General features: G+C 37.8%; 1 long non-coding RNA gene across 1 annotated transcript; it reads right to left on the reverse strand.

Annotated features, from left to right (window-relative positions):
* Positions 1 to 8,920: 8,920 nt before the first annotated feature.
* Positions 8,921 to 51,273, reverse strand: LOC120297548. Its single transcript, XR_005553835.1, has 6 exons — positions 51,155 to 51,273; positions 46,685 to 46,830; positions 40,983 to 41,037; positions 15,529 to 15,690; positions 10,237 to 10,341; positions 8,921 to 9,145 (listed from the first exon to the last, which is right to left on the reverse strand). It is a non-coding gene; the product is annotated as an uncharacterized LOC120297548 (long non-coding RNA).
* Positions 51,274 to 54,083: the final 2,810 nt, after the last annotated feature.

Consider the following 54,083-nt stretch of genomic DNA (forward strand, 5'->3'; position numbering starts at 1 on the left):
TCCCCATAATAACAACCTTGTAAGGTTGCTGGGCTGAGAGAGAGTGACTGGGCCAAGATTACCAGCTGGCTTTCCTGCTTAAGTCAGAACTAGAAACTCACAATCTTCCATTTTCTAATCACACATTGCAATAAACAAGGATCTATATTCAATTTTGCAGCTACTAAGATTATTGGATGAGCAAGCACAAAAACAGCCAGGGAAGTCATTGAAGCCTGGGAAAGGGATCCCTCATCCGTCCACAGGAGTGCTGATTTACCATCCAGCTTATCAAGTACTTAGTGATGGCTTGGCAGCACAACAGCCAATGACTTAACACCTCGATCAACATGTAAAAAGCCACACACAAAGGCACCATATAAATCCCATAGACAGAATAGCTGCTAGAAAGAAGTTCCTTGAGGATGGGCTCCAGCATAAGTCTGAAAACTCAGAAGACTAAATCTCTGGTCATGGTGACTGACCCAGATTGGATCCTGCAACATTATCCTGGGACACATATATTCGCCTTCATTTCAGATTCTAGCCTGGTGCCTTAACCACTAGACCAAATTGACATAATGAACATTCACAAGATTTAAGTCATCTAACTTTTTCCAATCATCAAGTTGTCCTTATCTACCTCTTTTGGACTCATCTCCCAATATATCCTCCACATAACATAGGTTTTCTCCTCATACCATAGATCATTACTTGGCTCCCTTACACCATATATTAATGAAAAAGATTCTACTCAACCTTCTTAGTAGACTTAGGAGATTAGAAAGACAGGCATATAAACTAAGACAACATGGTTCACTTGAAATTGGCCAGTCAATTTAAAAAGAACAAATATTCTCCAACTGTTTTTTTCTACCAGTTTTTAAACATAGGAGAGTGTTTGTTCAACAAAATATAAACAACAGAACTATCCTTGAAATCTGTGCTGTTAGTACTTCATAAGGCTTTAGCATTTATGCACCACCTTGATGTGCTTGTTCCAATCTCACTTGCATTTTGATAAACAATGTCATGTTGTCAAATACATCCACGCTTATCACTGGAATTATCAATATGGCAGACAAATAGGCCAGCTGCAAGAAGTTTGCATATATTTTGGTTTATCCAACTGACAAAAATTGATGAACTGGTCAATGTCACAGTGGAAGATTGGCAGCACAGACTTAAGGATAGGAATGGGAGAGAGGCCGGGAGTGTCTGGAAAATTCATAGTGAATGGCCAATGGGAGAGCAGGAGAGAGAGGGGCAACATAACCAACCATGCCTTACTTGGTCTTCCTAGGATTGGGGTAAACTTTCAATTTAAAAGACATTCAACATTTAACAAAACCTCTCCCACTAAACTATTAAATCAAGGTTTTACTGAATTTATTTTTTTGAATGCAAACCACAAACCAGTCAAATCTCTATCTGACCCATCTAGGGAAGTTAATGCACATTCCTTCAGAGTGTTTCTTTAACCCTTAATCTGATGGATGCTATCCCTGAGCTACAGAAGTAATTTATTTTCCTTTCAAATTTTATATATTTTTTTCCACATTTTGAAGTGCTTTTCTTTTCTGTTTTTTCTTTTTTGATAAATTTCTCCTGTTCTGAGGGACACAGTTACTGGAGGCTTATTTTTTCCCACCAAAAAAACAGAGGTAGAAGGTGGAGGAAGATTTGTTTTGTTCACACAAGTCCTACAGTCTCAGTGCTTGCCAAGAATAGGTATGACAAATGAAACACAGATGATTTGTCACAGTGGGCCAATGTAGCCTTGAGGCAAATTACGCATGCCTTGTCCAAGGTCTTTCTAACTTTTCCATTTTCACTAAGGGAAATTAATATTGTGAGCCAAAACAATCCACACACATTAACCCAAATAAGAATTGTATAAAGGATTGGCTTCCCTGCTCGAGTCTTTGAAGATGAAACATTTTGGTTTCAAACTCAGCTGGTTTTTTTTTAAAAAAGCCTTTTTTTTCTCTGCCTTTGATAGCTGCTTCAGCTGCAGACATTAGTAGGTGGCAAGTCTGACATCCATGCTGTGAAAAGTTTTGCCTGCTGATTTCAGGATATGAAGCGGCTATTAAAGGCATACAAGTAGGCCAGGCTGGTTGTTTATTACTACTTGGCAGCCCTTCTGGTAACCTATGGAGAATTTTAAATTCTAGCTCTTAGGCCATAAAAACTCTCTTCCCCAAAGGGCCTTTCTCAAAGGCACCACAGAGCTATTGCTGGGAAAGGAGAGGAGGAGAAAAAGAACCCAGCCAAAGGCACAGCATTGCTTGGAAAAGAGAGAAGTGCTAAGATGTGGGAGCTAAAGAGGAGAGAGATTACAGGAACATGTCACACTCTAGAACAGGGGTCCCCCAACACCCAGGCTGCAGCCCATTACTGGGCCGTGAACTGTTCAGAACTGAGCTAGGGAAGCAGCAGGCTAGTGTGTGCACTCGCATCCCTACTTGTACAGTATGAGCAATGTGTGCACGCAGTCTTTATTTGTGTGAGCGACAGGCGCGTCTGCCCGTCGCACACACGGAAACATCCCCTCTCCTCCCTCCGGTCAACAAAGCTGGAAAGGTTGGGGAATTCTGGTCTAGAAGACACCTTACATAGAAGATCCTGTCAACAAGGATAGCACCATAGGTACTTTCTCAGTCCTAAAGACTGAGATGAAAATGATTTTATTTTCTTTTATTATTTTCTTTTATCTTATTCCACCTTTATTATTTTTAGAAATGACCCGAGGCAGAGAACATATCCAATACTACTACTTCTTCCTATTTTGCCTACATCGACAACCCTGTGAGATGGGTTTGGCTGAGAGAGAGTGATTGGCCCAAAATCATTCAGCTGGCTTTCATGGCTAAGGTGGGACTAGAAATAATAATAATAATAATAACAACAACAACAACAATAATAAATCATAATAAAGTTGGAAGGAGCCTTGGAGGTCTTGTAGTCCAAACCCCTGCTCAGGCAGGAAACCCTATACCATTTCAGACAAATGGTTGTCCAATCGCTTCTTAAAAACTTCCAGTGTTGGAGCATTCACCACTTCTGGAGGCAGGTTGTTCCACTAGTTAATTGTTCTGTCAGGAAATTTCTCCTTAGCTTGAGGTTGCTTCTCTCTTTGAATAATTTCTATCCATTGCTTGTCCTGCCTTCAGGTGCTTTGGAGAATAGCTTGACTCCTTCTTCTTTGTGGCAACCCCTGAGATATTGGAACATTGCTATCATGTCACCCCTCATCCTTCTCTTCATTAAACTAGACATACCCAATTCCATGTGATCTTGATTCTATCCCTCTGTTAATGCAGCCTAGCACTGTATTGGCTTTTTTGACGGCTGCAGTACACTGCTGGCTCATATTTAAGTGATTGTCCACTAGGATTCCAAGATCCCTGTCACAGTTACCATTATTGAGCAAGGTACCACCTATACTATACCTGTACATTTGGTTTTTCTTGCATAAATGTAGAACCTTACTTTTTTCACCATTGAATTTCATTTTGTTAGATAGCGCCCAATGTTCAAGTCTGTCAAGATCCTTCTGTATCTTAAGACTATCTTCTGGAATGTTGGCTATTCCTGCCAGCTTGGTGTCGTCTGCAAATTTGATGAGTTCCCTATCTATTCCCTCATCCAAATCGTTGATAGAGATGTTGAAGAGCACTGGGCCCAGAACAGAGCCTGGGGCAACCCACTACACACTTCCCTCCATGTAGATGCAGTTCCATTGAGGACTACACGCTGAGTATGGCCGGTCAGCCAGCTACGAATCCATCTGGTGGTGATGCTGTCTCTAACCCACATTTTTCTATCTTATCTAGGTTGTGGTCTACTTTATCAAATGCCTTACTGAAATCTAAGTAAATTATATCCACAGCATTCCTCTGATCCACTAATTTTGTCACCTCATCAAAGAATGCAATAAGATTTGTCTGGCATGATCTGTTTTTGACAAACTCACATTGACTTTTGGTTATGACTTTGTTTGCCTCTAGGGCTTCACTGATTCATTGCTTGATTACCTTTTCCATAATCTTCCCAGGTATTGAGGTAGGGCTGATATGTCTGTAATTTCCTGGATCCATTTTTTTTTCATTTTTTGAAGATGGAAACTACATCAGCTCTTTTCCAGTCCTCTGGTAGTTCCCCAGTGCTCCAGGATCTTTGAAAAATATAGTTCAGTAGTTCTGGGATCACGTCTGCAAGTTCCTTCAGACCCTTGGGGTGTAATCCATCTGGTCCTGGTGATTTGAACTCGTCTAGGGTGGACAGCTGCTCACTTATCATTTTCTTGCCTATCTTAACGTGTTTTTAATCTGGTTTTTACAGTACTGGTTTTGATAGGTTGATAGGTTGGACTGTTTTTTCACAGTCTCCTGATTTCTACCCTGGTGCCTTAACCATTAGACCAAACTTTGCTAGGCTTTCCATTTTATCTTCCCATGACAACAAAGGAACTGTAATAAAGAATTCTGGCAGAGCTTAGACAGATGTCTCACTGTCATTTATTTCACTTTTACAGATGTAGCCACATGATACAACATTGCACAGTAACTACAGTGGGCCCTACAGCCAGGCATCTTTCCAGCAAGGGTCAAGGTCATCTTGATCTCTGAAAAGAGAGGGGTCCAGAGGGCAGGGGCTATAGCAGAAAAGGCAAGTCTCCTAGTTCCCATCAATTGACTTTCCTTGGCTGATGGGACCTGTAACATGTCCAATTTGCTGGACTGATTTGGGCAAGTAGAAACTTTGAAGCTGCCATGCAACCACTTTCAACTTTCCCAAAATGGATACAATCTCTAATCCATAAAGGCTTCCTCCCCTAGGAATGGGCAGAATCACAATCCACAAACCAAAACTTTCCCACAAGATAACCAGTCCCAGTTCTTTAATCCAATCCTCTCATTCAAAATCCTCTTGCATTGTGATGGCTACCTCTTGAAACAGCCCACACAGAAATAGTTGTCACAAATGCCTTCCAGCTTCCAGCCAGAGAGGAGGCAAAATGGCTGTCTGACTGTGTGTGCGGGGGAAAGAGTTACAGCCACATGGCCCAGTAGCATAACCCATCTCATCCAACCCTGCCTCCACCACAGCAAAATCCCTCATCACAATGGGAAAAAAGGGAGCTCTCATCCATGATCCAGTAGCCCTGTCTGCCTTGCTATATAGAGCTGTCCCTGCCACAGGCCAATGGAGCTTCTTCCATCAACAGCAGCAAAGGTTCTGGCATGCTTCCCACCATTGCATTGCCAGTCACCATAAAACACACCCAGCACCTTCAGTATGAAGAAGCCAATCCCTGCAACTGGTGGTCCAGCCAGCTTGCTGCCCTGCAACCAGTTCCAATCCACCAGGTTAATTCTCCAAGCCACAACAGGTAAGGGAATGGACCTTCCTTTCCAAGCTGCCAAACAGTCAGGCACTAGATATAAACCCTATGGAAAAAACAGAGGGCCAGTCCTACTCAGTCCAGTAGGGAAATGACCCCAAAAGGCTCTACCACCACCCAGTTCAAAATAATAAACCTCCACCCTTCCACAAGATACTAAAATCTTCTAACCAACAGCATCTGTTCCAAACATACATATTGACTCAGCTCCGTAATGAAGAAAAAAAAAATAATTGAAAATGAATAGGCAGCCCTCTCTTTGGGATGGGGAGTCAGTTTCAATCTCTTCTTTCTGGAGACAACAAATACTTTCAGTATCAAGTCCAATACCCTGGTTGGTTTCCTCTGACAGCATACAGGCAGGTGCCTATTCCACAATTTCAAGGAACTTGACGCATGCAATTACTGATGTATTCTTCCTGAACCACACTTTCTTAAACTAACACTGATTAATCCCCTTATACTGCCAGTAAACAAAAGATAGGCAGGTTTTCTGCCAGATTGCAATGCTAGCAGCAAACTCTTCTGAGATGACTAAAATATCCCAAAAGCATCCCTGGTACCTTTTCCTTTCTTTCTAAATGTTAGCCAGAAATGAGATTTCAGGGAAAACGCCAACGGTCAAAGGTCTAAGTCTACTGCAGCAGCTGCCTTATCAATGCAAGCTTATTGTAGCTTAGAAAAAGACAAAAATGAACAAAACTGAAAGCAGAAATATATTTGCTTTGCACTGCATTAAATGTAGTCTCATTATGCATGTATTCAGCAGTAATGTAATCATGGACCATGCAGATACATTATTTGATTACAAGAACATGTCAGACAAAGGCCTGGAAATAGTCATTTTCACACCTTTTAATAGCACAGTTTATCTTCTTCATCCAAGTCTCAGCGACCCCAATATTTTTTTTATGTTATACACATGTTTTTGTTTGTTTGTTTGTTTTTTAAAAAACATATACATGGTTAGATTTTACTCTAGTTCTTAGACAATTCCATAAAAATAAGGGAACATTTTAAAAAGCAGAGTAAATTCTGAAGGAACTTATATTGAGTTTGATTTTGTAACAAAACATCATGTGATTCACATTTATTTGTTCACAATTGCATCAGCCTTTCAGCCTTTTAATTTGTTGTTATTATTACACATTCAAAGGTATAAATGAGCAAAACAAGTTATCATCAGCAGATTTATAATAGTTAGGAACACGATGTTCTGTATTTTCATTGTTTGCGTAAATGCCAGTGTCTTCATATATTTATGAATTTCAAGATAAATTATTAGTGTGCATGCCTATGTATTACATGAACATATTATTTTATGGAGAAAGGAGAAGGCAAAAAATAGGGAAGAATTATCTTGCTGATAGCAGGTCTACGTTTGTGAGATGTTGAATATAACCTATTGATATAAACTGATATCCACAATTATTTCTCAAGAAGTATGATATCAAGATATTTTTAATATCCTGGAAAATTCCAGAGCTACATTTATCCAGCTGAAGAGCCAGTTTGGTGTAATGATTAAGGCACTAGGCCAGAAACTGGGAGAGCCTGAGTTCTAGTCCTGCCTTAGGCACAAAACCTGCTTTAGGCACTAAGTGGCCTTGAGCCAGTCACTCTATCTTAGCCCTAGGAAAGCAGCAAGGGCAAACTATTTCAAAATCTTGTCAAGAAACTTTCAGGAACTTGTCCAGGCAGTCACCAGGAGTCAAGACTGACCCAAATGCACAGTAATAATGCAGATAATCCTTGTCTTATGTCAATTCCTTAAGCAACCATTTGAAACTATGATGGTGCTAAAAACAATAGACTAATGATCCGTATTTGAAATTATAGCCATTGCAGCTCTCCAGCAGTGATCAATACAGGTAGTCCTCAACTTACAAAAGTTTGTTTAGTGACTGTATGAAGTTACAAGGGCACTGGAAAAAGGACCCTTTTTTCACGCTTACGACCATTGCAGTCACATGATCAAAATTCAGATACTTGGCAACTGACATGTATTTATGACAGTTGCAGTGTCCTGGGCACATGCCATTCTCTTTGGTGACCTTCTGACAAGCAAAGTCAATGGGGAAGCCAGATTCACTTAACAGCCATGTTACTAACTTAACAAATACAGTTATTTCACTTAACAACTATGACAACAAGGGCTGTAAAATGGGGCAAAACACACTTAACAACTGTCTCACTTAGCAATGGAAATTTTGAGCTCAACTGTGGTCGTAAGTCTATCTGTATTCAGGTGCTTGGCAGTCCACCCACACGTTATGACCGCAGAAGCAGGGCAGCTCCCCCACCCGTCATCCCCTCCATCTACACCCTTTTGGCCCTAGCCTTGCAGGGCAGGCAGCTTCAGCAAATGTTACCATTCATTCCCTCCCAAGCTGCCTTTTCTCCCACAGTTCCCACACTAACCTTTCTTCTTTGTACCCAGTTATGAGACCAAAACAAAAGCAACTGGCTCTCTTTTCTGTCTTCCTTTTCTGACCCAGCTTCTCAGGTAAACATATGATTCCCTGAATCTTTTGCAAAGCCAAGTTGCCTTCATAAATCTTCACTATCTAAAGGACTCTTTTGAAAAGACGCCTCAGCTTCAGTGGTGGGATTCAGCCAGTTCGCACCACTTCGGCAGAACCGGTAGCTAATTTTTTGTTGGCCAGGCCCAGGATGGACTTCCAGAAGCAGCATCCATGCAGAGAACCGGTTGTTTACATATTTGAATCCCATCACTGCTCAGCTTGCTTGGGAAACTTGCTTTGGAAATGAATATGAAGACAAGCGTTTTGTGATCTGTTCCACAGTCAGCCTCTGGACACCTATGTGTGCTATTCTAAGTGAGCTCTTCCCCTTCTTAGTATCCATCATATACATATACAACCTGAACCCTTCTTTCTTTCAACAGATTTGGCTAATAAGAAGCTGTGAGAATCTGTGTGTATGTGTGTGTGCTTGTTTGTGTGTGTGTGTGTATGTGTGCAGCTGAGTAGGGCCTAATATCCACTTGGCTTTTCCATAGAGATGTACTGGGGGAATTTTTCTAAAAAAATAGTTCGCCACGATCCCAAGCCTGATCCAAATTATTTTTTCACTGAGTCATTGTTTTGCTGGCTTGTTCACATACACCAGATTCAGATTTTGGAGAGTTATCCTGCGAATGGATGGACAGACAGATGGACAGAGTTCTGGGTCCTTTTCCTAATTATTTTTTAAAATTCCATTGAATTTGAAAGAATAAAAAGATACTAATACAGTGTATTTGTGTAAAAAAAAATAAAATGGATAATTTGTAACATATTAAGAGGGAAAATAATACACTAAGAAATAATTACCTCACAAGAGATAACAGAGGTAGAGGAAACCCTACATGGATTTGAGGGAAAAATCAACATCAAAAATAGCCAGATCTCAAAGGAAGAACAGTAACTATGCCCAGTCTAGTCTCTAAGCAATTTGGGAACATAAATTCCACTATAAGATTTTTCTGTGTTCTCTGCTAATCTTAACAAAATTTCCTAGTATTTTTTTTTTCCTTTTCAAGTGGTTTAATTTTTCAATTTGAAGAGCTATTGGTATAAAACATGCCTCATTAGCTTGTAGGAGGTAGCTGGTCTTCATTAATTCAGTTCTTCTCACTTCATTTGCTTTGCACACAGCCATAATTAGCTTCAAAATAACTTGGTAACTTCAATAGATTTACTGCTACAATTTCATTCTGTGGTCCTCTTTTGCTTTCTGTTGCTCCAGTGTTTACTACAAAAATGAAAATTAAAATATTTATTTTTTAAAAAAATATTGTTTGGGAGACCCAGGTAGGCATTTATTTTGAGAAGTGCAATGTTCTGCTGTTATTATTTACGCATTTAATACACATTTAAGTAACTTCTGCATGATCTAACCTCTGACTACATTCCAAATTATGTAAATCAAACTTTCCCTTATCCTCCAAACAGGTATAGATAAGTTCAAACTGGCCTTATGTATCAATGGCAACCGAATTTAATTAAAAACAGGGAGAGAAGTTACAAAGCTTTTTCAGTTACTTCCCCCCCTACACAAACAAATAAACAAACACACATACATACACACACTGCTCTGTCTATCCTCTGCACTGAATAATGATCACCATATTGGGACACATTCATTTCAGTTGTTCAGAAAAGATGTATAATTGTGATTTTGAATAATAGTAAATCACTCTTCCCCTAAAGGCTATGTGAAAATAAGAGTATGTGTCATGCTTATGCTCTTTTCAGTACCGTATTCTATCATATACGGTAGCTTTGTTTGTTCGATCTAAAAAGCAACTAAGCTTGGAAATAGGCTATTTACTGTACATACTTAATTCATATGTCAAACATCTGTTTCCAATATGAACTGGAAAAATTATTTCTGCCACAGTTTTGGGAAAATTTGCATTTATAAGACTTCGTAATAAAAGATTTATGCCTAACTTTATATTTTTTTATTTTAAAAAAATGCTTAAAATGGTAAAGATTTGGTCTTTTGATAAAATAAGCTATATTTTCTGGTTTTGACTTTGTATATTCTTGGAAATATTTCCTCACAGAATATTGTTTATATCTACTGCATCTGTTTCACATTATTGCTTTAGAAACCTAAGTGTGAAAGATGCAATAAATAGAATAAAAGTAACCAAGAATATTCATGTGGATCAGGATATGTCAATCGGTCTCAATATGATCCTGATCATTATGACTTGTGTACAATATTTTCTATTTTCCACTCATTTTGTTCTTGTCATTGTTTATTTTAATTCAACAGATTAAAATTATTTTAATAAATTTTGCAATTAAAGAAAGTAAAACTCTTGTCAGGCATACCTTTTGCTCATATATGTGCAGAAAGAGTCAGAGGTCTGATAGAGGGGTCAATATTTGTCTCTTCATTGAATTTGTAGATAATACATTACAGGTCCTGGTGAATACCTTAACCAATAAAATTTCAATAGGATTAAACATTGGGTCAAAGCCAAAAAATAGCATCCAGTAATGAAATGTATAAGGTTTTTTCTTTACATGAAAAATCAAATTTTAAGTACAGAACTGAAGAAACTTGGCTTGGGGGTGGTATGTATCAAATGAATCCAAGGATCCAAATGTACTAACGGATATATAAGAATAAAAGTTTGATGCAACAACAAAAAGGACAATGCAATCTTGGGCTTTATTAATGGACGTTTTATATCCAGAGCACAGAAGGAAATAATTCCATTAAGCTCTACATGAATGTGCTGGGAACATTGGATCCAACTGATACTTGCAACTATGCTGGGAGCATTGAATCCATTTGGATACCACACTTAAGAGACCCAGAGATGCTGGAGCAATTTCAGTGGAGGGATACATAATGAGAGGCTTGGAAACCAAACCCTAGGAACAGTCCTTAAAAGGGCTGGACATGTTTAGCTTACAAAACAGAGAGATATAATAGGGGTGACCAATATCTAAAAGGCCATCGCACGCAAAAGGAGAATGACCGCTAAAAGCGAAAGCAGCATAAAAACTACTGGATGATATTAAAAAGAGATTCAGGCTGAATATTAAGAGGAATTTCCTGAGAATAAGAGCTATTAAACACTGCCAGGAACAGTGTTGTGTCTTTCACAACAGCATTTTTCAAATGGGAGCTTGTTAATGATAATGATAATGATGACAATGACAACAACAACAACAATAACAACAACGATAATAATAATAATAATAATAATAATAATAATAATAATAATAATAAAGTTGGAAGAGACTTTGGAGGTCATCTAGTCCAACCCCCTGCTCAGGCAGGAAACTCTATACCAGTGGTTCTCAACCTGTGGGTCGGGACCCCATTTGGGGTCGAACGACCATTTCACGGGGGTCGCCAAACAAGGCTGTCCATCATTTTTCCCCCTTTTCTTTGGCCACAGCCCTGGCACCCAGTGATGTATAAGTGGTTGGGGGTCACCACAACATGGGGAACTGTATTATGGGGTTGCGGCATTAGAAAGGTTGAGAACCACTGCTCTGTACCATTTCAGACAAATGGCTGTCCAGTCTCTTCTTAAAAACCTCCAGTGTTGGAGCATTCACCACTTCTGGAGGCAGGTTGTTCCACTGGGTAATTGTTCTAACTGTCAGGAAGTTTCTCCTTAGTTCTAGGTTGCTTCTCTCCTTGATTAGTTTCCACCCGTTGCTTCTTGTCCTGCCTTCAGGTGCTTTGGAAAATAGCTTGACTCCCTCTTCTTTGTGGCAGCCCCTGAGATATTGGAACGCTGCTATCATGTCCCCCCTCGTCCTTCTCTTCATTAAACTAGACATACCCAATTCCAGCAACCGTTCTTTATATGTTTTAGCCTCCAGTCCCTAATCATCTTTGTTGCTCTTCTCTGTACTCTTTCTAGAGTCTCAACATTTTTTTTTACATTGTGGTGACCAAACCTGGATGCAGAATTTCAAGTGTGGCCTTGCCAAGGCATTGTAAAATGGTATTAATACTTCACGTGATCTTGATTCTATCCCTCTGCTAATGCAGCCTAGCACTGTGTTAGGTTTTTTTTTGGCAGCTGCAGCACACTGCTGGCTCATATTTAAGTGATTGTCCACTAAGACTGAGATCCCTCTCACAGTTACTACTATTGAGCAAGGTGCCACCTATACCAGGGGTAGGCAACCTTGGCTCTTTTATGACTCGTGGACTTCAATTCCCAGAATTCGTGAGCCAGCATGACCTATACCAGTGGTTCTCAACCTTTTTAATGCCGCGACCCCCAACCGGTTGTAAGTCGAGGACTACCCAACCGGTCAGAATGGGACTTTTGGCGGGCTCAGCAGGGCAGACAGCCTGGACAATTCCTATTGGCATTTGAAAGCCAGTGGAATTAGACTTTATTCAAGAGAGTCTATTCTATTGGCTTTCAAAAGCCAATAGAATAAAAAGGAGTAGCACAGCTAAGGAAAAGGGGGGGAAAATGGCGAACTGCATTGTTTGGCGACCCCCGTGAAATGGTCATTCGACCCCAAATGGGGTCCCGACCCACAGGTTGAGAACCACTGACCTATACTATACCTGTACATTTGGTTTTTCTTGCCTAAATGTAGAACCTTATTTTTTTTTTCACCATTGAATTTCATTTTGTTAGATAGCGCCCATTGGGGAGCAGATGTTATTGTAACTGGCACAAAGGGATTTGTTTCCATCAAGACACGGTCAATCTGCTACCACTTCTTGGAGAACCTTGTTTTGTGGGGAAAGAAGGTGGATTCTAGCTGACCAATTTCAAGCTGAAGCACAAGGGCAGATGTCTTCTCTGTGAAGTTGGCCAGTAATATAAATTGCTATGGCTCAACCAGTGAAGTTTTCTTCATATCCAAGTCCTGGCTATAAACTGGCCTTTAAAAATCCAAACAATGAGAGGACAATGAAAGAAAAAGGATAAGGAAGTATGATTTTTTTTTCATAACATAAGTAAGAAAAAAAAGGGAACAATTTGTTGGATCTCAGGAGGCAAGTTTTTTTGCCATGGCACTTCCTTACAGAACATTCTTCCTTCAGACATTAGGTCAGCTCCATCCTTTTTGATGTTTTGAAAGTCCCTCAAGATCTGGTTGTGCCATTAGGCCTGGGGGATCCCAGGGAACTTGAGTCTTATTTAGATGGTTCTACTATTGAGAATATATATACTTATTCTCTCTCTGGCCTTTGCATATATGTTTAGTTTTAATTAAGCCTTAATGTTGATTTTTATATTTTTAAATGCCCATTTTTATATATGCATCATTTTTATTGATTAATTGCATCCCACCCAGAATCACTTTTCTTGAGATGGATGGCTGTATAAATTTGATTAATAAATTATTAATACATTTTAAAATAACAATGCAGAACAATGTTTGATATGTATTCTCCAAGCCCATACAGATTTCTGGTGATTTTTTGCAGTTTTTTGTTCTCCAGCAAAAATGTCAGGAGCCCTGGTGGCACAGTGCTTAGAATGCAGTGTATTGCAGGCAAATTCTTCCCATAACCTGGAGTTCAGCCCTGATGGGGGTTCTAGGTTGACACAACCTTCCATCCTTCCAAGGTTGGTAAAATGAGGACCCGGACTGTTGGGGAAAATATGCAAATAATACTGACATTGTAAACTGCTCAGAGAGTGCTGTAAAGCACTATGGGGCAGTATATAAGTCTAAATACTATTGCTACTGCTATTTGTATTCTACCCTTCCTTATAATGTTTTTTTAAACATTCTGAAATAAACAGTCTTTTGTTCTAACGTGTGGTATAAGCTACTTAAATTGTTTAAACAATTCCATTTTCTAGCAAGAATTAACCTTAGGAATATCAACAAAATTTACAATGCATTTCTCCTTTACATCTAATCTAAGTAAGAAGCATATTTTTTTCTGACAAAGACAACAAATTCTTTCCCAATTTTTCTTCTTGTTTTTTCCTCCTATACATATTTTTCTGTTTCCTTTCTTTACCTCTTCTTTGCCATCTCTTTCACAGACTCATATACACAAAATAGACTCACAGATTATGTTTTGCATTTTTTAGTAGTGTTAGCAGAGCTGGGCTAAAAATTCCTGAACTATATTACAGAACTGGGGACCCGAGTTAGTTGTTGGTGCAGACAGGGCCACTAGTTTGAAGAGAGCAACAAAATTAATATTGTACATTCTTCAAAAAGTTAGGCCCAAGTTCCAAAGCTATTTTAATAAAAAAAATCCCTGTTTAAAAATCTCATGAATTAGACCAGTGTTTCTCAATTCTGACAAGTTTAAGACGCATGAACTTCAACTCCCAGAATTCCCCAACCAGCATGCATCTTAAAGTTGCAGGGATTGAGAAACACTGAACTAGAGATCAATTAATTATAACATCATTTGGAGAAGAAAGCTGTCCATCACCAAGACTGAATCATCAACCTGCCACCTTCCTATTCTTTATGGAAGCCAGGAAAAGCAGTTACCGGTATCTACAAAGTAATGTCATTAAACAGCAACTGAAGCAAATTTATCTGGCAGTTTGTCCATAACAGCTTTCCCAATTTGTCCAAATTGCACCGATTTGCAAAAAATATTTATATTCAGCTAATGTTAGGATTTCTAAACACCCCTCCCCCAGAATATTACTCAATAGTCTGAGAATTCGGCACAATCTGTCCCTGTGAAGCTACAAAGCTGTATTCAAGTCAAACTCTGTGACTTTAGAAATACTTTTGTCTATTTGTTTTTATTTAAAACGTTGATATAAGCAGTCGTCAATTTACAACGAACCCCAAAATTTCCATTGCTAAGCAAGACAGTTGTTAAGTGAGTTTTGCCCCATTTTACAACTTTTCTTGCCACAACGGTTAAGTGAAACACCACAGTTGTTAAGTTAGTAACTCAGTTGTTAAGTGAATGTCACTTCCTTATTGACTTTGCTGTGCGGAAAGTTGCAAAACGTGATTAAATGACTCCAGGACACAACAACCATCATAAATATGAGCCAGTTGCCAAGGATCTGAATTTTGATCACATGACCGTGGGGATGCTGCAACAGTCAGAAGTGGAGAAAATGACCATAAGTCACTTATTTCAGTGAGAGTGAAGGTTCGTTCTCCGAGCTTGTGGGCTGGTTTCCTGAACATTTTGTTACCAGGCTAGGTAACATCTACCATGCCAAGTAAACAGCATTTAGGGGATGTCAATGTCAGTGCTCTTCAGTTTATAAGGGCTTCAGGTGTGGGTGTGTCAAGTGAGGGTCTTGTGATGGGTCAGGTGTGAGTTATCAGAGAGAGGCTTGTGATGGGTCTTGTGATGGGGAGGTTACTTCAGGTCAGAGTCAGTGGAGGGTGTGAAGTAACACTGACACAGACAGCCCCTAAACTCCGCTGAAGATGTTACCTAGCCTGGTAACGAAGCATTAGGAAACTGACCCACAAGCTCGGAGAATGAACCTTCACCCTCATCCTACACCCGAGCTACAGATATTCACCAGTATTGCAAACTTATTTCAGTGCTGTTGTAATTTTGAACGGTCACTAAATGAATGGTTATAAGTCAAGGACTATGTGTATAGTAAAATAACTCTGGGAAGCTTACAATCGATCAAAGTAATACATACAATAATGAACAAAAGAACAACAAACCTCAAATAGGAACATCTGACATGGCAGCTGCACTTCTCTGAGGCACTCACATTCTCATCTCCCTCTGACACCCTATCCTAGCTCCTGGTCCTCAGTGCTCTCCAGAAGGATAATTGGGGGGGGGGTCAAATTTCAAGGCAGTGTTCCATCATAAGGCAGGAGCTGGAATGAAAAAGGCACATCTCCAGAGACCCACAAAATGGCAATATTTAAAGGCAAGGATCCGCAGCTTTATTATCATAAGGTTGCTCCCGTAGTGAAATTGTCTTTTGCCTGCTCTGCCTGCTTATGAAAGCATTTTATTGGTATTCCCTAGCAATGGCAAGACCATATCTTGCAGCAGTCTTTTTTTTTTTTTTTTTTTTGAGTTTCATCTTGCAACCTAACTGCAAAGTAATTAACTTCACAGCAAGTTGCCACTCGGCAAAGCAACATTATATAGAATGAAGTATTCATTAATAATTGATTATGAAAACTTTAGTTAAACTATATTCATTAAATTCAAACGTGAATGTCTGTAACCATAAAGAGGGTGAATCTTTGTATAAAGTGAGAAAGAGAAAGATTCAGAAAGATTGAGCCACCTATTCATAAGCAAAATGCCTTCAGCCACAGCCTCAGAGAAGCAGGATGTGACCGATAGGATAGGATAGGATAGGATAGGATAGGATAGGATAGGATAGGATAGGGTAGGGTAGGGTAGGGTAGGGTAGGGTAGGGTAGGGTAGGGTAGGGTAGGGTAGGGAAAGGTAGGATAGGGTAGGGTAGGGTAGGGTAGGGTAGGGTAGAATAGAATAGAATAGAATAGAATAGAATAGAATAGAATAGAATAGAATAGAATAGAATAGAATAGAATAGAATAGAATAGAATAGAATAGAATCTATACCATCTCAGACAGGTGAATGTCTAGTCTCTTTTTAAAAATCTCCAGTGATGGAGGGCCCACAATTTCTGGCGGTAAGCTGTTCCACTGGTTGATTGTCCTCACTATCAGGAAGTTTCTCCTTAATTCCAGATTGCTTCTTTCTTTGATCAGTTTCCAACCATTGTTTCTCGTCCTTCCCTCTGGTACTTTGGTGAGCAACCTGCCCCCCTCTGCCTTGTGGCAGCCCCTCAGATACTGGAACACTGCTATCATGTCTCCCCTATTTCTTCTTTTCTTTAGACTAGCCAAACCCAAGTCCCGTAGCTATTCTTCATATGTTTTAGTCTCCAGGACTTTGATTGTCTTAGTTCTCTGAATTTTTTCCAAACTTTCAACATCTTTTTTATGATATGGTGACCAAAATTGGTTGCAGTATTCGAGGTGTGGTCTTACTAGGGTTTTATAAAGCGGTATTAATACTTTGAGTGATCTGTAAAGCAAAATCTACCAGTTTGTCTGGTGGAGTCTGACCCCCAAGGGAGATATGTGATGGTTGAATTGGGCTTATATGGTAAGAAAGTACTTATAGTGGGACTATATGCACCAAATCAGCAACAGGAACAATTTTACAGACTCTTACATGAAAAAATAAATCTGCTGGACTATAGATCCGTGGTACTAATGGGGGATTGGAACGGTGTCTTAGATGTACAAAGGGACAAAAAAGGTTCCTCTCCTCTTCTTAAGCAGGCAAAATTACCTAAAGCCTTTTTTGATATGAAAGAGGACTGGGAATTACGGGACTATTGGCGGGAATGTAATCAAGAGGAGAAAGACTTTACCTTCTTTTCAGATAGACACCAATCCTTCTCAAGAATTGACTTCTTCTTGATTACAACGGACTTATATAATAGAGTAAAGAATGTCAAGATTTTCCCTAGGTCTTTGACGGATCATAGTCCAGTCTGGATGGAGTTGACTCAAGAAAAAGAGGAGAGAAGATCCTGGAGGGTGAATGAGAATTTATTTAGACAAGAAAAAAATGTTCAGAAACTAAAGGAGTGTTTAAAGGATTACTTTGTTTTGAATATGTATAAGGGGACTTCAATGTCAATGGTATGGGATGCAGGGAAAGCATTTATGCGTGGGATTTTGATAAAAATGAATAACTGTCATAAGCAAAAACAGATTCAGAAACGTAAAGAATTGGAAGATGAAATTAAATTAAAAGAAAAGTCTTTGATTTTAAATCCTTCTGATGAAAGTATTAAAGAATCCTTAAAGTTGTTAAGAACACAATTTAATATGTTGTTAGCAGATCAAGCTGCAACCAATTTATTGTTTATGAAACAAAATACATTTTGTAATGCTAACAAGCCAGGGAGATGGCTGGCTTATCAATTGAGAAAGAAACAGAGACAGAGAACAATAGATAAAATAAATTACAAGGGTAAATTAGTTTCTCAGAAGGAACTGATTAAGAAATCTTTTCTGGATTATTATCAAAAAATTATATAAATCTACTAATGTGCAAATTTTAGAGATAAATAAATATCTAAGCGAGGTTAGTTTCCCTAAATTGACAGAGGATCAGAAACATGAAGTTAATGGTTTAATTACTAAGGAGGAAATTTCGCTAGCAATTCAACAATTGAAACCAGGGAAAGCACCGGGTACGGATGGGTTAACAGCTGTTTATTATAAAGCTTTATTGGAGGAGATGATTCAACCATTAGGTGATCTTTTTAATGGCATTTTACAGGGTCAAGAGATTCCTCCCTCATGGCGTACTGCTTTTATATAATTGATTCCAAAGGAAGATCAAGATCTTACTTTACCAAAGAATTATAGGCCTATATCTCTTTTAAATGTGGATTATAAGATATTTGTAAAAATCTTAGTAAATAGGCTTATGAGGGTGGTGCACCACCTTGTGCATAAAGATCAATCTGGGTTCATAACTGGAAGGTACATGAAAAATAATGTCAGACAAATTATTAATTTATTAGAATATTTAGATAAAAATAACCAAGTTCCTGCAGGGCTGATATTTTTAGATGCTGAAAAAGCCTTTGATCAATTGAATTGGCATTTTATGTTAAGAGTAATGGAAGAGATGAATTTTGGTGAAAAGATATTGCAAGCTCTTATGGTAATATATCAAAAACAAACGGCACAACTTATCGTTAATGGAGGCTTGTCAGAGGTTTTTACAATAGAGAAAGGTACTAGACAGGGTTGTCCATTATCACCGTTGCTGTTTGTCTTAACACTGGAAATACTGTTGATCAAAATTCAAGAGTCGCAGGAAATTAAAGGAATAGAAGTTAATAAAAAAGAGTATAAGTTAAGAGCTTTTGCGGATGACTTGGTTATTACTTTGTCGCAACCTACTTATTCTGTAGTAAAATTATTACAGTTGATTCATAATTATGGTTTGGTTTCGGGTTTTAAGATTAATGTTAATAAGACTAAAATTTTACCTAAAAATATGACTAGTCGGGAGAAGCAGACTTTGGTTAATTTGACGGGTTTTGAAATTGTTAATAAGGTAAAATATTTGGGGGTGATGCTATCTGTTTCTAATGCAAAATTATTTAAAAATAATTATGAAAGGTTGTGGGTTAGGGTACAGAGAGACTTGAAGAATTGGGAAAAGTTGCAATTATCCCTCATGGGAAGAATTGCAGTGATAAAAATGAATATTCTACCCAAGTTTCTCTTTTTGTTCCAAATGATACCGATTTTGAAGAATGAGATCAATTTAACTGAGTGGCAGAAAGGCCTTAATAAATTTATTTGGGCAGGGAAAAAGCCAAGGGTTAAGTTTAAAATTATGCAAGATTTCCGTGAGAGGGGAGGACTCAAGGTGCCGAATTTGAAATTATATTATGATGCGGTGGTTTTAACATTAGTTAGTGACTGGGTAAATTTGACAAATTCTGATATACTTCACTTAGAGGGATGGAATTTACTTTTTGGGTGGCATGCCTATTTAATATTTAATAAAAAAATGGATTGGGCTTTTAAATCTCATATCTTAAGAATTTCTTTACTTAGGGTTTGGAGAAAATATTATAAAAGTGATTTCAAAGTACCATTATGGGCTATACCTTGGCATGCAATAGAAGGAATAAAAAGAGGGGTTAAAATGGATATGGTGTCCTATAGACAGTTACTTAAATGGGATGGACAAAACTGGCAGTTAAAATTACGGGAAGAGTTAGCACAAGAAAATATTATTTATTCTTGGTTCCAATATAGGCAATTATTAGACAGATGGAAGATGGACTGTAAGGTGGGTTTTCTCAGAGAAGATGAAAATCTTATTAAGCAAGTGAAGGATCAAAGACAAACCCACATTAAGAGGATTTATGGGGTTTTAGTTGAATTGGATTCAGAAACGGAACTAATTAAAGATTGTATGATTAGATGGGCGCAGAATTTTGGTGAGCCAGTTCCATTGGACACCTGGGAAACTATTTGGGTGAGAAATGTCAAATTTACACAAGCACAGAACTTAAGGGAGAACTTTTATAAAATGTTTTATAGATGGCACCTTGATCCACAAAAAATGTCTTTTATGTACCCTGACTTACAACCTAAATGTTGGAGATGTGGTTGTATGGACACTACTTATTATCATATTTGGTGGTCGTGCAGAGAGATAAAAGCATTCTGGATTAAGATATGGTGGAATATCCAGAGAATTTTTAAAAGGAGGGTAAAATTTACTCCACAATTATTTTTGTTAGGTATAGTTATTGATTGTGATACAAAGGAGGTTATATTGATGTTAAATTTGATTACAGCTGCGAGGCTGTTAGTAGGACCATATTGGAAGAAGGAATCTTTGCCTACATTGCAGGAATGGTTTCTTAAAGTGTCTCATTTGGCGGAAATGGCAAAGATTTCGGCTTTCTTAAAGGGTCAAACGCAAGAGAAATTCCTTGCTGTTTGGGATAAATGGATAAAATTCATACAATTTAAATTTGATATAAAAAATACTATATAGTTTTTTCATAATTTTTAACTTTATATATATATATATATATATTCTATTTTATATTCTTTTTTTATATAAATATAAATTTTTTTAACTTTTTTTAATTAAGCCTATATTCTGCTCTGGGAGGCCCTGGGGGGGGAAGGGGGGGTTTGGGTAGGGGTGGGGGAAGGGGGGTTTTGTTGGGTAATGTTTGTTTTTATTTGTATATGTTGTTTTTTGTTTTTGTATTGTCTTTTATTTTTTGTAAAATTTATAAAACTTTTTAATAAAAAAAAAATACTTTGAGCGATCTTCATTCTATGCCTCTGTTTATACAACCCAGGATTGTATTAACTTTTTTGGTTGCTGCTGCCCACTGCTGGCTCATAATCAAGTGATCATCCACTAGACTCCAAGGTCCCTCTCACAGTTGCTGTTTTTAAGCCAGGTCTTTGTACCTTTTGTTTTTCCTGCCTAGATGTAAGACTTTGCTTTTCTCCATATTGAAACTCATTTTGTTGGATAGGGCCCATTGCTCAAGTTTGTCAAGGTCTTTTTGGATCCTGAGTTTGTCTTCTGAGGTGTTGGCTACTCCTGTCAATTTGGTGTCATCTACAAATTTAATGAGTTCCCCTTCAATTCCCTCATCTAAGTCATTTATGAAGATATTGAAGAGTACTGGGCCTAAGACGGAACCTTCTGATACCCCACTGCTTACTTGTCTCCATAGGATTAACCCACCACCATTAGAATACCAAAAGGGCACACTCAAGCTCAGGTCAAAGTACATGCCACAGGAACAGGAAGAACCTCAAATATAAAACCACAGGAACAGGAAGAACCTCAAATACAAAACCCAAAGAAGGTATAAAAACCCTCCCAGCTCCATTTTGTCAGCTATCCCAGAAATAGGCTTTGTCACTGGCAACTAAATAAAGAATAACCTTCTTTCCAAGCAATCTCCATTTTGTTTATTCCCAGCTTAGACTGGACCTGATAATGTTTTTTCAACACTAAATTACATACAAATATAGCAAATTAAGTGGTTTGCTCACCTTTAGAGGTTGTCATGGGATTCCACACTATACGAGGCATATACAAAAAGAGAAGTTCAAAGAACATGAAGTAGATCCAGAAGGAGATGGAAAGACAACATCAAAGACATACAACAACATCAATTAACAATGGTTGAGGCCTCTAGATGAGCAAGAAATTTGTATCTCCCTCAACATCCAACGTGGTAAAAGAAAAAGGAGAGGACGAGGGAGAGAAGCAGGAGGAGGGAGAAGCAAATTAGAACCATATCCAGTTGAGAAACAAGAGGGAACAGCAAAATCAGTTCAGTCATTGATATGGCCATATGCCATTGGCCCAAAAAACAAAACAATGCTGTTATTCATATCACAAATAAAAACACCGCAGCTGCCATTCAAAGTCAAATAGCTAACTTTGTAATATCTAGGCCCTTCTCGTTGCTAATCATTCACATCATCATTGTTCTTCTTTCTGATGATAGCAATGCAATCAGAGTTCAGACAGTAGTAGTAGTAATAGTGGTAGTATTTTGCGACACATTGGAGTCCCTCTTTCACATCGGTGAACCCTTAAAATGTGGTCAGATTTTAAAGTTTTCACCTTGTACAAAAAAAATATGGCAAATATGTACGAAGTACCTGTTGAAATGTGTACACATATGTATATAACACAGAGTATCAAAGAAATAAATTACAGAAAAGATTTCCCTTCCATCATTAGTCACAAAGGGACTGTGTTACTGGCAACAAACCAAAACCCAAAACCAAAACCAAATCAAACTTGTTTTTACTTTGATTTTCCTTAGCTTGATACCATTCATATGTGCTAGATTTCCACATCTGGTCTTTCTGGCTTAGAACTTAAATCTGACATAGTGGAAAAGGTCATAGGGGAAATCAGTGGAATTATTTTCTTTTTGTTATTGTGGTTTGTTTGTTTAGTTCTGGAGGAAGATTGTGTCCTAGCATTTTTTCCACAAGTACAGGGTCCGCTTTTTTTTAATCAGTCAAGTGTTGATCCACTTGATTGCAACAGGAACTGACCAATCGAGCTGTCAGGTTGTCACCTGAGCCCAACATCATGGATTAAGAACTAACCCAAATCCACCCAGGCAGCTTTCATGCCTAAGACTAGAATTCATAGTGTTCTGCTTTCTAGCCTGGTGCTTTAAACACTAGACCAGGGGTAGACAACCTTGGCTCTTTTATGACTCGTGGACCAACTCCCAGAATTCCTGAGCCAGCATGAAGTTACGAGTCATAAAAGAGCCAATGTTGCCTACCCTGTACTAGACCGAACTGGTTTCTAAAGTCAGTGAAGATAAATAAAAACCAATAAAGTATCTATAATAAACTAACATTAAACGAAGGCAGTGCCAATAAGGATGAATTTAAATGAAAGTAGTTTAAACATAAAAATAACACTGAAAACTAAACTGAGATTTTCCTCATTAAACAATTTTAATCAAACTCAGCTGCTAAATTAGCACATTGAAGCTAAGCTATCAAGTAGATTACAGTCCTGCTAAATCTTAATCTTAAAATCTTTGGTGCCATCTACTCTGCATTTTGGGAGAAATGAAGATACTAGTAACTGGTTCTCTTCACCACTAGCAGATAGCATTAATGGCCATTAGTTTCTCCAACTGATGAATTAAATCATTCCATTTTAAATAATGATAAGACAAATAGAAAAAAAAATGCAACCAGGTGTAAATTGCTCGTTAAGGTCTTGAATCTTGAACATTTCCATTCGTGAGATGATTCTCAAAGCAGAAGACATTTTTGGATATTCTTTTACTTACTCCATATCCCAACTTCTAAAATCTGTACTCCAGTGGTTGGGATATCCGACAAGACATCATGGGGTATTAACATATTAAATACCTTTCAGTGTTAGCTTCCATTTTTAAAACATGAATATTTAAAAATAAATACTAGGCAAGCTTCTCAATTTATCTCAAAATTAGAACTCTGCGAAGAGTATTTCTGTCTTACTATTTTTACTAATCCATCAAACTCAAAAGTAAGATCATTGCATGAATATTTGTGAATTGATAAATAGGGAACCCAGGATTTCTTTGCCATAGTGATTGTACAGTTTCAATATGTTTTCTTTTTTCTAGCAATTTTATATCAAATAGTAAAACCATGAACTAGGCTACTTCTACATTTGATCGATTGAATGACTGATTTTTATCCTGCCTTTATTTTGGGTCAACTCAAGTTGACGTGTGCACACATTGTGCTTTGGTTTTTATTAAACCTTCATCCCAGATAAATGGTTGCACCGCTCCTGTATTGGTAATACAACCCTGTGATCCTACACGGTTTGCTCGCTTGCTCTGCCTTTAGCAGTTGAGCTAATATACGTCCAACTCAGAATAATGGAAGAGTAACTGATTGGAAGCCAGTGTTCAACTGAAAACATGGAGACCGAACAGAACAGAATAACAGAGTTGGAAGGGACCTTGGAGATCTTTTAGTCCAATCCCTTGGTCAGGCAAGAGACCTTATACCATTTCTGACAAATGGTTATCCAATCTCTTCTTAAAAGCCTCCAGTGATGGAGCACCCACAACTTCTGAAGGCAAGCCATTCCACTGGTTTATTGTTCTCACTGTTAGGAAATTTCTCCTTAGTTCTAGGTTGCTTCTCTCTTTGAGTAGTTTCCATCATTTCTTGTCTTATCTTCTGGTGCTTTGGAAAATAGGTTGACCCCCCCCCTCCTCTTCTTTATGGCAGCCCTTCAAACACTGAAGCACTGCTATCGTGTTACCCCTAGTCCTTCTTTTCACTGGAACATATCTAATTCCTGCAACTGCTTTTCATATGTTTTAGCTTCCAGCCCCCTAATCATCTTTGTTGCTCTTTTCTGCACTCTTTCCAGAGTCTCTAACATCTTTTTTATAATATGGTGACCAAACTGGACTCAGTATTTTAAGTGTGGTTTTACTAAGGTTTTGTAAAGCAGTACTAATACTTCTCATTTTTTTCTCATAGAACGCCCAGAACGGAGTTCCGGCACCTTTTTTGGATGGAACCTTGTAGGGTAGGCAAGGCAGGTTGTATGACGTGTGTGAGTTCCGGCACCTTTTTTTTTTTTTTTTAGAAAAAAAGCACTGCTTCTCATGATCTTGATACTACAGTATCCCTCTTTTTTGGCTGCTACTGCACACTGCTGACTGGGGACTTGCCATGTTGCCCTTGAATTTCTTGGCTCAGCCATCTTCCTGGCTCCTGAATATCAATTGCCTCAGTAGGTCCTGTCAGGCATAACAAGCCTGAATAACTCTATCAAGTAGCCTCCCCTTAAAAAAAGCAAGGAATGGGCTTTCTAATTTCTTCTCCTCTTTCATGTTGAACACTGGTTGCTGTTTTATTAATTTTCTTTTTAAAAATTGGGTTATTTCCTGGTCTGTTTCCAAGTCCCTGAAAGTGAAGGCTGTTGTGGATTGCTTTCAAACTGCTTTTGTGGGCTGGAAGACCCAAAATCCAATAGTGTAGAAGTGCTCATTTCATTTTTCTTTCTTTCTTATAATCTCAAGGATTGGCATGAAATAAAAGAGGTGCTTCTAAGCAAGCTGTGCTGCTGCTTAGCCCTCTGTTCTTCATCCACTCCACTTGTAAATCAAAGTAACGTGAAATAGATATACATTATTCTAATGAAAAACAGAAAAATTTGCTTATCCACAAACAAATCCAAATAAGTTTCTGTACTTTACTACAAAACGTGGCAGAGGAAACAGATAGATAAAATTTTAATTGACAAAACTGATACTGCCTCTCTGAAAGCATAAATATCCATTTCAGCTGTACAAAGCATTTTCACATAACACTGGAGCCGAGTAGATACCTATGTAGCTAGTTAGCTCTCTAGCTTTAAATATTAATGCCTACTGTCATTTCCATTGCAGTCCTGTGAGGAAAAGACTATAAATAAACAAAACAATCACAGATCAGGAGAAAATAGTATTTGATTTTAATAAAGCAGTGCTATTATTTTAAATTGGAAAAAATATAATCGCTGCCATCTTTAATACCAGTAGAGTGGGAGAACCCATGCCATTCTCAAGCAGGGTGGCCAATTATCTTTTTTTCTTGTAATATATTTTATTGATTTTTTAAAAAACATGAATCACTTAATAATTGGTGAACAGTGTGTTGTTTGAGTTACATTTGTAAAACAATCATTAACAATTGATTTCTATAATCGATAATCCACATAATGGTTTTAGTTGATTTCCTCTTTTCCAAAATATCCTCTTTTGCAAACATTGAGTTAATACAATTCTTATTGATAGATAATAATTAAATATATAATTTGTCCCAATATTCCTAAAAATAATAATCACATCAATATAATATTTTTTTTCTAGCCAATCATTCTGGTTGCTTTATCATAGATCCTGTTACAGTCCTTATTTTAGTTTGTTTCTCCCATCAAATTCTAGGTATTCTTACTGGTTAAGATTTTCTCAAAAATTAATTACATTTAAAAATGTAACTCTATTTTTCCATATGAACCATCTCACACTTTTACATTTCTTAAGCAATAGATAAAATAATGAAAAAAAAAAAAAGAAAGGAGAGCAAGAGTAAAGAAACATAAAAAATAACATACTACTTAAAATATATATCCCTCCTAAGCTAATATATATGTATTTCCCAAATTTCTTATTCTTTTTAACCATAATTAAAAATATGTTTAATCTTTAAACATTCCATTTAATACATCTAATCATCTAGTCCTTTAACTCTTATTCAAAACATTTTTATCCTTTATAATTTTCTTAAATTCAATCACATTTAAGTATCTAAAACATTTCCTTTATCTAAGTCAGGGGTGTCAAACTGCCGGCCCGCGGGTAGGATGAGTCATCCGGAAGTCGCGCCAACCCCATTGCCGGCAATGACAAAACCGGCCCGATACGTTGCACGATCTCACGTGACGTTGCAAGTTTGACATGTCTGATCTAAGTCATTTCAACTTTTTTATATTACTCATATCAAGAAAGAGAACAAAAAAGGGAAAAAAGCATACTACATTATTTACGGAATTCATCCCTCTTAGAATGACATATATATTCCAAAACTTTTCTATTTCTTTAACCATATTCAAACAAATGTTTCTTTTTTTTTTAAGTATTCTCTCTGGTAAGTCCCATCATCTATTTTCTTGGTTTCCACTTTACTCTTTTTCCTTTGCCCAGTATTTTTCTTAATCCATGTATTTTGCTGAATCAAAAAGTTTTTCCATATGTTCCTAACTGTTGCTGTAGATATAAAAAGTAAATCAGGTGAAGTGTCTTTGTACAGGACTTCTGCCTTTCCAAGTTTGTTGAAAATCTTTTTCTTTTTCTTTCTCTCTGCTTCTCTTATCATTTCCTTTCTCTCGAATGTTCCTGACATCTCTACAATCCATTTTATCCAATCTGTTTTCTTGTCCTCAGATTTATTTTGTAGTCTTAAGGGATAAGTTATTTTTTCCAATTCTTGTGATTTTGTTTCCACTAGGATTAAATCATGTTTCCTTGTTTTGTTAAGTTCCATCTTTAAGTGTCTATTCTCAATTCTATATCCATTTATCTATTTTATCTGCTCCTTCTCTGTTGTTGTTTTCTGGGAATTTTTTTGTTGTAAAGTTAACTTAGAAATAGATTGATTTATATTTTCAAAGTTATTTTGGATTTCTTTGTGGTTTAAAGTTATTGTTGTTTGAATTAGTTGCAGTATACTATATATCTCCTCCTCTGACGTATTTATGTTTTCTTGATATATTCTTTCTACATGTCTCTGATCCATGATGGCCAAGAATTTGAGTTTTTCTCTTCCTTTCTTTTCTCTGCAAATAGCTTTAGAATCCCAATTAAATAGATATTTGTAACCCAAATAGTTCAAAAAAGATTTTTTTCTGAAATTTATAATTTTCTTTGTCTACAGCCCAGATTATTGTCTTTTTTGTCACAGCTGTTCTTTGTTGTTAAAACTTTGAAAGTCACAAACACAGATTAGCTTTTCCCAGGTTTTGCCATATTATTATTATTATTATTATTATTAATAATAATAGTAGTAAAGGGACCTTGGAGGTCATCTAGTCCAACCCCCTGCTTAGGCAGGAAGCCCTATACCATTTCAGACAAATGGCTGTCCAGTCTCTTCTTGAAAACCTCCAGTGTTGGAGCATTCACTGCCTCTGGAGGCAGGTTGTTCCACTGGGTAATTGTTCTAACTGTCAGGAAGTTTCTCCTTAGTTCTAGGTTGCTTCTCTCCTTGCTTAGTTTCCATCTGTTGCTTCTTGTCCTGCCTTCAGGCGCCTTGGAAAATAGCTTGACTCCCTCTTCTTTGTGGCAGCCCCTGAGATTTTGGAACACTGCTATCATGTCCCCCCTCGTCCTTCTCTTCACTAAACTAGACATACCCAATTCCAGCAGCCGTTCCTTATATGCTTTAGTCTCCAGTCCCCTAATCATCTTTGTTGTTCTTCTCTGTACTCTTTCTAGAGTCTCAGCATCTTTTTTGCATCGCAGTGACCAAAACTGGATGTAGTATTCCAAGTGTGGCCTTACCAAGGCATTGTAAAGTGATATTAACACTTCATGTGGTCTTGATTCTATCCCTCTGTTAATGCAGCCTAGCACTGTGTTGACCTTTTTGGCAGCTGGCCATATTAAAGTCATAGTGTCATAGTCTTCATCCACTACTAGGTGTCAGCAACTATTTGTTTTTCAATTTCCAAAATGAACAATTATCTTTAAAATGAGACTCTTCAAACAATTTTAGATTTATCCAGATTTAAGTTTTAAATTTCAGGTTTTATATTTATTTCACTTCCATATATTTTGATCCTCCATAAAAAGATAATTCACCACTTCCATTAGTATAAGAGTGGGGCAGAAATCCCACTTCTTCCCTTTTGGAAGTATTTTGCTTCTTGGGGATCTTTTCCAGGAAATTAAATGTAAAATAGAAAAGAGAAGATTGAATTTCTCACCAAGTTTCAAGCATGCTGTTCACAGTTGCGCTGGTTAGTGTTTTTGGACTCCGGTTGCTAGTAGCTTGGGCTGGTCAATGCAATCAGGCCAGCCTTTCTCCTGTCAGGTTAGAAGGCTTTCCCCAAGTTGAATGGAATGGCAGCCACCATTCCAGAATTACTGGAGCACCCTTCTTTCTTTGTCGCCTCTTTGGGGCAACTTAGACCCATTTAGGGTCTTCAGGCAGGGCAAAATTAGCCACGGGGATGTGGAGAATCCGCAAGCCCACAACCAGTCGCTACCGTGCAAAACTGAAAGTCCCAGGGTGGCCAATTATCCTTCATGCCACTTTTATGCCCTGTAGCTATGTTATGAACTGGGCTATGACAACTCCACAATTAAGGCAAAAGCAAAGTATCCAGGGCTTACGCTTCTGGATCAACCAATTCTGCGAAACTGGATCCTTTAAAATGAGGGTACCTTCAGAGTGATGCTCAATTTCTCCATCCAACGAGAAATTGGAACATTCAGTGGCATAGAGAATTTGCTGTGTCTGTCATCTAATGACCTCCAAGATCCATTCTGACTTTGTTATTCAATGTTCTATGTTCTATCAAACTTCTTTACTGCCCATTTGAGCTATGGTGGCACAGTGATTAGAATGCAGTATTGCAGGCTGATTCTGCCTTCCACTGCCAGGAGTTTGATGCTGACCAGCTCAAAGTTGACTCAGGCTTCCATCCTTCCAAGGTCAGTAAAATGAAGACCCTGATTATTGGGGACAATATGCTGACTCCTACTTAGAGAGGGCTATAAAGCACTGTGAAGCGGTATATAAGTCTAAGTGCTATTGCTATCTCCCTCATAGAGAAGCTCTTGCAAGCTGCCTTAGTAGCCAAGATTACCTGTGAGCATGAGGTCATTTTGTACAAGTGGAGAAGAACAGAATGTACCATTGAAAACAAATAGGGAGGGGTATAAATCACTAAATTTATTAGCAGCTGAAAAACATGGAAGCCTTTAGGGATTCACTATTCCTTATGAGGAGCTCTTCATCTCATCGTAATTAAGACTTTTTTCAACCCTTATAAGGGACTTCTCCAACTCTTTTCTTATGTTCACCCACTTTTCTTTCCCTCTTTTCTTTTCCCTTCCTTTCCTAGGGAAGCTACATCTTCCCTTTTACTGTATCACCATCTGGTTTTGTTCTATTTTTTTTTTTTTATTCTTCCTTTTTGCAGTCTGCTGGAAGGAAGGAGGGGGATATATCTGTGTGTATTTCTGTTTGTGAGAGTAGTTTATGTGGGCAAGGGAGAATGGGCAGTATATCAAATGGGGGATTAATTTATGTGATGAATGTGGAATCTTATTTTACAGGCAATTAATTTTAATTAGAAGTTATTAATTTTCTTGTCTTGTCTTTGCAGTTTTTGGGATCTGGCGTCTGGCAAATATAATACACAAACACAGAAGTGAAGAAGAATTTAAACATGGTGGTTTTTTTCTCCAGATCTGGAAATCAACAAAAAGTCTTCATCAATTCTACCTGGCTACAAATTTGTGTGATCAGCAAATGCATAAGTAGATGTATTATATTTAGGGCACTGATTCAGACAAGCATGAATCTGCTCAGTTACTTGGCACTACATGAAGACTGACTTTTGAATATATTATACCTTTTTGAAAATACCCCAAAGCTTGAATGGAGTAAAAAAAAAATTACAGTACTGTCTTTATAATAGAATTCATAAGAATTTCATACCTAACAGCAGTTTCTACTTGTGTAGGATGGCAGGGAGGGTGGGAGGTAATCTGTGTAGACATCCTCAAATGGGTTTTTTTTCCCAACACAAGGACATAATTTCTTAAAATGTCTCTCCTGCTGTGCCTGTTTCATGAAGCATGACATACTTCGGGAAGCAAAAGACCTCTCCTACCATTTTTATTATAGATGTACACAGAGTCACCACATAGTGTTATTTTCTAAGCAGATTACAACAAAAAAGAACTGGGGGAAGAGAATTAAAAACAGAATAGCATAAAGCAAGAATCTGCAGTATAAAAAGATTCAACAGAGAGAATACGGGACAAGTGTAAATACACAATATAGTCCAATCTACAAATTAATAATAATAATGATGATGATGATGATGATGATGATGATGAAGTTGGAAGGGACCTTGGAGGTCATCAAGTACATCCCCCTGCTCAGGCAGGAAACCCTATACCATTTCAGACAAATGGCTGTCCAGTCTCTTCTTAAAAACTTCCAGTGTTGGAGCATTCACCACTTCTGGAGGCAGGTTGTTCCATTGGGTAATTGTTCTAACTGTCAGGAAGTTTCTCCTTAGTTCTAGGTTGCTTCTCTCCTTGATTAGTTTCCATCTGTTGCTTCTTGTCCTGCCTTCAGACACTTTGGAGAATAGCTTGACTCCCTTTTCTTTGTTGCAGCCACTGAACTATTGGAACACTGCTATCATGTCCCCGCTCGTCCTTCTCTTCATTAAACTAGACATACCCAATTCCAGCAACCGTTCCTTATGTTTTAGCCTCCAGTCCCTTAATCATCTTTGTTGCTCTTCTCTGTACTCTTTCTAGAGTCTCAACATCTTTTTTACATGGTGACCAAAACTGGATGCAGTATTCCAAGTATGGCCTTACCAAGGCATTGTAAAGTGGTATTAATACTTCACGTGATCTTGATTCTATCCCTCTGTTAATGCAGCCTAGCACCGTGTTGGCTTTTTTGGCAGCTGCAGCCCACTGCTGGCTCATATTTAAGTGATTGTCCACTAGGACTCTGAGATCTCTCCCATAGTTATTACTATTGAGCAAGGTACCCCCTATACTATACCTGTACATTTGGTTTTTCTTGCCTAAATGTAGAATCTTACTTTTTTCACCACTGAATTTCATTTTGTTAGATAGCACCCAGTGTTCAAGTCTGTCCAGATCCTCCTGTATCTTAAGCCTATCTTCTGGAGTGTTGACTATTCCTGCCAGCTTAGTGTCATCTGCAAATTTGATGAGTTCCCCATTTTTTCCCTCATCCAAATCATTGATGAAAATGTTGAAGAACACTGGGCCCAGAACAGAGCCCTGGGGCACTCCACTACACACTTCCCTCCATATAGATGCGATTCCATTGAGGACCACATGCTGAGTACGGCTGGTCAGCCAGCTATGAATCTATCTGTTGGTGATGCTGCCTAACCCACATTTTTCTATCTTATCAAGTAGTAGGTTGTGATCTACTTTATCAAATGCTTTACTGAAATCCAAGTAAATTATATCCACAGAATTCCTCTGGTCCACCAATTTTGTCACTTGGTCAAAGAATGCAATAAGATTTCTCTGGCATGATCTGTTTTTGACAAACCTATGCTGGCTTTTGGTTATGACTTTGATTGCCTCTAGGTGTTCGCTGATTCATTGTTTGATTATCTTTTCCAGAATCTTCCGAGGTATTGAGGTCAAGCTGATAGGTCTGTAATTTCCTGAGTCCATTTATTTTTCCTTTTTTGAAGATGGGAACTACATTAGCTCTTTTCCAGTCCTCTGGTAGTTCCCCAGTGCTCCAGGATCTTTGAAAAATATAGTTTAGTGGTTCTGAGATCACATCTACCAATTGATATACATAACCTGGCTCTGCCAATTGGCCTGGTCCCCCAATCGAGATGTATCATAATGGAAGTGGTTAATGGACTGAGATGACACCCCCCCACCTCTTCCCCATGTCCATCTTGCTCCCTTCCTTGCCCTGTTATTTGTTAATTTTTCAATCAATTTTAGTTTTAATTTTTAAATGCTTTATCTTGTTGCTTTTATTGGTATAAAAGCATATATTTTATTGGTGGTGCAGTGGTTAGAATGTAGTATTGCAGGCTAATTCTACCCACAACCAGGAGTTCGATGCTGACTGGCTCAAGTTTCACTCAGCCTTTTATCTTTCCGAGGCCGGTAAAATGAAGACCCAGGTTGTTGCGGGCCATATACTGACTCTGTAAAACTGCTTAGAGAGGATTGTAGAGCACTGTGAAGAAGTATGTAAGTCTAAATGTTATTGCTATAGGCTTTTAGAGTCACGTCTAGCCAAGGGCAGTATGTAATTATAATAATAAATAAATATTTTCAGTGTATATATAAATGCAACTCCTGTTATTACATCCTGCAACTACTATTATTACTAATAATAGTAATGTATTATACTTGTATCTTGTCAAACTCTCAATGACTGGGCAACTCACTACAATGAAATAAAAAAGTCAAAATGAAATCAGTAAAAGATAAAATATGGAAAGTGTGATGAAGTGAGCAGTCTCACCAAAGGCCTGGCTGAAGAGCCAGTGTTTCACGGCTGCTCTGAACATCAGCATCCAGATCTTGGGAGGAACTTCATTCAAAGGTCACTTCTGGAAAGGTCCTGAGAGTGGCATTATCTAATTAAAGGAACCCAGAACACACCAATCCTGCAAGATTAAATTGAATTAGTTGGGCTGATGTTATGAGAGACAGGTGGTCCTTCAGATAACCAGACCCTCTGCAGTGTAAAGCTTTATAGGTTGAAACACATATCTTGGGATTTAGAACAATTTTTTAAAATAAATTAAAGAGTTCCCGTGATACAGAATCATAGTAAATGAGGTGTCCAGACACTCCTGGATAACAGACTAAAGTGGGAAGCCAAATGCCTCCAGAAGAAATCTTTGGCAAGCTTCTTTATTATTAAGGAAATAAAATGGTTATGTCTGTCAATTATCTGATATTGGAATTCACTCAACAGTATCTAATTTACTTGCTTATAAGCTTTTAATAGGCATCTGACTGATTTATAGTGGGAATCCAAAGGCAAGATTGCATACATTAGTCATCTGATCTGGCTTGAGTGCTCCTAGATTCAGCTTAAGTGACTAAAAAAAGGCCAAGAGCTCCCACATTTTGGGAGATTGGGAGCACTGAGGTGAAAGCAAAAAAAAGGATTATCATCCCACAAAAATCACACAACATTGTCCAGAGAATGACAGGCTGAATCACTCTCACTTGGTGTCTCAACAAATACAGTTAACTCCAGAAGTTGCCTGCATATTATGTGATCATTTTCACCAGAAGGCATGGGATAGTTGTACTGAAAAAAAAAAAAAGACCCAAGGTTGACATCTTGTAAATCTGAAAATTTTTATCTATCACTTTGTGCAAATCCCATCATTTGTAATATGGCCCAAACTATTGAAAAATCACTAATAAACCATTGGTCAGCAATCAAAATGGCCTTACCCTGTGAGGAAATAAGTAAGATATCAGTATTGACTGACTGACTGACTGACTGACTGACTGACTGACTGACTGACTGCTTTACAGGATTTACAATATATTGCTGCCTTTGTCATATAATAACTCTAAGTGGCACACAACAATTCATAAAAACAAGTACGACATGTTTGGGCATGGAACTAGACAAATACAACCATGAAAATTGCAATCTTGCAAAAATTGCAGGATACAAAAAAAGCAACCTCGAATTAAGGAGAAATTTCCCGACAGTGAGAACAATTAGTGAAACAAGTTGCCTGCTGACGTTGTGGGTGCTCTATCACTGGAGGTTTTTAAGAAGAGATTGGAGAGCCATTTGTCCAGAATAGTATAGAGTCTCCGGCTTGAGCAGGGGATTGGACTAAAAAACCTCCAAGTTACCTTCCAACTGTGTTATTTGGTTATTTTATATCCTGCCTTTATTATTTTTTCAAATACCTCAAAACAATGAGTCATCCAACACACCTTGCTCTTCCTATTTTCCTCATAACAGCAACCTTATGAGGTTGGTTGGTATGAGAGAGGGTGACAGGGGCTGGCTTTCATGGCTAAGACAGGACTAGAATAAACAAATACTCACAAATCATGCAGTAATGCTATTTTTTTCTCTAGCAGACCAAGCAGGCTTAGCTCCTAATCTGATGCCCTCCAAATGTATTAGATTTCAGCTGTTAGAATCTTCCACCCATAATGATGTTATTTTGGGATTCGGGAAATTAAAGTCCAACCCCCCTGGAGAGCCTCAGATTGGGCAGAGCTGCAGTAGAAAAACAAAATACTGTAAATTCAGGTAACAGATGAAAAGAGGCTGAAAAGGGAAGCAGATGTTCAAAGCAGGCGGCCTGATGCCACAAGGAAAGAGGTTGATTCAAATGTGACCTTGTCACAAGAGTAACAATTTATGTGATGAAATGGAGAGTTAGGGTTATTTCTTTATCAGCACGCTGCCTGAAATTCCTTTTGGCTGGTTGTTCATGCATGAACAAAAAAATAGGACTAGGGCCATGAGAAATCACTGAGACTTCTTGGCTCATTAACTAAAAGCACAAATCTACCCACCTACCTCAAAAGTCTCTGTGGTTCACGGGCCAAGAATGCAACCTTTTAAGCAACAATTGACTTGGGTAAATGCTAAGATAACATTATGCGGTCTTAGCCAGAAACTGGGAAAAGTTTTGGGCTAGGAAATTAATCTGTTTATATTGCACTTCATTCATTCTCTTTCATGGGAACTTCTGCCATCTGAGCAAATGCCCCTCCTAAAGAATTCGGCTGCCAGGTTCGGTGATAGAATTTCAACAACGCAGAATTTTTAAAAGAAGGTATACTTTGCGACTTTTCTGAAATCTTTCAAAGACCTTGGCAATGTTTTGTCTCAAATTTTGATCCCAGAACAACCAAAGCAAAAAGTAGTCACTTTGTTACCAAGAGCTACAGAGTGATGTCCTTGCAGACTAAGCTGAATGCCTATGATCTCTTATAGGGAAGCAAATTCCACCAAAATCAATGGATTATTTGTGTGCATAATGTACACATTTGCACTGTCACATGTAGCCAGAGTCAAAATAATAATGGGAATTATAGATATTTAGTATTGTGTCAAGAGGTGAAAAAGAAGATGCTCAGACAAACTTTCTTGATTTTTGGAACATAAAAGAACCACGATACATTTCCACATCCAAGACCATCTGAAATGTAAATGAAGGTGGTCAATTGGGACATCTTCCTCAGCTCTGCAGATCAAAAGTAATTCCAGTATTGAGGGGATCTGGACACAACACCTTGGAAGCACTTCTTCCTCCCACCCTTCATGTTTTGCTTCTCCCCCTTTCTCTTTTTCATGTTACCCATCATGAAAGTCCTATAAGCTGTTGTCCACAATCCACTACCCAGTTATCTAGCCTCAGTGAGAGTAGTGTTTGGTGAAAGCATAAGAAAACTAATGCTTCCATTTAAAAGAAATCAGTCAGGAATTCTAATAACGTGTTTCCCCGAAAATAAGATCTACCCTGAAAATAAAACCTAGCTTGATTTTTGGGGTGGTCCTAATATATGCCCTACCCCAAAAATAAGGCCTAGTTTTGGGGCAAGGTGCATGCCTAAAAATCAAGCTAGGATAGGTAAGCCCCTCACTTGCTTACCGTTGCAGCCAGGCCTCCCATGCCCTCACACCTGCCTCACTGGCCCACTTCTTCTGCAGCCACATGTCATCCCTAGCCTCCATTTCACCGTCAGAGGTCTTCAGGAAATGCCTCTGCAGCTGAGAATGGAGCTCTGGATTGATGTGCACGGTACCCCCCCCCGCCGCCTCCATTTCATCATCAGAGGCCTTCAGGAAATGCCTCTGCAGCTGAAAACAAAGCTCCAAATTGATGTGCACGAGTGGCAGTGAGCAGTTGCAGAAAAAGTGTGCTGGCTGGGCAGGCTGTCAGTGCCACCGCTACGAGGTGAGACCATGGAAAAGACATCCCCCCAAAATAAGACCTGGTGCCTCTTTTGGAGGGACAGAAAGACCAGATCTTATTTTTTGGAAAATATGGTACTGACTGACAGACATTCCTCTTCTGAAGCAGAATTTTCACTGGTGATTTATATGTCTTCCAGAACCACCTAGGAATATTTCTGCCAGGACATCCATTATAAGGGATGGACTCTGTATCATCTCATCAGTGGTTGAATGATGCTCTAAATCAGGCATGTCAGCCCATAGCCTACAGGCCATATGCAGCCCTAGACAGGTATTAATGTGGTCCCACAAGATTATATGTTAACATTAATATATGATTTTTACATTTATCTATATTATCTATTTTATATGTGGCCCAAGACAATTCCTCATCATTCAATGAGGCCCAAGCAAGCCAAAAGGTAGGACACCTGCTCTAAATTTGTTGGAATACATGTTAGGATGTATTTTGTATTGCAACAACCACAGAATTGTTCAGCCAGTAGATGGCAGTGCTTAGTTTGCATCTATGGTTATAATCTATGGCTCTTTATGATCTGAGGAGAGTTACTTGTGACAATTGAAACCATTAAGAAGCAAGGCTCACGGTGATAGTACAGTGAACATTTTATTGGATCTGTATGGCTATGTAACCATCCTCTGCTACCAATCTGCATGGCTATATAATAATCCTCTGCTACCATTTTTATAGAATAAAACACAATTTTCTAACAAAATTATTCATGAAAAATGGACTAAATCTTAGTTTGTGTTCTCAAACCACCAGAAATGCAGAGCCAAGTCTTACGTAACTGTGGTTTCCATAATTTCAAGTAGCCCACAGAAGGTGTAGAAGCTGACTAGCTGATTTTATTCCAACCTTTTGAAAATTGCTGTTCCTAAACTACCCATTTTCTCATTTTTTATTTTTTATTTTGCTGTGAGATGTTATTGTTATCTGCTTTTATTTTTGTTGCCTTGCTTTAAGACGAATTTAAGAAGCAGGGATTATTTCATGGAAAGGCAGGATGTGAATTTTGAGAAATATATAAATAAATACTTGGAAGAAGCCGTCTCCAGTTGGCTGGATTCACACAAAATATTGTACACTCAGTTTACAAACAAAAATGCTGGGTTCATATAACATGCAAAGCCATGTTGGACCGTACGTTAGACTACACCATGCTTGTAAAGCCAGTCATTGCTTTAGGGGGAAAAAATACTCCTTGAGCTATCTTAATTCTCTTTATTGATGCAAGGGCTCGTTCTTGTCTTCTAGTAGTGGCAGCAAAAGATGCCTTGCCTTGAAATAACATCCCACATAATGTTGCTTTTGTTTACAGCCCACACACGAGGCAGTTTAAAGTAATCTTTTAAAGAAGAATTTCCACCCTTCTCTCCCAACGCTTGCTATGAACACAATCTCCAATGCTTCATCAACAGCATGGTTGCCCAATATTGTCAAATGTTGGGATCTGGCCAGCTCCTAGCAGTTGTTATGGGGACACATGGACCTTTGGGCTCCTGAATACTTTCCCATAGGTTGTCCGCTTTGTACAGTAATAAAATCCAGTTTTTATTTACCAATTCTCTAATTACACAGAGTTGATCCATGAAATCTGTTGGGTAAAAAGCCTTCCTTCCTCACTTCTCTGCCACGTTTAGTGGATCTTGCCATTCATCCCCAGGCTATCAGAGTTGGAGAGAATAAAAGTGTGAGTTACTTTTTAATACAGCTTTAGCCCCAGTCTGAAAAAGATAGACCACATTCTGGCTATTTTCAAATATAAGTTTAGTGCCCTTTAAGAGTAGTGCTGAACTTGTAGTTACACATAGCCTGACAGCTGATCCTGGAAGTAGACTGCTTCTTTCATTTCATCTCTCGACTACTACACTATCCCTGTCAAGCTTTTTTTTTAACAATTTATAACCTTCAGGTTTATGTCTTTAAAACTAACCTGGAACAACTACAATACCATATCCAATAAAAAAGAAACAGCAGGAAACGTTGGCAGCAATACTGCAAACCATCAAAAATAACTACACACCACCTGCCTGAGGAGGACTCAGGCCTCAAACCTCCTAATGGCAATAGTGATGAAGCAAACTTTTGCTACATTCCTGGAAATCTCAGCTGGAAGGGAGGGAGGAAGGAAGGAAGGAAGGAAGGAAGGAAGGAAGGAAGGAAGGAAGGAAGGAAGGAAGGAAGGAAGGAAGGAAGGAAGGAAGGAAGGAAGGTAGGTCATTTCTGCCCAAATCATGGCTGCAAGTAGGAATATAAGCTTCAAATGCCAAACATAATAAAATATGCAATGGAGAAAAATGTGTCATACTGACTCAGTAGCAGCAGCTGAAGAGATAGGTATTCTCTCCATAAGGGATATTATGACATCTTATCTCCATCAGCATCAAGGGTAAGGCATTAAGCCTTGCTAGAAGAAGGCTTGCGCATGTGTGGGAAAAAATGATGTTGTAAAAATTGGAGGCAGGGTCTCAAAAGAGTTGTAAAACAGATCCTTGCAACAATGGAAAGGAATTTTACTGCCATCATTTCTTAGGTCTTTCAAATCCAAGTGACTTTGACTCTGAAAAAGAGATCTTTAGCATTCTGCCCCAAATACAAATGAACTTAGAATAGATACTATACTTAAGTAACTAAAGTAACCTGAAAAACATCTGACCTGCAGTTGACAGGTGGAGGGGAGGAATCATTTGGTGAAGTGGAATATCTCCTGTTCCACTGCACTAATTCCCTCCAATCTCTGATAGCTGTTTTTCAAGTCGGCTGGCAGGTGCTGTCAGAAAGCATTTTCTCCACTAGATTTCTGATTTCACAAATCAATTTTGGGCATTTAAGACCAGGAAGTAAGGGGCCAATTTTCCCACATAGTTCTCTTGCCATCCTGATAGCCTAGGGAACATCTGACAGGGCTGAGGGGGGGTGACAGAAGAAAAAGTGAAAGACATTTCTTTAGTTGTCAGGTCTCCCATCACCCATCTTGTATGATAACCTCATCCACCAAAAGGATCAAGTCTCTTAGTCCTGGGTTTGACAGATGGTTAAACTGGCAATCCTTCAAAACTCTCCACATCCTCTGCCCTCGCACACGAAGGAGAATATTTGAGAGGTATTTTCTCACTGGTTGGTGACATTTCATGGGAAGGGAAATGAAGATGAGGAGTTTATAGGACATGACTAGGCTGAGCCCAAGGGAGGGGTCAAGTACATCATTAGTCCTGAGTCCCTACATGCCCACAAGAGATCTAAGTCCAGCCTACCTTGAATTCCATTGACTCTTATCTACCACCAATTGGCTTTGACCATTATTAGTTCAGATTCTTGTTTAAATGCAGCATAGAATAAATTTGTTCTTATTTGAACAATCCTGGTTCCTGATTTCTTGTGCCTGATAGAATCCTTTAGTCAGTTTCCTTATCTTGTCCCACATTAAAACAATAAAGGCATCACTACTTATTGGCCTCACTACTGGGGCACAATAGGGCTTGTCAATCAAAGCAAAACAAAGTATGCCAACCTTCCTTCTCCTTGCCTCAAGGACAGGAAGGCAGCAAGTTACTGGTACCGTGAAGAAGAGTTCAGAATGTTCTCTAATGCCAACACTTTTCAAAATGTCAGAGAACTGCAAATTTGGTAGAAAAAAAATGTTTAAAACACCTTTTCATTTGAACGGTTGCTGAGAACAGATGTTGACTCACAGTTTGAAGGCAGAATGGCAAAATGACAAGGCCCAGGGTGCTGATTTACTGTTCTCACCCATTGCTTTTCTTACTGATTTATGACAACACGGTGGAAATGCCTTTGAAAGAAGTCAATTCACCTTAACAAGTAAAACTCACCCATCTGCTACTTTAAAAAGTAAGAACAACTAGAGGATAGGAAGCACCCGGAGTTGTTACTACTGGAAAGACTCATTTAAAAGGAGCTGGAACATTAAGCTTTGTACTTAATACTGGATCCATTTCATTACATTCTTTTCATCAGTGCAAAACTCTAATCCACTTAGGTTTACCTTTATATGTGTAAGGAGATACCAGAAAAAAACACTCTCTGGAAATGCAAACTGTCTGTCCAGTCTCTTTCAATAACACATTTACTTCACTTTTTGAAGGACCTGTTGATTGACTGATATGTGAGTCAAAGCAAAACTTTTACAAGAGTACAGTGTTTTCAAATCTATCAACATCATGCTGCCTAGAATCCGTTGGCTACTGCAAATTAACTGTACAGTCTTATAATAGAAAGGTTGGACATATGGCTATATACTCCCACAATGAAAGGACAGGAATTGGGAGTTTTGCTCAAAATTGTATCCGGAGTCCTTTTCTTTCTATATACAGCTATATTGTGAAAAAGGAAAAATAGTACTGTAGATATCCAACTGTGTATCTAGTACTAGCTACAATGGCTAAGGCTAGTGAGAGTGAAAATTGAAAAGAGTTTGAAGGCAATTGGTTGCCTGTTCCTTCTCTGAGTATATCCAGCATTAGAAATCATCCTACATTTATTATAAAGACCTGGAAAAGGTTTGTGAATGCACAGAGCTCCTGTCCTCTGCAATCAAGATTCCTTTTAGCAGGGCGCATGTTGTATACAGAGCCAGCTATAACTTCTTATAAATCCTGTACCAATCTTTTCTATAGTAACTCTATTATAGCTTATAGTTATAACAATATAAACTAATGCAAAACAAAAAAGAAAAGTAGAAGTGCAGAAAAGAGAGAAATAAAAATAGAAAAATTAAGATAGAATAGAAATATGTACATATAAAATCACTTCCCCCTTCATCACAAGTATAAACAGTTTTAGTAACTTACCATCTTCTCTTAGAATGCAACAAATGATCTCCTCTTCCCATATCTCATCTCTTATCTATAAACAAACCCATAACGCCTTGTCATTTCAGTCCTGATGTCAGCAAAAGTCCATAAAGAATTACCAGAGATAACAATATTTTAACCATGATCAAACAAGCCAACTTTGTATTCTTTCCTTTTACTTCTAACAATCTTGATCTTGCATCTCTTCAAATACTGTCCTAGAATTTGATTTCTTTTCATTTTTTTCTTTGTCCCTCCCTTTTCACAAAATTCTTCAAAGCTTTATCAAGCCTTAACAAGCCTCTTTTGTAAATCCAAGAAAAAAAAACTATCCAGGTCACGGTCTCATTTTTTTATTTATTTATATATGTCTTTTAGTTATTAAGATATCAGCCAGTTTATTTTGTATGCCCAGTAACATCTTTTTCCATGTCCTTCTTTTAATCTATCATGTTTAATCCAAGTAGTCTCAATCTTGTCAAGTTAAACTTGTTCCTCTTCCATAAGAACTTTTATGTGACTTTTAAGCACAGTCTATCTACAGAGCCAAATACCCTTAAAACTAATTTCTGGGCCCAGATTTCCTTCAATATGTTCAGTCATTCTGTATTTGTAACTCAAGTTTGAATGTAGTTCTCCTTTAATCAGAATCTTTAGTTTCCTATAGTTTCCTCTAGTGTCCAATTTTTAAATCTTTTTTAAAAAAAAAATTTTTTTAAAAAAATATTTTCCAATGGAAAGGATTCTTTATAATTAAAGAAATTAAAGTTTCCAAAATCTTATTTCAAATTTATCTGGGCTCTTAATCTATTTGTAGCTTTCCAGTTTCAAAGTTTTAATTGCCTTTTTGCTGTTTATTCCCAAAAAATATTTTGTTAACGTCCTTAAACTTGTATTTAAAACTTTTTTTCACTAAGGATTGAAGAAACTCACCTAGTATTGTCAAACCTGTCCATCCAAAGGTCCCTAATAACTGAAAAACTGTTAACAAGCAATTTCCAAAAGTGATTAGAAAAGTAAACATGCAAAATTAATGCCCTTTCAAAAGGGCCATGTACAGTTTGAGCAAAATGGCCATTATCTCATCTCCCAGAGCTCTAAACCCACCAGAAACTGGTATCTCTGGAAACTGATTTTTGCAGAATTGTTTTCAGTCTACCATTTCTTCCCCAGAATTCCATAAATCTTTTACCAATCTCAGTGATAAAGCACAAAGACACTGAAGATAGTGGGGTGAATTAGAGGATAATAAGGAAAGACTTATATCACAATCACAGGCTTCCCCAATTTGGTCTATTTTTACTGCAGGCAAACATCTGCATAGAGTAACATACTCTGTTCATCTATCGTGGGCCTGAAAATGTTACGATTTAAAAACTACCATGATCCACCATAAGTTTTTTTTTCTGAAAAGCTTCTTTTGTCTGATATCTGTTTTAAGTCATCAAACTTATCATCCTCACACCAACCTTTAGCAGACATTTTCTACACAGTAGGTGGGAGTGGAAAGTAAAATGCTTTAACTATCTGCATGATGAAAATTAAGTGCATACAATCTTGCCCCAGCAAGATTGAAAAGTGCTGATTAACAAACTTAGTTTATCAAGCCTAGGACCTAAGCTTGAGAGGGGGGGAGGGAGGGAGAGAGAGAGAGAGAGAGAGAGAGAGAGAGAGAGAGAGAGAGAGAGAGAGAGAGAGAGTTTGAAGTTACAATGGCACTGAATAAAGTGATTTATGACTATTTTTCACACAACCATTGCAGCATCCCCATGGTCACATGATCAAAATTTGGATGTTTGGCAACTGGATCATATTTATGACGATTGCAGTGTCCCGGGGTCATGTGATCACCTTTTGCAACCTTCTGACAAGCAAGGTCAATGGGGAAACCAAAAGGGCTTAACAACTGCGTTACTAACTTAACAACTGCAGTGTGGCAAGAAAAGTCGTAAAATGGGACAAAATTCTCTTAACAACTGTCTCGCTTAGCAGCAGAAATTTTGGGCTCAACCGAGTCATAACTCAAGGGCTACCTGTATTTACATCACATATTAACCATAACAATAAATTCTTAAATATTAGTCCCCTTCAGAGCTTATATGGCAATAGCTAATCATCTACTCTACATGGTGACCTGGAACAGACCAACCTTTTGCCAAAGATGTGCCAACATGCAACAGCTTATTAATTAGGAGGAAAAGCAGCAACTTCGTAGCCTCTCAGAAGTTTAAAGAAAGAAAGAATATTTCTTCTTCATCTTCTGCTTAAGATTTTTTCTTGAACACCCACAGCATGGTTCCATTGAATTTGCATCAAAAATCAAAGTTTTATTGGTTCTTCCATTTCACAGAACAGAAAACATGAAGGGGCAATTAAGATAAAAGCTAAGTAGCCCACTAGGAATGCTAGCAGAGAGATAACAGGGATGAACTTTAATTTGGGGTGGGGAGGGGTACAAATCTCTGTCTGTGCAGGCATGTTAACGTAGAACAGAGAAGCTCTATCACTTAACACTAATTGCACAGCACATTGGAAATTCCTACATCAGCTACTTAACAATCACGGCACAGTCAATAACTTTTATTTGATTAAACCCGTTGGCTGTAAATGGGACTTATTCCACCTCTGTTGGGCAGAACTGTTATAATTCGGAGAATAACAAATATTGCACTCCAGAATATCACTGTGTTCCCTCTGAGGTATCTCAGGCAGACTAATGATTTTCATTTCAGATTTTCATTTCACTCTCCGCTTCTCGTTGCTGTGAGGGTTTTGTGCTAACCATAAAATGCTAACCAAAGCAAACTGCAGTTTTAATACCAGACGAATCAAATGTAACCAAGCCTAGAAGGTATATTGTTTGAAAAATTAAAAAAATAAAAAACAGGCTTTTAGGTAAGCCTCAGCAAATTATAAAATAATGCCTTTCTATAAATAAATTTAAATGTCTTTTTTTAAATATTTCTTCCACTAATGTTATACAAAAACTTAACAGTGCACTAATGATCCTCTGAATCCCTGAAATGCAGTGTTTAACTTAAGAACGTAAAGCACAGCACATAATAATCAGTGGTGAGAATAATCCCAATCTTCATTCATTCCTTATGTAACTTGTATGACACATGAAACACTACTCTGTGAGCTGCACTGTCTGCTGGTGTGTTTTCGGGTGTTTTCGGGTGCAATTCAAGGTGCTGGTTGTCACCTTTAAAGCCCTTGGGACAGGGCTCTTCTGAGGGACCGTCTTTTTCCAAGAGTTTTGCTCATCCAACTTGACCCAACAGACTGGGCCTCCTGCAGATTTTGTCTGTCAAAGAGTACCAACTGGCAGGAACGGGAAGATGGGCCTTCTCTGCTACAGTTCCTGCCTTATGGAAGGTTCTCCTGTTGGAGATTAGAATTGCCCCAAACCAGATGACCTTTTGCAGGGCATTAAATACCTGGCTGTGTACCCGGTCCTGGGCTTGGAATGTGTGAAGGGCCCCATTGTTTGGCTTTACTATTAGTAGATTAATCACCACAGCTGCGTATTGTACTTATTGATTCTGTGGATGTTTTTATTATTTTAATGTTTTTTTAATTGTTTTAATTGCTTTATAATTTTAGAATTGTAAGCTGTCCAGAGTCACAGGGTTGAGTCAGACAGCTAGAGAAATTGAATAAATAAATAATGAGAGAACTATATAAGATGCTATTTTACTATACTCATCCCAAATATTTAGATCCTATTACCTGTGAAATAAATCCTTCTTTTGTTGGCTTTTGTTTAAACATCCAGGAGTATGATTTTGTTTTAAATAAAATCCCTATTGAAAGTTTGATCAGAGAGAGGGAGGGAGGGAGGGAGGGAGAAAACACAGAACTGTGGGAAGTAAAAAGTAGCCCTATCCTGTATATCCATCACCAACCTTGTCTAGAAATACTGCCAGCTGTGGGATATTAGGAGGTTCACAAACAACAGGAATTCTCTTCATAGAAAAATTGGAAGCAAAACACTGCATCTTTGTCAACTCAAACTGTTTCAAACCTTTGTAAATCCCCCAATGTTACTATTTATAACTGGAGTAGAAAAGGAAAGAAAGCTGGCAAAGACCAAAAGAGAGGAAAGCCAGCCTGATTTTGAGGTTGAAGAAAGCTACCAGAACAAGCTTCTCCAGCAAACCAATCTTAAAGACTAGGATTCAGTAAGCAAAGCTAATTTGATTCCAGCTCCAGAGGATAAGGAAAGAAATTGTTCGCATGTTTATGAGTATGTCTCTCTTCATTTCTGCATAAAGCTGTTTGGAACACTTTCTCTCCAATCATGCTTTAAATATAACTTCCATGTGGCTGTTTCAGTTGTGAAGAGTAAGGAAAAATTATTCCAGGGAGATGTGCACCTTTAGCCAGGTAAAAAAAAAATGTGTTCATTTTTGCACCCATGTAATCAGCCAGAAGATATTTTCTTATTGAAAAAGGATTATAAACTTGACTACATTTGCTTTCTAAGATATTTAGGTACATAAATAAAACATAATGACGCTAATAATCTGCATTATATAAACTACACCAACAAAGCAAATGGTTGTTGCTTTAAAAACCTGGCTAAAATCAACGGCAAATAATTTTTTATTATTATTTTAGATTTTTCATTGTTTTTGTACTCCTATTCCACAAAGATTTTTATAAGTTTATGAGGAAATCTAGTCTAAGTACATTATAAAAAGTAGGTCAATGTAATTTGGTAGCCACAATATAAAAGTAACCTAGCTCACTGAGTTTGGCACAATAAAATTAAATCACTAACAGCTTGCCTAAGGCTAAGTTGGATATTCTACTTTTTTTCCATATGATGCCACAAACCAGTATTAAATTCATTCAACCATATTTATCTTAGAAATATCCTTTCTTTGCTCCTATATAGTATTTAAAAGCCAAGCCACCTACATGCAGTATTTTAAAATACCTATTTACATCTTTATTATTTTTAGATTGCTACACCATGCATCTACAGTGCTTTATATATGTTTATGCTTTATGACTAAGGTCATTAAAGCTAAAGGCCTCCATGGGTAATTTTAAAATCCATCCTCCACTCCATGAACATTGTCATATTGGTCAATATCTTTGTTATATTATATTTGCTTTATCTAACTGAAACCCTGCCTCCCTGCCATATAAATTTGTTTCAGTAATCCTCAACATACATCACAATCAGAACCAGGATTTCTGCTGCTAAACAAGATGCTTATTAAGTGAGTTGCACCCAAATTTATGCTTTTTTGGGGGGGGGCAATGATTGTTAAGCGAATCATTGCAGTTAGGTGAATCATTCAGTCATTAAGCAACTCCAACTTTCTGCATTGACTTTACTCATCCAAAGCCAGCTGGGAAGGTTGCAAGTAGCGATCACATGACCCTGGAGGCTGCAAGTGTTGTAAATACATGCTGATTACCAGGCATCTGAATTTTGATCACATAACCTGGAGGATGCTGTAATAGTTGTAAGTGCAAGTTGATAAACAACTTTTTTTCAGAGCTGTTGTAATTTCGAATGGTCACTAAACAAATGGTTGTAAATTGAGGACTACCTGTACATTTCTTTCTGAGATTGTTCTGAGATTATTGTGGCTGCTGAATAAAATTAAAAAGATTGACCTCTGGTGGATATTTGTCCACGTCCTTTCCTTTGCAATGGAACAAAAGTGGTTTTACATTACCTTCTTTCAGAATGTTTTTTAACTTGCTAGTTTTGCCTTTAGTCTTCAGATTCTCTTCTGGTCTCTAGTGAGCAATTGTTCTCCTTCTTGGAGAAAATCTACATATGTGGTTGAGAGCAGAGGGATCACTCACTGGCAATGTTGCTCTAGTTTAGAGAAAGAAAAATCAGTTAGAATAGATAATTTGTATTACTCTCTTAGAATGCAGAAAATAAATTTAAAAACCAATTGTAAAAAAATAACAGCATAAGCTTCCAGCCTGTGAAAATTTATAACATAATAAACTTCTTATTCTTTATAGCTTTGCAAGACACTGATGTTTCTGCTGTTGCACACAAACATGACAATAGTAAAAATAGGTCACACCAATTTAGCTGTATTTTCTTGACTTCTTATTTCTCGACTTTGCTTTTTTTGAGGGGACATAGTTTCTTTTGGTTTGATTTAGAAATTATCAGTTTTCCTCCTCCAATTTGAAATGCAAAAATCCTGAACTAATTCCTTTAGAAGATGCAATTTATTTCCTTCTCCTATCTAGACACAGTTTTCATTTACTCAGATAATGTTGATGTTCTTTTCCATGCCTATTAGCCAAAACCTTAGGATCCTTTGCTGGTTATAATCCTTTCTGTACATTTCCTAAAATTGCTGACATTAATTTTAGAAGGAAAAAAGAGCAATCACATGATAGCTTAGTTTCAAAAAGGCATTTTCATTATTCAATGAAAAATAAGTTCTTCACCTGGTTGTCAGGCAATGCGGAGCTCAAGCAGAACAAAGATTTGCCTGAAATTTATTCCATTTACTGTTACTTGACCTATTTCAGGCTGAAAACCCTATTTGGGACTGTCTATTCTATCATCTTTTGTATCCAAAACTGTCAATTATTCTGAGTCTCCTGATTTTGTCTTCTCCTTGGGCTTCAATCACATCATCTTTCCTTCTTCTGCCTTCTTTCCAAGTCTCTGTTGCTTGTATTTATACCTTTCACTTTTTCTAATTATCCTATACTGCTACATCCTTTAGCTTTTTTTTTTTTCCTCTCTCATTTATGAACATACAAATTTACTATGAACTTCATGAAAATACTAGGGGCAACGTAACAAAGACCCAACCGGGTGTTAGCATATATCCCTCAATAAAATGTAGAAATATGAAGAAAACCTAACTGAGATGTCAATGGTTGCTTGATTTAATAATAAATGTAAATACTGAATAGATGCAAATGAGAATTGCATTTGGCATTTCAAACTATAAAAAGTGAAAAACAATGGAAGAAATACTTGGGTGTGAATTTGGTGATGGATTTCAAATGGTTTATTGCCAAGTCAGAATGTGAAGGAGGCCTGGACATGGACTGAATGTAGTTGTTTTAGGAAGAAGTGATAGCTAGGGTGGAAAAGTCAAGGACGCTGGCAGATTCCGTGAATAAAGGAGAGAAGGGAAGGCACTAGGAAAACCAGACAGGCAGGTCATGCCTTGTTTTTTGGATTTGCTCCTTGGCACTGGGGAACGCTTCATTCCCATTTTCATTTTACATCTATATCTTTCTAACTCTGATCCTTAATGGCTTTGACTTATGTATTTCTGATTGCTTCACATGGCTTATTTGTAACATAGATAGATAGATGATAGATTGTCTATTTGTTTATTTGTTCAATTTTTATAATTGCCCATCTCAATCTATGACTCTGGGCAATGTCTATGGAGATTCTCAGTCATCCAGGCCATGGTTGTCCCAAAGATGCTTTTTTCCAAAAGGGTTTTTCCTTGAAGAGGTTTTGCTTTTCATTCACAAAGCTCTGAACTGAAGAACTAAGCTTCTTCTTCAGAACTGAAGAAGCTTTTTGGATGAGAAGTGAAACGTCTTCAAGAAAAAACACAGAGAGCCCAGTTGCCTTTTGAAAAAGCGCCTTTGGAACTCTGGGCAATAAATAGAGATACAGTACATAGAGATGATATAGACACAGATATAGACACACAATCATATATAAATATATGTACACGCCTCATATTCATTAGAAGAATTTTTCATCAAATCCAAATCTAATTTAATCTAATTTAAAAATGAAGTCTAACCAAATGCAAGGAGGAATTGTTTCATTATATACAACCATACTCCACAGTAAGGTAAGGTGAGGATATGTTTGGGAGAAAAGGAGAAGCTATTTAAAATAATTAAAACAATTCAATTAAAAATGAACTGACTCTGCACTTCTAGAAACCATTTAATGTGGAATGCTCCACTATAACATCATAAATGAATGGCAGTTCTTACATATGGAATCTTATCAAATCTGAGTAAATTGCATAGCCAGGTTGCATTCCTTTTATTTTCCCCTCATTATTCTGCAAATATGTTTAAAACAGAACTAAATGAATGGATTCTTATTGTAGATGCTGTCTTTATATGCTTTGTGGAATGTATGTACCTATCAGGATGATGTAGTTTGATCTCTGCATGGTTACAACTCACTCCATCAACCAAAACATAGAGGCAGCTGTATAAATCTAGTACCTAAAATGGGATAGGCAATTAAAGTAATTTAAATTACCTTTAGCAACATAATGTTGTAGACTAAAATGAAGAGGAGAAGGAGGATGTGGTGGTGGTGGTTGTTCTGGTGGTTTTGTGGAAGATGTTACCAAATATCTGCAGGAGACCAGTGATGTATGGTGAATGAAGCTGAGCCCAGAAAGGACAACAGAAAATTGGGGATATTCCACGGAATATCTCTGAAGAGATAGTAGACAATCACTTAAACGTGAGACAGCAGTGTGCTGCTGTTAGCAAAAAAGCCAATGCAATCTAGACTGCATTAACATAGAGATAGAATCAAGATCACGTGAAGCGTTAGTACCATTTTAAAAGGCCTTGGTAAGACCACACTTGGGATATTGCATCCAATGTTGTTCACCTTAATATAAAAAAAGTGTTGAGACTCTTGAAAGAGTGCAGAGAAGAGCAACAAAGATGATCAGGGGCCTGGAGGCTAAAACATATGAAAAACAGCTACAGGAATTGGTATGTCTAGTTTAATGAAGAGAAGGACAAGGGGGGACATGACAGCAGTTCCAATATCTGTCGTGATTCCATGCCAGCCTGTGTTCCCAACAGCTGAGTCTGAGGAATCTGAGGAGGAGGTGGAGGAGGCATTTGAAGGGCCATCAGGGTCAGAGGGAGGCTCTGATGAATTACAAGACTCACGGTTTGAAGCAGAGCCTGGGCCCTCCAGTCGTGTTCCTGATGAAGCTCAGTTGTGTGAGGAGAATGAGTCAGACTCGGAGGACTCACACCTGATGGACATGCTAATTGATGCTCGCACACATCGGCAATTAGCAAGAGTAAATCAGCAGCAGTCAATGCAACTACTCCAGGGAAAAAGGAGAAGGCACTGAGAGGCAACGCCTTGGGACTGCTGTATAAAAAGAGGTGGTGTGGGCGGTGCTGGTTGCTGAAGGTAACTGTTTGCAAAGTACTTCATGGGATCCTGTTCTGTTTGTCTTGCCTGTGACTAGTCTTCTGTTTACATCGTGTTTCATGTGGACTATTTCCTTCATTTGGATTGAGTTTGGCTGCTTTTGTTTCTGGACTATTTGCCAGGTTTGTCACCCATATTAAAAGGGGTTTGTTTTGTTTTAAGTCAACAGGGGTTTGGTCCTTGTGCCTTTAACAAGGACGGCTATAGGCTGGGATAGAACAATATCTCAGGGGCTGCCACAAAGAAGAGGGAGTCAAGCTATTCTCCAAAGCACTTGAAGGCAGGACAAGAAGCAATGGATGGAAACTATTCAATGAGAAAAGCAACCTAGAACTAAGGAGAAACTTCCTGACAGTTAGAACAGTAAAGGAGAGGAATGACTTGCCTTCAGAAGTTGTGTGTGTTCCATCACTGAAGGATAAAAAGAGATTGGATAGCCGTTTATTTGAAATGTATAACAGACATGTCAAACACAAGGCCAGGGGGCCGGATGCGGCCCACAAAGTGGTTTCATGTGGCCCATGAAGCCATCCTGGAAACAGTGAGAGAACAGCCCCTGCTGCCTTGGCCCTGGCTCAGGCCAGCTGGGAGCCAATTTTGTGGTGGCCATCTTGGCATTGCCCCGGTCCCACCCCCTTCTGCCAGAGACCCTCAGATCTGTCCCACTCCTGCCCAGGCCCCCACAGGCACCCTTGACAGGAATGATGTAGAACTGACCATGCCCACCCATTAGGCCATGCCCACTCCACACCCACCCAGTAGGCTGCACTCACTCTGGCCACACCTACCCGGCTGCCCAAGGGCAACCGCAATGCTGATGCGGCCCTCAGTGAAATTGAGTTTGACACCCCTGTGGTATAGGGTCTCCTGTTTTTGCAAGGGGGTTGTTCTAGAAGATGTCCAATGTCCCTTCCAACTCTGTTATTCTGTTCTATTCTGTTCTGTTCAAAAAAAAACAAGGGCCCATCCGTTGGCCTCAGAAGCATACCTGTTATTTGGCTCTTCCTCTTCCAGCCTCCTGTATAGTTATTATTCAGAATTGAAAGGTTCTCTTTGAGTACAGAACTGTAAGTTGTTATTTAAACTAAAAAAAAAAAGAATTTCAATATAGTGTTTTTTTGTTTTTTTGAAAAAAAAGTGACATATAAATGCTGCACATAACTCAGGAAAAAGATTTAATTTAAAGTCAGTTTCACTTTGTTTTCATACCTGAATTTTTAAACTCAATATCTTTGGGATCATTTATGAAAAAAAATATAAACATTAAAGAACTGTATTTTTTTTTAAAATGAAACAAAGCAGGACTTCCATAGTGCCAAATTTAATAGGTCCAGCCCTTGTCAGAGAAGAGAGAAGAGAATTTGTCTGACATTAGCAATTAAGAAATGAGGAGTCTAACAGACAACAAAGGCAGCCCCTTAAGTTGGCATCACCAATACAATTGTATATATATAATTTACATACATAGTCCACAAAACTTGAGATGTGCTGAACTGCCACAAACACTATATTTTATTTACTGTTATTTGTTAACCAAAAAAGCAGTGCAGGCCATACAGGAATAATAAAGCTGTTGCCCTGCTATAGATTTTGTCATCTATTTGTCAATGTCAATTTATTTTGTGACTTTTATTCAGAGTATAGTGGTAATATAGAAAACCGAATATGTAATTTAAAAGGCGAAAGCTCTTCTTTCCTCTCTTGCAAACATGACATATTGCTGTGATATATCAATTGATGCATCCTATTATTGTCAAAGATTTTGTCAAACGAAATGTTGTTAAGGTAAGGAATGTATTATCCAGCAGCAGCATTCATGCCACGCATTGCAGTACAACCCATTAGTCAAATAACAGAAAAGATTAACAAACAGAAAACTGTGTTCTGGTTAAAATAAATAAACAAACAATTGTTAATTAGGTTGAGGGTTATAAGACCAGGGAAGGTGCCAATAACTGAATTCAAGATTCTGGTTTATTCAGTATCCTGCAGGTAATGAGGTGTTTACAGGCTGCCTTGCACAGGTGCATATTTATGTATGGAAAGTGTCAACTTTTGTAGTAATTTATCTTCTTTGGCTGATGAGATGTGGCATGCAATTTGGTACTCTTGACAGCTCCGTTAGCTAAATGTCACTGGCCTGCATTAAAAAAAATTGAAACAACAAGGGTTAACTTAACACCCACAGTATCAATCACTTGGCCTTCTGTAAAATGATGCCTTCTATGCGTAGCCTACTTCTGCCAAACCTGTGTGAATTTGTTTGTAAAAGGGAAAAAGCAAGCAATAGGAATGCAACTTTGCCACAAGAAGCAAACTATACATTAAGTTCACAGGAGCTTTTGTGAACTACTCAGTAAGTAATATAATTCTTTTGGGGCACTATTGGCTTAGCCAATAGTGGGAGCTCCCCTAAATTGTTTTATAGGATAAGAAAGAAGTGGGACCTTTTCTTCCCTTCAAGTAGAAAAAAAAGTGGTCCAGAGGTATTTTAAGATCCCACTACCCTTTCTGAGGTTCTTGGATTAAACCTTTGGGGTATGCCCATACATACAATAGATTACACAGTATAGTAAATACAAACAGTTCAGCTTCTAAGGGGACCTAAAGGTTTATAAACTGTGCAAATTAGTGGAAGGACAAAAGGGGTGTGCATTAGAAACCAAATAGTTTTTTTCTCTCTTTTCCTTTTTAAAAAAAAAACCCTTTTTCTTGTTTATTTTGTTTATATTTGTCTTCTTTAATATGCACAATAATAATAACACAGTGGAGATATCAGTATTAATTATTCTGTTTAAGACAGAAATACTTTGATGTAATTTGCAGTTGTTTATTAGTACTATGTTTAGCTTTGGGTGTAAAATTTAAATAACCTTTTCTTATCAACATCAACATATCAAATCATGGTTAACACTGATGTAAACCTCTTCTTTTTCTCTCATCATCAAAGATTTATGTTATCTAAACATTAGAATGTTAATACTCTCTAGTCAATACTGAATAAATGCCACGTTATTGAAGTAATATAATGTAATATATGATAAAACAAATAAATCTAATTTTAGTAATATCAACGGAATATAATATTTTCAGGTTCCTGCATTTGATTTTGTGAAAGATATACCGTAGTCTTTGCTTTAATCAAGCTCTATGATTTTTTTCCTTAGTATCTAGGTTATTCTTAGCCCAACCTTTAGGTCTTTTGTACGTGTATGTTTGTGCACACTTTCAAGTCATACTCTGACAACTTCCTCCACAAGTCTTTTTATATCTGTTTAATTCAGTACTAATCACAGCATGTTAAAATACTATATAGTATATAAGAAGGTCTTTGGAATAGATGTTCCTGGTCATCAGATTCTATCTATATATAACAAGTATATTCAAATATCTTAACGTATTACAAACCAACAAACAATTTAAAATTATTTCACAACTCAGAATGTTCTATTCTGTTATTGTAGAAATGAAATTCAGTATTTATGAACTTATGGAAAGTTATGTGGTTTTTGTTAACACTAGCCTCAAAAATCTAGTAAGCATGCCATCTAAGATTTACAGAGAGGGGGAAGGGAAGGGAAGGGAAAAGTCCACTCTAGCACCAACTGGACCATCTCCTCCCTATCTGTACCCCATACAAAGAATATGGTCATCAACTCTCTCTTGTGGGAACAATACCAGAGCACCATTTCTTTTTGTTAAAAATGTTTCTGGTGATTTTATTAGTAATGTTATCTCTAAACTGCACCCATTTGTATATCTGCTGCACATGCTCACATGAAAATTCAGTGCATGCATGGATATCTCTTAAAGAATTATGACAACAATAGGGTAGTTAAGCAAAATCTCAGAGTACAGATGGATCTGTGAAAAGACATCGTTGATTTATTACAGGCAAATGAACTCAAGCGCAAGCC

Source organism: Crotalus tigris, unplaced genomic scaffold (genome assembly GCF_016545835.1).
Source record: "Crotalus tigris isolate CLP2741 ecotype Arizona unplaced genomic scaffold, ASM1654583v1 scf7180000023635.1308423, whole genome shotgun sequence".
NCBI lineage: Eukaryota > Metazoa > Chordata > Lepidosauria > Squamata > Viperidae > Crotalus > Crotalus tigris.